The sequence below is a fragment of the Lampetra planeri genome, chromosome 3, assembly GCF_965212315.1.
Source record: "Lampetra planeri chromosome 3, kcLamPlan1.2.h2, whole genome shotgun sequence".
Classification (NCBI taxonomy): Eukaryota; Metazoa; Chordata; class Hyperoartia; order Petromyzontiformes; family Petromyzontidae; genus Lampetra; species Lampetra planeri.
In genome coordinates, this window is record NC_136109.1 from 8,326,303 (window position 1) to 8,397,752 (window position 71,450).

The 71,450-nt window shown below is 45.1% G+C and overlaps 4 protein-coding genes across 10 annotated transcripts in view; 2 read left to right on the plus strand and 2 right to left on the minus strand.

Moving 5' to 3' along the window:
* Nucleotides 1–9,155: 9,155 nt before the first annotated feature.
* Nucleotides 9,156–16,839, minus strand: LOC144737641 (uncharacterized). Of its 2 annotated transcripts, none has more exons than XM_078620416.1 (6): nt 16,409–16,839; nt 14,764–14,924; nt 12,893–13,073; nt 12,394–12,483; nt 11,586–11,699; nt 9,156–10,280 (listed from the first exon to the last, which is right to left on the minus strand). In XM_078620416.1, exons 2-6 carry the CDS (start codon nt 14,920–14,922, stop codon nt 9,613–9,615), a joined length of 1,212 nt encoding a protein of 403 aa, XP_078476542.1. In that variant the 5' UTR covers nt 14,923–14,924; nt 16,409–16,839; the 3' UTR covers nt 9,156–9,612. The 2 variants fall into 2 exon arrangements, with proteins under 2 accessions (XP_078476542.1, XP_078476535.1); XM_078620409.1 differs by having other exon boundaries at nt 12,893–13,175.
* Nucleotides 16,840–24,704: 7,865 nt separating this feature from the next.
* On the minus strand, nt 24,705–42,212 carry LOC144717275 (uncharacterized). 4 transcript variants are annotated; one of them, XM_078592694.1, is made up of 9 exons: nt 41,967–42,212; nt 40,099–40,699; nt 37,115–37,201; nt 36,210–36,296; nt 34,646–34,765; nt 32,633–32,719; nt 30,454–30,540; nt 29,431–29,550; nt 24,705–27,545 (listed from the first exon to the last, which is right to left on the minus strand). In XM_078592694.1, the coding sequence occupies exons 2-9, from the start codon at nt 40,691–40,693 to the stop codon at nt 26,965–26,967; spliced, it is 1,764 nt and encodes a 587-aa protein (XP_078448820.1). In that variant the 5' UTR covers nt 40,694–40,699; nt 41,967–42,212; the 3' UTR covers nt 24,705–26,964. The 4 variants fall into 4 exon arrangements, with proteins under 4 accessions (XP_078448820.1, XP_078448821.1, XP_078448822.1 ...); XM_078592695.1 differs by lacking the exon at nt 34,646–34,765 and having other exon boundaries at nt 40,099–40,701; XM_078592696.1 differs by lacking the exon at nt 29,431–29,550 and having other exon boundaries at nt 40,099–40,701.
* A 1,934-nt stretch (nt 42,213–44,146) lies between these two features.
* Nucleotides 44,147–51,779, plus strand: LOC144717292 (uncharacterized). 2 transcript variants are annotated; one of them, XM_078592742.1, is made up of 6 exons: nt 44,147–44,393; nt 45,511–46,108; nt 47,700–47,786; nt 48,607–48,693; nt 49,589–49,708; nt 50,412–51,779. In XM_078592742.1, exons 2-6 carry the CDS (start codon nt 45,517–45,519, stop codon nt 51,071–51,073), a joined length of 1,548 nt encoding a protein of 515 aa, XP_078448868.1. In that variant the 5' UTR covers nt 44,147–44,393; nt 45,511–45,516; the 3' UTR covers nt 51,074–51,779. The 2 variants fall into 2 exon arrangements, with proteins under 2 accessions (XP_078448868.1, XP_078448869.1); XM_078592743.1 differs by lacking the exon at nt 49,589–49,708.
* An 8,615-nt stretch (nt 51,780–60,394) lies between these two features.
* Nucleotides 60,395–71,450, plus strand: part of LOC144717336 (uncharacterized) — a 17,148-nt gene continuing 6,092 nt past the window's right edge. Inside the window, exons 1-5 of one of the 2 annotated variants that reach the window (XR_013585066.1) lie at nt 60,395–60,857; nt 61,996–62,067; nt 63,375–63,450; nt 64,081–64,215; nt 70,503–70,613. Coding sequence is in view for 1 of the 2 variants with exons in the window: in XM_078592819.1 (XP_078448945.1) it covers nt 60,789–60,857; nt 61,996–62,067; nt 63,375–63,450; nt 64,081–64,215; nt 70,503–70,613 (463 nt within the window). In the remaining variant the exon portion in view is untranslated. The remainder of the gene's footprint in view (nt 60,858–61,995; nt 62,068–63,374; nt 63,451–64,080; nt 64,216–70,502; nt 70,614–71,450) is intronic. The other variant, XM_078592819.1, reaches the window with a different exon arrangement.

Here is a 71,450-nt window from a genome sequence, read left to right on the forward strand (position 1 = left end):
AAATGTGTTTTTTTCTAATATGGAGGAAAAACCCGGAGGACACGGAGAAAAATCAACACAACCACAGGAAGAGAGACGCCACAAACTCCAACTATGAAGACGTCAGGGTGGGGATTGAATCCACAATCTCCTGTATACCAGGCAGGGTAGGTAACATCTCAACACTTTGGCGATCTTCCCTCGAATGACTGCAGAATGCGGGACTTATTGGATGACACCTTACAGTTGCGGTGAGATATTTGTACATATCTTGATCGTGCTGCTTGTTTATTGTGGCTTTTGTGCAGGCGAAGACACGAGAGACGATTTTGTTGGCAATTACTTGCGGTGCTTTTATATGTAGAACGCTGGTACCAAGATGGTAAAGGAGATTCCAGGCGTTGGAGCTGGAGGGTGCAAAGTTAATCTCTTTAACTGTTTCTTGCAATCGTTGTTGTCCGGCCGAATGTCGCCTCTAATAGCATTGATGACTTTGCCTCGTCGCCAAAGTTAATTTCTACTCCTTCTGGAGTTCATCGCTATTCATGTCCTCCTGTAGATTTTGTTGGTGGCCGCTATGATGGTGGTCGTGGCGAAAATGGTCGTAGTTCTCTGGCACTGGATCAATCGCTTGCAGCGTGATAATTATTTCGGTCGAGAAGGTGCCAGATTGCCTTCTGGAAGTTCCAGCGGGTAACTGGTTGGATGTGATTATCGGAATTGTAAGTCCGATGTGGATTACTGCTGACTGGTGTTGGTTTCTGTTGAATGGTCTTCGGATTTTCCTCAGTGCAAAGTGCACGAGACTATGGTGATCTAGAACACAGAGGTCTGGGTTGTACTCCATTTTCCATCGAGCAGAGTGCAAACTGCCTCTGTTTAGGGTCGAAAAGCAAACGCAGATCGTTTATGGATGACCAGTCCGTTTATTGATATCCTGCTTCGTTGTTTGTAGAGTAGCCTCATCGCTTGTGCTGGCTGTTAATGTCACCCACATATATCTACGGATGGGCTGCAATATGGATCATTGGAGTTGGCCAAGGACTCTTCCGTTGATTTGTACACATTGATCACTGACACCTGGCATATTCTGATGGTAATGACCGATATTTCATTGGTGAGGACTTCTACTTTCACCTCAATCTGCAAGGCCTTGTTTGACGAAAGTGGCGATGCTGTATGTTTTTTTATGATTGATGGTGAAAATGATGTGGTATCCGTTGATTTTAAAGTTCACAAGCCGGTTGTCTTTTTCATTGGTTTTCTAGAGCGCAACGTTGATGTTTTCTTGATATAAACACTTGGCGAAAACATCACACTTTGCACGTGAGAGGCCTTCCGCGTTAAGTTGATGCACTAGTAATGCACGTCCCAATCTTCTTGGGATGATCTTTTGGCCCTTAATAGGACCGTTTTTCTGACAGGATTTACATAATTGATTCTTTACCCTTCTATCTGGCAACAAAACTGACACCTTTTTACAAGGAGTCATGTTTGAATAGACCGCAATACCTGCAGTCATAATACAAACAAAAGAACATAACTCTGATAATTTGCACTGTCCTTGAAGTTTTGTTGCCAGATAGAAGGGTAAAGAATCAATTATCATATTTTTACTGGCAAATGAGGTTCCCATAGTGTAGAGGATTTACATACTTGAACTCGAATATATAAACGATCTAATTATATTTTAAAAATACGAACGATTTCAAAAAATGCCGAAGTGATGGTATTAGTGCGATGAGAAACTTAATAGGTGGGCCGCGTGAAGGTTACCATCTCCCTTTTAAGGTGGTGTTTTTGATGAAGTCTTGAGTACTTTGTTACGTATGCCTCTATTAGGACACGGCTTCATCACACGTGAATTTTATTCTTTGCAATTTAAGATTTAATGTGATTGGACAGATCCTGTCCTCTATGGGGCAGCCATGCTGGACATCTGAATGACAGATACGAGTTTTACGATGAAGGATATATGTAGGGTCAAACAAAATGAGTAATTTTACGTGTCGCAACTCAGCAACAAAGGAAAACATTAACACAGGCAACACTGGTGCAGTGGATTTGAAATTATGAAGTCAATAAGTAATGGCCTGGAAACACTGTGAAGCAAACATGTTTTCAAACAAAATTTTACTTATTTGGACCTTCAACTATGGAACAAATGACTATGAATGAAATCTTCTCCAATGTGTTATCAGGTTGCACCACATGCTGTTGGGCATATCTGGCATTTATATCTGCATGATGGGAGCTTATTCAATTGAGGAACTGAATACCTTCAATTCAGTTCCCAAAGAAGCTCCCAGCACATAAAATGAAACGTCGGATAACACAAGGTACAAACCAAAAAGACATTGGAGAGCTAAACAGTACAACTTCCAAAAAATGCAGTCGCGTGAATGCATTGTAATGTCGATTGTTCAGTCGATACTGCCAGCAACACTCCCAATCTAAAGGTTGACGATTTCCCATTTCCAAAGTGTCAACCCAACCTCAATTACAACTCTTCCCCTGGGGTGGGTAAAATAAGCACCACCTCAAATGTCTGTGCCATTTCATGCAGATAAATCAAATATTGCTGTGACGATTCATACACTCCACCATCATAGGAATGTGTAATTTTCACAATGTACTGCTGGGATGCCGAGTGCTTGTTGATGTTTAAAAATAAAGGATTGGGCCTTCAATACCAGGGAATCAACAGTTGTTGTCATCAACTAGACAAGCACTTTCCATGGGGAATATGGAATTTCCACTACTTGGCACAAGGTGGTCATGGGTGGCTGCTACATGAGAAATAAACTGCGGGTCCTGCCATAACTACATACAATATCCACTACATGATTAGAACCCAGTGGAAATATGAGCACTGCTCATCTATTATTTTTGCAAAGGAACTCTCATGCTCTTTGTTTAAATAACACGTTCCTTCGGAGTGGGCAGGTAGGAACTTGGTTGGACAGCGCATTCGTGCACGACAGAAAGTTCGCGGTCACGTGACATACTTCAACCAATCCGGGAGCGTACATGTTTGGGAGGGGCTATGCACGACAGACAAATAATCCCTGGTGGGCAGTGTGGAACTGTTGTTCCTACCTGTATTAGATGACTCCACAAATCATACTGAACATCAGGTGTGGATTCGGCTCAACCCATCACCCCATTGGTATCAATAAAGTAGCACGTTGCGATAACTTAACAGTGGGTGTCCTGTGGAAAGACTGGCCTCTGCCATATGATGTGAAATGCACAACACTCGCTTCGAGCCCACAGATACGAGCTCTGTTCCACACGTTTGAACAGGAAGACAGTGGCATTTTTTACACTTGCCAACTAAGGTTGAGTGTTACTTCCTTATCCCTGTATGCTTGTCCATCTCTATCCGTCTGTCTGTCACAGGGTGGGGGACGATAACTCTCAGATGATCCAATATGAAGGAAACGTTTAAGTTTTGTTGCTATTTTGGACTTCACTTACAGAAAACCGGTTAAAGTGATTAAAGAGTCACCATGCCCATCCTGGTAAAGCTCGCTATCCGAGACGTTTTTTTCATCGTGGCCTATGAACGTGTCGCTACTTTGCGCATCTGACGCGAGTATGTTGAGAAGCTTTTTGGAATCCATGCAGAACCGGCCCTAGACCTTTGGGGGCCCTAAGCAAAATTTGGTTGGAGGCCCCTTTGATGTATGATTTTTTTCACCCACTAGCTAGCAGTGACTCTAGGGGGCCCTCTGCTGGCCACGGGGCCCTTTGCAATTGCAAGGGTCGCTTAGTGGCTGGGCCGGCTCTGAATCCATGCAATGTGTCCAATTCTTATTTGATTTTGTCTTTCATTCGGGAGCATAACACAGCAGTTTTAAGACTTTAAATGTACTATACAATAAATCGGGAGTGCCGTATGGACAGTTTCACAGCAAAAAAATACCAATTTCTACTACATTCAGTGGTCAGTGGCCAATATAACACTAACATGAATGCTGAGCACAGCTAGCCAGCTACGGCTACCCACGCAAATAGGCTTTGGAAAGCAATATGGGTCGCTTTCCTGACCCATATTACACAAGTTTTTTTGGGGTTAGATCGCATACATGTGTCGTTCACCCACCACCTCCCGACAGACAATTTGTAAGGTTTGTCACGTAAACAAAACGTGCCAATTCGTTACTACTTCAGTACACCAGTGTGTTAGAGTAATTCCACGAAGTTTCACTGGTGATTACAACCAGCTTCATCCCTTTGGGATCAATAAAGCAAGTAGCACGTTTTGGTAACTTTACAATGAGTGTCCCGTGAAAGACTCGCTCCTGCCATGTGATTGTGAAATGCACAACACTGTCTGATTGCCAATAGATACGAGTTCTGTTCCACACGTTTGAACAGGAAGACACTGGTTTCATCGGCATGAAGCCAGTTGTAAATCACCAGTGAAACGTTCTACTCAAATGGTAAATGTTGTGGGTTTACTCTCCAACACACCGGTGTGGTGAATACAGCAACTCATTGCCACGTTTTATTTACGTGACAAATCTTACTATTGTCTGGTGGTGGGTTAACGGCACGTTTATATTTACGCGATCTATTTTTTTTTAATTATGAATGCAATCCAATGTGAACATTGTGTTTTGTTTTGCATAAGCACTGAGCAAGTAAAACGTGTAGCCCTGAAATGGCTTGCTCAACATCACTGCGCTGTTGTTAAACCTTTCCCCGTTCCTCTTATCAGCACAGTTGGCTACATACGATGGGTGGGCAAGAAGTTCAACATACATTCTGCTGGTGAAAGGGCTTCCACCAGAGGGAGCCCCAGAAAGCCCTTCCACGAGGTACTTGACCTACTCGGCCACATTGGCCAATCGTCTGGGAAGAAGGCAGTACCCATACTTTACCCCACCGCACACTACCTGCCGATCAACTAACCACGATGTATCCACGTATACTGCTGGGTGGATAGAGGTGGGGGGGGGGGGGAGAACGAACGTACCTAAGCATGTTCTGGTATTATAATTACTGCCACTTTAATACAGAGATTAACATTAATCTATGTATAGGAAATCCTCAACACAACTTCAAGGCTCATTTTTTTAGCTCGGGTTCAGTTTCAAATGTTTGGGCAAATAATATTGTATTAGTTAATTACTAATGTATTGCATGTTGAGGGAAACAGGCGTACCTGGATAAAGCACACACGTATGAAGATAATTCTCAATGACAGCACAACATGCATGCGCAGGAAAAGAGAAGACTTAAAACCGGGAGAAAATCCGTATGGGAAGAGGATCTGTTGAGCCCGATACTTGCACCAAGCAATGCGCTCTGTGGAATCGTTTTACCCGTTTTGGGACTGGCAAGATGAGGTCATTTGTATTGCAAGGCAACTGTGCTTTAATATCAACACACCCATCCTTAAATTAAGTTCACCGTTGAATGAAAAAAACCCCAAAAGTGTATTTACATGGCGTCTAAATGTGACCGCATCTTGAAACGCTGTAGAAAAAGAATCGTTCTTAGATTCACCAAGGTTTGCTTATTTGACAAGTGTTCTTACCTCTAATATGGGAACTTTCTCTAATTCGGTCATAAACCTACGAGCCGTGCTGCCCATTAACATTACGTTTTCACCACTGGACCAGCTAACAGTTTGATTCCTGATACATTAACACTATTATAATTATCATAATCATCAATCTGGCCAGGTGGTTAAGTGGCAGAGCACTCAACTTACGATAAGAATATCGTGAGTTTCACCGTATCCATTCCCACTGTCGCCATGAGGTTAATAATACGAGTTCCACTTGTGTGAAATCAATGGAAAGAATAAAAAGGACTCACACCCAGCATCGAAATGTGGAATTTCCACCATTGGCTAAGAAACACCAACTGACAAGAGGACTGCCCAATTAATTATTTGCGTAAAGATATTCTTTGAATATATTTGTCCAGGAAAGCCCGAGGCTCACTTCTCCTTTTCAAGAAATGCCCTGCTTGGCCTTTTTGGGCAATTCCTTAACAAGTAGAGGGTGATCCATTTCACATGTACAATTGTGTGTGCATATCTACATATTACACTAAAACAATAGGAAAATAGAGCAAACAAACATTGATTTCAAATCTTAAGTCTCCCACCAATCTCAAATCATTTAATTACATGCTTTACACTTGCCTGTGTATGATATTGAGCCATCGCTTTCATAATATGCAATCACCTGTTGAGAAGAACTTAAAATGGTCAAAAGAAATCAGTGGGGTATCTATAAAGGGATCACCATGCAATCGTCTGTTGGCGAAGAGCAGAGTACAAGAAGAAGAGCCACACACACGAGAACATAAAATTCAATTTACATTTATAGTATGGTGGGCGATCTACTTTCTGTCCTGCCTTCTATACGACATATTGATAGCCTCGCCCGGTTTTCGTTTTGTTTGGCTCATAAATAATCATTCTTAGTGGCTCAGTGACCAATAGGATATGAAACTGCCTGTATTGTAACAATTCTGACCAAAGGTAGCTTTCTATCCCCATGAATTCCTGAACATTACTGCTCAAGAGTAAATACATTCCAGGTGAGGTGAAGTATTTGAAACGTGAACAGTGTTGGCTGTAAATTTTGGAAAATTGCAAAAAAATCAAGTTATAATGCCCAAGCCGGTTACAGTCAACCCTAGATTATCTGGTGTGGTCTGGGTAAAAAGGCCAAACGCACAGCATGCAAAACGGATGTCAATTAGGCAATAAATGTATTCATGGCTTATTTATACAGAATAAGGGTGAGGAAGAGATTTATATCTATTTTTGATTACTATTCGGTCCGATATTGTTCTCACTGTCAACAACCTAGTTAAAATCTCTAATCCACTCAGAAATAAAAACACCAATTTGATGATGACAGCTCTCATGGTCTTGAACAAATCTCTGAACGGTCTTTACTCCAATCTTAAAAAGGATTTTTATTCCCTGCCATTAGACTTGTCCTCAATGCAAATGAAACAATATTAATATTGGTTTCGGATCAACACAAGCCTGCCCCCCTTCTCCACTTCAAGTCGTGGCTATGAACTCTCTGAAAATTGAAATCGTTGACAATTTAAAAAATCTAGGCCTTATCCTAGATCCCAAAATCTCTTTCCAGGTTCTTATAGAAGATATTTGTATCTTGCACCACACGTAGCTAACCGTGCTAATTGGAGGTGCGGGGGGAAAACAAAATAAGACAAATACAAATTGGTTTCCTCTGCAGATACAACCATTGTATTCTCCTCCATCTCAGATTGGACACTGTCAAAGCTACCATTCTCCAAAATTTTGACTACTGTGATGCCATCTACAAACTTGCCTCAGAGACTCTTGGTCCCCCTAAACCATTCAGTTCTTCATTTTGCGTTTGATGCCCCGTACACAACACACCACTGCGACCTGTTACTTAAAACGCAACTTCCCTTGATGCTCAGAGGCAGCGATATTGGGCATCATTCATCCTCAAAATACTCCAAAAAACTCAGGCTAATTACAATCCGTGACCGCCTCTCACCACAGTCCTCATCACGTTGTCTTAGAAGCGCCTCTCTATCTCTCCTTAATATACCCAGATTGAGATCTAGCTGCAGTGAAAAATCATTACTTACTTTTGGAATTAACTCGCTTCACGGTTTCTGTTTACATCCCTCCCCTTCCCTGGCCTTATAACATTCCTTCTTAGATTTAACATTTATCCATTTTCTTGCACACGCTGTTAGCGAACCGCACACGATTCAGTGTTTTATTTCTGTGTTATCTGCCAGTGTTCCTTGAGTGGTGCATTACTTGCATGTTATCCTAGATTGTGTTTGTTACTCAGTAGTCTACAATGTTATGATTTATATGCTCTAAATTCCTTAATTTCTACAAGGTATTGTCTTGGTCATTCTTGTCAAACAGCTTGATGTTTCTTACCTGCATAAACAAACAACATGCTTGTATTCACGTAGGGACTTAGCCACGGACCCTTGGCTAGTGAGCAGCAGTTAATAATTAAACACAGCGCACACATAAAGGGTGAGAATGAGCATGGTTGATCTGTAACCTGGGTAATCTGCTTACAAATCATCAAGAGCTAACCTATTAGGCAAGTAATGATTAACTCTCACCATAATTTCATTAATTGTCACAATTCGTGGTCAAGATTTAATATTATTTAACGTTTTTAAATGTTTTGTCTGGACCGTATATTTAATTTGTTCTGTATGCTCTGGACCCTCTCAAAAATAATCTTACACGCATGAGTCTATGAACGTATCGCTGAACGTATTACACGGGCGTGTGAGCTGTGCTGCTATTCGCTAGTGCGTATAAAAAAATACTAATCTGGCAATCCAGTCTCCTAACAATAAAATGTAGTTTTAGTCTTAACAGAATGCCAGGAGAAAACCTCCAATGCGCGTGAAAGGAAAACTCTAAAGACTCGATCGTAAAGGAAGCCTGTGAAAAACTGCTTGCTGTACTGCCTTAATACAGGCAGTACCTCACTAGGTCAGAAAACTATTTACTGCACTGCCCATGAAGGCATCACCACCTGTGATAAGCGGGTGGGCATCACATCCCTTGCACATCGTCACCATCAGCACCAAGACTTTCAATGCTTGCGCTAGATTCAGGGAGCATTACACTAAACTAAAACCTGTATTTGCCGAACAGTCAAATAAAGGTGTGCACCAACGCCAGCTACCATCGCATCCTTGTGGCACGTAAGACGAGATGACTGACATCGCGCACAGCTGATGGGCTAGGGTTACGGTTGGAGTTAGGGTCAAAGATATAACTGGGATACTAGGTAAAAGGTTAGGATAAGGGTCTGAGTCAGGATAAGAGTAAAGGTTTGATGCCAGAGTTAAAACTCTCACCATAGTAATGCAGTTTCACTACTGGCTCTGAGTTTTACACAGAGCACCAATTCCTAAAATAGAGCACCAATGCAAAGTGGTTAAAGTAAAGAGGGTCTCGGTCATTCTTTTGGGCATAAGGCCAGGGTTTGGGTGGAAGTTAGAATGAATGCAGGAATAGGTTAGGTTAAAGGCTATGGTAAGGATTAGGATTTGCATCAATAATCATTTGTATTAATAGGGTGCTTAAATGTCTCAGCATCTCAAATCGACTTACACCACATTATGGTATGGTTTGGAATCAATCCACAACCTTAGTGTCAAGCAAAGGTTTTGTTTATTTTTGGGGGCACCGTTAGATTCACTGTCCGTCTTAACCCTAAACCCCCACTGGGTGATACTGTAGTTACACCGCTCAATTCACAATACTCTTTTTGTGAGTTCATATCACCCATTGGGGGCCAACTCATCATCTCTCCAGGGCTAATAAAACAAGTACTACTAACTGGGACCAGAACAGCGGTCATCCTATGGAGCAAAATGCACCATCCATAGGAATGTAGAATTTTTACCACTGTATAGATGCCACCAGTGGAGCTAAGCACCACCTACTACTTCTTTGCGCAGTAAGATCCTTTCACTCAACTTTCGTCTCTCCTCTCACATTCCCTCCTATGCCTACAGCAAAATTAAAACACAGTCCATCATAATCAAGGCTTTTCACATCTAACCCAATGCCACCCCATCCCATTCCCCCCTCACCCCCATCTACCACTGTCACATGTGCACACGCCGATGCCTCTTGAGCGTGTATGCCAGCAGGAACTCCTTTCCACACTCGTGGCACTTGTAAAGCTTCTCGGTGTGGATGCGCTTGTGGCGTGACAGCCCACTCGAGTGCGTGAAGCCCTCGCCGCACAGCTGGCACACGAAGGGCTTGCGGATCACAACGCCCGGCGCTCCGAGTGGCGGTGGCAGCAACAGTGGTGACGTCAGCTTCTCTGGTGGGAGGTGGCCACCCCCTCTCGTCACCTCTCCTCCTCCGCCTGCTGCTGCTCCGCCATCGGGAGCTGACCACCGGCTGGCGAAGGCCTCTTTGACCGACGGAGCGAACGGCCGAATGCTGCCACCACTGCTTCCGCTACCACTACCACTGCCACTGTCCAGTCCGCCTCCCGCAGCTGAGCTCTTCATGAGCTGGATCACGTACATGTACTGCTGATGCATGGCCTCCGGGCCTGACAGGGGCGGCCGCGTCAGGGGCGGCTGTGGAAGCGGTGGCAGAGAGGACGACGGCCCAGGCAGTGTAGTCATGGGCAGTGGAGACCTTGAGAGGGGTGGAGGAGGCCTCAGTAGCAAGGCTTCATCTCCTTCAGCATCGTCAGCACTGCCGTGGCCATCCTCCTTGGTGATGCACATCGTGTCCACGCCCTCATCCCCGCGTACTACAGGGTTTAGGGCAGAGGTGGGACAAAGTCATTGTTATGCAAGTCCAAGTCGAGTCGCAAGTCATCAAATTCATGACTCGAGTCTGACTCGAGTCCAAGTCACATGACTCGAGTCCACACCTCTGGTTTAGGGAGAGACGCACAGAGTGTGGGAGAGAAGCCCGTAAACCGATTATAGTATGCCATAGTTATTTATTTAAACCATGGTTAGAGATACCTTTTCCTTATCGAGGGCTGAATCGAACTTTAAAATACCTTTTGCTAGACACGTATTAAGACACCTTCGTTACTTCTGTGACTGCAAGAGGCTCGTGCAGTGAGAGATGTGACCGAGTGTACTAAAATTTACATTTAAGGTTGCCAGGTCAAAAATGTGCCCCTCTCGTGTCTGATTGGAATGGCCAAGATCTTTGCGGATTGTTTCAAAGTGGCAAGCCTCATGTGGTCGGGTGGCCATTGCATATTAAGTTGTGTTGCAGATACAGCCTGCGAGCCATATGTTTTCATGCATGTTGCAGGATAGACATTTATACAAGAGACCCTTGAATATCGAGGGGGTTGCGTTCTTGGAAGGTACGTGAAAGCCAACTGCGATATTCAATACCGAAGCCTCACCTAAATAATGGAGGTTAGGTACACAGCAACCAAAAATAGACAACATTTCAAATGAAATAAGTATTGTACTGTATGCCAAATAAATTAAAAACTAAATTTAAATACGTAAAATCTCTGTACAAAAAATATTAACAGACAATAAATAGGGGTATAAATACTGGATACTGTACTTAACGGGTGTGTTTGTGTGCGAGTGGGGAGTGGTGCTGCTATGGTTAGCGCACTGCACTACGAACCCAGCAACCAGAGTTCGATTCCCGCTCTTGTCTAACACCATTGACAATTATCTGAATTGGTCCCGGGCCTCTCCTCAGTCGAGTCTTGTCTGCAAGATGCTTGTATGGCAACGGTTGAAGTGCTACTGACTTGTCGCGTCCCTCGTCCGACTCACACCATGGTATCAGCCAATGACAAAGTACCTCCGGGTACAGTATATACGTGAAAAGCCACAACTAACCCCCGCAATAGCTAAATTGGTATACAAAGAGGTTGCTCACGATAGGTCGAAACTGCGAACGATAAACCCGTGATATTTAAGTATCTCCTGTATACACATTTGCAAAAACACCACTGTTTAGCAAGCGGCACACATATTGGCAGGCAACGCATTTCTAGGTTCGTGAGCTTCTCGCACCGACTAACAATTGACATAACATCTTAACAAGCAGCACTTGCTTCCAGGATCACCTGTGTAGTCATCATTGATGACGGCGCCAAATTCTGCTGGGTCCCACACGGGTGCAAATGTCCCTTCCCCATGGAGTTCCTCCTCCTCCACCACCTCCTCCTCCACAGCTTCATCTGAGCGATAAAGACAGCATTTAACTTGGTCATTTTCAATACAGCAAGTCACTGACATCAACAGAACTTTATACTATAGTTTTGCTTGTATTCAACCCCTATTATGAGAATTATAGTGCCTCTAGTTATGAACAGACAGACATAACTATCGCATCAACTATTTCAACCTTCGTTGCAAAGGATTAATGACGTATTTTATTTATCCAGGAAAGCCTAAATGGGTCTTAATAATATATTTCTCTCCCATTAGCATTTAAGCAGAGTTTTTATGAGGGAGGACACTGGAGTAGCCAGAGAAACTCCACTGTGCATATGATGTATAACACTCAAAGGTCCACACAGATTCATCATTACAGTTATTATAGTTATTATTGCCAAGTACTTCCAAGGACCAACAGATGTTGGAAAGCCATTAAAGAGTCCACGCATATGCATGATATTTCTTTCGTCCTTGTTTTAATTTGGATGAGCCAGTTGGTTTTAGGATCAGCCGATGCCAGCATGCTTCAACATGAGAAATGCCGAGCACATCTTTTGGCCACTGATAAAGTGGACTGCCGCAGCGGGAACGAATAGAACTCTGGTTCTATCCCAGCCTGGTTCAGGCACTTGTTTCTCCGAGTTGTGATGTAATTGAGGTATTAGATGCTGCAGAGCTAAACTCCAGAATCGATCGTGGGCCGTGGGCTCACACCTTTGCAGTCCTCAGTCTTGATCCTCACGGCGTTGTCCTCGTAAGGTATGGGCGACACAAAACCGTCCAGCCTCACACCCCCATCACTATCTACATGGAGACGGAAATGGCAACAGTATGAACATCAACAGCAGCAGAAGTGTCGTCAACAGAAGCACAAATAGAAAGCAGCAGTGGCAACAGGAAAATCAGCAGCAACAACATGAACAGTACCAGAAGCTTTGACAGCAGCAAGCAATATATAATGAAAATTGGAGGGGCAACAGCAGCAGAACCATCTATGAAGTCTAGGTTCAAGAGGTGTATAATTCCTGCATCAAATCCATTAGCCAGCCACTCTGGGATACATGTTTAAAGTCCTGGGGATGGGTCTCTCTTTCAAGTGCAGACAATGTCAGGGCACAACGCCAACACACATGGAGGACCTTAGCTCTTATCCCAGTCTCACACACCCATTATTCCAGCACCCAATCCCCCCACATTGAGTGCCTCCCCTCACCTGGGCTGGCCGCGTCTCCATTGTATCCGTCGCCAGTGCTCCACTGTTGGCCTAGCGTGGGGTCCAGGGCACTGAACTTGTGTGCCGACTGCAGTAGCTCCTGGCTCAGGCTGCTGAGCGTGGCCACGATGATGGCAAGCAGCCCCCTCAGGCCCACGCCGGCCTCTTGCTCGGCGCGGGCCTGCGGGAGAGCGGGCACGCATGCCTTGATGACGCGGCGCAGTGCAGCATAGAGTGCAAAGGGCAGCCGGCACCGAGCCATCGCAAACAGCTCCAGTGTGACCTGCGGGATGGGGAGGTTGGGGTTAGGGTTCAGGTCGGTGTGACTGCTGTCATACCTATTTTTATTTTTTATCTTACCAGGTGAGGCCCATTGAGTTATATAGCTCTTTTTAGGAGCGACCTGGCCACAAATTATAGCTCAACGAAGTGGCTTATCACGTGGAAATTTATAGAAACCAAATATTTAAATGCATGTTGATTATAAATGTAGAGGGAAAAACCGGACGACCAGAGAAAAATCCAGGCGACCATGGGGAGAGGGACACCGCAAATGCCAAATATACAGGCGTCATGGTCAGGATGGAACCCACGACCTCCTCCATGCCAGGCTAGGGAGTTAATGCGGTACCACATCTGGAGTGGAGCACCTATTTCCTAGCTCACTGTATTTGACAGAATTCAGCGTAAAGCCGTCAGGTTTATTTAAGATCCAGCACTCACCCATTCACCCCAGTCACTCACTCACTGGTGGTCACTCGCGTTCTTATCACACTTCTGACGCTGCTACCATGGTCAATGTTTTCGTGCAATTGATTCTTCCATGTTGATGATGCCATCTACCAGACCGTATTATCTCATCCAGCATTTAACCCCTATACTACATGTCTAAACACTTCTCTTCCTGCTTCTACCCTCGCACTACTAAACCTAGGAATGAACTTTTTTTAATAACCTTTCTCAATTCAAGAAACACGTTAACTCATTGATTACAACTGCAATGGTTTGTTTTGCCAGCCGCTGGATGCGTTGCTCAGCAACTGTTTAAAAAAACAAAACAGGGCCGGTGAACAGGGTGAGCGTTGTGGTGAGGGCCCGTGCCCACTAGGCAAGACTAGGTAAACTGGAGAAGGCATAGATTTAAGAATAAATTAGGTGGTGTGCTGGGTATGTAAATATTTGTTGACCTGGACTAAATCAGCTGAAATTAAGGTACTAAGTATATTATGCCATCTTCCATTATCCAGCGATGCAAAATCCCACCCAGCAACATAACACGAGCTGATTCAATCGCTCCATATCCACGATGAACATACTGTCAGGCCTGTTCTCTTCTTTGGTCACCACTCCATAGTTAGTGAAGAACACCGGTCATCATCGTGTCCCTTGCAAGCCCACTTACTTTTCTAAACAGCCAATATGATGTCTCTAACGTGCACATATATTCTCATATCCTGGGTGGTGTAATATGGTGAAACAGCTCCTAGCACCCACACGGCGTAGGGAGGCCATCAAGATTGGCAAGGGACTGTTTATGTATATGAAATTAAGAGAATAAGCTAGGCCTGACTAATCATATCCAATCACAGACAACTCTAACAAAGAGATCAAAAATCTGCTTCTGAGGTCTCTTCAATTGCCTCTAATCCAGATTAGTTGTTGATTCGCTTTTCACATGCCCTGCTATAGAGTTCGTCATGGCCAGGAATTGAACTTAAGAGGTTCATAGCAATGTTCTAACCACTACTGCACCACTAGTTCACTCCACTGAATACACAAAGGATCAACTAATTGCCGAGGCCATGGCTTTTTCAATCCAGGTTTAAGCCACCTGTGATATAACCACAGCATTGCCTTCCTCCCTGGGTTACCTGCTCGTCCTCGGCACATGCCATGAGGTCATCATAGTCCCCAATGCCGAACTCTCGCTCCACGGCTTCGGCAAAGCAGGGCGCCTTGACTCCGTGTGCGCCCAACCACGCTGCGAAGTCAGACCGGGGATCCGGCAGCTCCACCGCAACGCACGCCATCACTGCGCAAGAACGATACAATTTACAATTACAATGTGGATTGATCAAATCCAAGCATTAATACATTTGGTATTTCCAGCATTAGTATTTTGCGAGGATATCCCAAAGGCGCTTTGTTTTACAAGAGAAGGCGATTAGCATGGTTGGCTACGTATGGTGCAAAAGACGTTTATATATACGTGGAATTCAAATCGAGCTCTTTTGTAGTTAAATGTTCAAATTTTGACCATGACGTGGTGCACTATGGGCCTATTCTTTTTGGGTGATGTCATGGGATCTTTAATGTCTGGTGCGCAGCAGGCAGCAGGTATTTTACGGTTAATTCACCCACAGTATTAACATGGCGGCCCGATGGATTTTAACTGCTAACCCCTTACAACAAGAGGTGAACACGCAACTTGCTGGGCCATGTTATCGCAATGTTTTGGTATATCTAATTTATGTAGCATCTACATGCGACCCCATTTGAATACACTGTTAGAAATGTTTGGAATGATTATTTTGTCGACAGTCATGGATACACAATATTATATAGGGCCTCAGTGATGTATATAGAGTTCCACTCAGATGCAATGACAATTTTAACGTATTTAAAGGCATTGCCCAAAAACAGTTGGAATATTTATATTGTAGTGAGAACAAGGCAGTCAGTCATAGGGATCCATACAACTATATACAACCCATAAACGTGCATCTCTGCCAATGTGGAATCATAAAAAAATGTGCATGGAAAACACACCTACATAAAGTACAATAAAATGTGAATTTACATTTACTCTACACATCTCAAGACGCTATAGAGAAAGAGTGGGCATGTTTACACTTTACATAAAGAAGACAATCCCTTGTAGGCGTACTCTTCGATTTTTTCGGTAAAATAATTATTTTATTTCGATGATTATGTCTATTATTTTTATTATTTCTTTTTATTTTTACCTACGTGACTTTACCGAAAAAACCTAAGAGTATGAATCCTTGCAGTCACGAAAGCTTCAAATCTAGAACCCTTGTAGGCGGTGTGGCGGCCCTCACACACTGATGATGTCTTGTAGGAGAGAAAATGCCACCCACCCCTTAATATTAGTGAACACTGCTCTTGATCTTGAACAGGGTCAGGGAGTCAACAGCACGAATGACTTGGGGGTAGTTACAGACTACGATGCCAGCATAAGAGAATGTGCACCCACACAGAGCTACGGTTGACTGGAAGTTGGATGGGTGTTGTGGTAGTTTTGATGTCGGTGAGGGGTGAAATAGCTGTGTTCACTGTCGTATTTGTCGCTGGCGACGCGTCTGAAATCCGTGCGAGTGGCGTGATATTGACTCGTGGTGGCATTAGGCCGGAGTGTGACTGCGATGTTGTGTGGCGGCCGGGTGGGTGCTGTTATTGTGGTTTCGTGGTAGTGCTGTCGGTTGTGTGTATGTGTGTGTAGAGAGCTACGTTCTCTGCATTGTATCGTAATAATTGTGATTACTGGCGACGCACGGGCGAGATTCGTTCCCCGAGTTGGGCGGCTGAGGCTGAGGCGGCGTCGCCGCGGGGTCTTGGAAGTGAAGCGACCGGCCCCGAGACGACGTCGTCCTCACCGTCCTCCCTTGTCCCGGCCCCGCTCGCCTGGCCCGAAACGTCGCCCTCACCGTCCTTACCGACCGCCCCGGCTCGGCTCTAATTACCTCGGGCGAGGTAATTAGGGAATTAAGTTGGGAACTTTTAACGAGCGGCGTTCAAAACAACGCGACCACGAACCCACTCCCTCCCACTCTCTCTCTTCCCCTCACCGTACAACAACAACAATAATAATGATAATCTATCTCTCTCTCCCCACACACACACAACCACGGCAGAATGAGGCGAGATCCGCGCTTTGGCCGTGGCTGATGATGCCGTGGGGCGGTGGGGAGGGAAGAGAACGGAGTAAAGGGGCGGCCATCTTGGTCAGGGTGAGTTCAACGGGGGGCGGGGCGAGCAGGGGGGGCGGGGTGGGGACAGGGGGGTGGGTGTGCACAGGGGGGCCATGTTGGTCAGGGTAAGTTCAACGGGGGGCTGGGTGTGCACAGGGGGGCCATGTTGGTCAGGGTGAGTTCAACGGGGGGCGGGGTGGGGACAGGGGGGCGGGCACAGGGGTGGGGGGGGTGCATGACACGTGAATCCACGGTACCCATACTTCTAGATTTGAAGCTTTCGTGACTGCAAGGATTCATATTCTTGGGTTTTTTCGGTAAATTCACGTAGGTAAAAAAATTACTTGATACAGCGAGCGTGCTGTGACGGTTCCACCTGAAGACGGAGGCTTGTGTTGCCTCCGAAACGTCGTGATTTTTTATTTATTTTACTTTTATTATTTTTATTTTTTTACCTACGTGACTTTACCGAAAAAACCCAAGAATAGGTACCCATACTGTTTGGTTCTTTCGGTAAAGTCACGTGGGTATAAAATAAAACAAAATAAACCACGACGTTCCGGGCGCAACACAAGCGTCCGTCATCAGGTGGGACAACCACAGCAAGAAACAATTTGTAAAGTGGGCAAAAGGGCTGCTGTAACAAGAGGCTATATAGGTAAGAGAGGGGGGGGGGAGCCAGGGAGGAGAGATAGAGAGGGGGGTAGGGGGAGTGGAGCGCTACTGAGTGAAGAGCAGCTAGAAGGGATTAAAGGGCGAGCAACGACAACATATCGGTGGGGGGGGGGGGGATGGGCGGGGCTGGTTGTGGGAGGTTTTACCTGGTTATCCTTCCAATGATTGCTCAATTTGTATCCATCTTCTCGGTTGAAGTTATGTCTATGTTTATATATCTGGATGGCTTCATGAAGAAACCTTTGATAGTAGCCCGAAGGTTTGCAGAGCACCTTGGTCTCGGAAAAATAATATCATGAGAGCCCACAGCATTATAGCAATGGTCAGCCACGGCGGAGGTATTAGTTCTGCCGTGTTTCAGATCTGATTTGTGCTCGCGAACACGGTCCGAGACATGTCGTTTCGTTTCCCCAATGTAACAATCACTACAGGTGCAACTTAGTTTGTAGACTCCAGGATATTGCATGTCAGGAATGACATCCTTCACAGATGGCATCCTTAAACGGTACCCGTACCAGCGGAATCAATTATTTTTATTTAAGGAATCCGATGAGCTATAAAGCTCTTTCCCCCCCTCACAGATGCCAAGTTGGGGGGTACGTTACGACAACAAACGATACAATAATACGATAGGAGTGCAAAGTATATGAAAGGTAAATACATAATTTAAATGATTATTTTTTAAGCGACATGGCCACATGATAGCTCAACAAAGTGGCTTACCGTGAGAAAATGTATAGCAAGAAAATAATGTCAATAACCTCCCCCACCCCGTAAGGAGTCCCATTACCAATTTATGTTTATTTCTTGGGTTAGATCGCGTAAATATAAATGTGTTAACCCACCACCATCCCACACAACCAATTCGTAAATTTTGTCACTTAAAAAAAAAGTGCCTATTACTACTTCAGCACACCGGTGTGTTGTAAACCCAATTTGGTTTACTCTCCAACACACTGGAACACACTGGGAGGTGGTGGGTGAACGACACATTCATATTTACGCAATCTAACCCAGAAAACCCTTTAACATGAATATTGTTGGTTGCGAAATTCTGTTAAAATACCCTTACCAAGATGTCCCGCCCGTAGGCTCGCCTTGAGTACTGCTGTTGGATTATACCGTAGCCAATCAGTGAAAGGATTGTGCTTATGAGGACCGTACAAGAGGTAGTGCTATAAAGAGGTGCCATTGGCACGAAACGTCGCCTCAATAGTTATTGTTCCTATTCTTTGGGTCTTTCGGTAAAGTGACGTACAGTCCCTTTAAGAGTGTGCTCCTAATCTCAGCTCGTTACCTGTATAAAAGACACCTGGGAGCCAGAAATCTTTCTGATTGAGAGGGGGACAAATACTTATTTCCCTCATTAAAATGCAAATCAATTTATAACATTTTTGACATGCGTTTTTATGGATTTTTTTGTTGTTATTCTGTCTCTCACTGTTCAAATAAACCTACCATTCAAATTATAGACTGATAATTTCTTTGTCAGTGGGCAAACGTACAAAATCAGCAGGAGATCAAATACTTTTTTCCCTCACTGTACAACCGCTTTGGAATACGTCGAATTTGGTATACGTCGTGTTTTGATGAGGAAAACATTTATTGGGATACGACGTGCTTGCTCGAACTTGTCTGGGTCGGGATGAGTCACCGCATACCCACGTATACCCCGTTCACGACTGAAACAAAGCGCCGCTCCTCAGTCTGCCTGTACAGTAGATCTCATTCAGTGAACAACCCTTGCTATAACTCTCCGTGAATTTTCACGTGTTTTTTTATCATTTGAACGTGAATTTTTTTGCGAATTCATTCAACTCCTCTCAGTAAGGTAAAATTACGTAAAATTGTATTTTTATTTAAATTTATTTCAATTTATTTATTTTAATTTACGTATGCATTTTAGTAATACATAGTGTCTAAATTATTTTATATAACCCCATTAATGTATTATATGCCATATAAAATATCATTTCTTATACTCTGGAACGGATTATTTCCTTTCCCTTTATTTCTTATGGGAAAAATTCGTTTGGTATACGTCATTTTCGGTATAAGTCCTACCTTCTGGAACGAATTAACGACGTATACCAAGGTACCACTGTAGATGGTTCAAAGAAAATAACAAAAAAATACGTTTCGATCACAACACAAGCGATTGTCATCGAAACGTCGTATTTTTGTGTTACTTTTTTTGAGCGACTTTACCAAAAGACCCAAAGAATATGAATTCCTGTAGTCACGAAAGCTTTAAGTCAAGGTATTGTTCCTTTTAAGAGTAATGTGTTGGAGGTTTTTTTGTTGTGTGTTAATTGTGCTTGTGTGCTACTGCCAACGCAGCGTCACCACATTTCCTGAATTGTATTTATTATTAACCATATCACCTTTTGCTATAGCCTCATTGTACCACTCATAACCCTTGTAAAGCGCCTTGGATAATGGTGCTATATACATATAAGATGTTATTATCTTCTTGGTTCTTTCGGTAAAGTCACGTAGAAGGGAAGTAATAAAATAATAAAAATAAAACATAATAAAACAATTCTCACGACGTTTCGGCCACAACGCAAGCAGCCGTCCTCAGGTGAAAACCAGGTCTGTCGAGGCGACAGCGTCTGAATGAAACAGCACACGTGCTTGGAGCATATATATAATCTGGGTTGGAAGGGGGGAAAAAGGGTGCCTTGACAAAATAATATGCATATCAAGAGGAATTTAGCATATTTATGGGAAATGCAGGTATGTGATTAGTACTACTTATGGCCGTGCATTATGCAGGATTAGCAGCATCAAAGGGAAGGGATATGGGAAATGCAGGTATGTGATTAGTACTACTTATGCCCGTGCATTATGCAGGATTAGCAGCATCAAAGGGAGGGGATAGGGGTAGCATTAATAAAGGGAAGGAGTGTTAATAGTATGTAGCTGCAGTAACTAAAACCACCACGTAAACAACTAAAGTATAAACTACATAGTATCATCAGTATACTAAATATACTCTACAATAAGCTGAGTTACTAACAGTAAGTAATACATTACAATTCTACGTCGTAAAAAATATATATGCTTCCATCTAAACTTTATTCTCTTACATCACACGAGTCTACACCGTACTATATACTGCTATAGACAAACCCAACATTAAATTATATACTGTATTGCTATAAACCACCCTAAACCTTATACATTGTAATATTACACTGTGTATTATTCTACCCACCCTAATGTATATCACACTGCTGTATATTGACTATGCAATTACGATACTATATATTACTTTGTACATTGTATTAAGGTCTGAAAGTCACCGTAAACGTGACTTTCAGACCGCGTTCCACTCACTGGCATTGTGTTCTCCACAGGGAATGGATTCTTTGCTCCGCTGCAAGTTTCCTACACTACTCGCCCATTGACATATTTCGTTGCTTCCTCTTAGTATCTTTCACACGACGGTCAATGGTACAATGTGGTGTACGTGGGCGTGCGTGGAGTAACCCCGTGCGGCGGTGAGCCAGCGCTTTAGTCATGTCTCTCCGCTAGAGGGCGCTAGCACGGGAGAAGCGATTACCCGATTGGTGGGGGCCCGGCGGGAGCTGAGCAATGCGGTGGAGGAGGGAGTGGAGGAGGGAGTGGAAGGGGCAGATGTCGCACCCATTCTCCATTTAACGACGATGACCATTTGAAATGTAGGTAAAATGTCAATTTTCAGAGATAACAGGGGTCAACCTTTCAAAGAAGCTCCCTTAATTACCCGAATGACGGGATGAACTGGCATCACACTACCCCCCCCCCCCCCTTTACAAAAGACAGCCGACCCTGGCTGTAACCAGCCTACAATGACAACAAGAAGTACAGAACGTAATCCGGTGGTAGTAGGACTTGTCGCTCCAGGGAACATGAGAGTCACTTTAAACGGCTGGTTTTCGAGCGTGTCCTTGTCGCTGGTCCTCCAGGGACAGGTAGAAGTGGTCCTGATGGGTTGGTCTTCTCTGGAGGACAGCAAGGATAAGGAGACATCGGAGGCAATCCGCCTCTTGCAGGAGGAGCCGGTCGCTCCGGGGTCCTTAAGCACTGGGATCCTGTGGGCAGAGAGTCCGCAGACGCCTGAGGGACAACGTCCCCTAGTTCATGGCCCAGCTCGCCGGGTGCACCTGACATACAGCCGTCTGTTAGTGGAGATGACGCGACACCGTGGGGCGGATAAAAAGGTTTGAGTCGCGACGCATGCCCGAACCAGCGCCTGCGACCGATCTGAATGTGTACACTCTGCGGGCTTGCTACCTCAATGATTGTTACGGGACCCTGCCAAGGCTTGTACAATTTTGGGGATGTACCCACCGGAACTCGGGGCAGTGTAGCCATGCCTTATCACCCGGCTCCCATTTAGTCCCAGATTCACGGAGAGCAACCAGGCGTTCATTTGCGGCTTTCCTCCGGCCTGAATTTCCCCGAGAGGCCTCCTGAGCCTCTGACAAGCGCTTGAGGGTAAGGCGCATGGGGTCGGCGAGTTTACTCTTTCCCAGGTCAGGGTTCAATTGAACCTCGATGGGTGGATCATACTCCCTCCCATACATGAGAAAAAATGTCGAGAAGCTGGTGCATGCGTGCGAGGCCAATCTGTACGCAGCGAGGACACTAGGAATGTGCAGGTCTCAGACTGATCTTCAGTGACCTGGTGGCACAGCATGGATGTTAGCATCCTGTGTAAGCATTCCACCATGCCATCGGTCTAAGGGTGATAAGGTGAGGTACGGACTTTTTTTGTGCCCAACAGGCAGCACAATTTCTTGAGTAATTTAGAAGATAAAATGTTTCCCTGGTCTGTGAGGCGTTCTGGGGCTCCTTTATCCAGAACGTACCCGAAATCGACACAAAAGCATAGACTCCCATCTTGCTTTTTAACAAGCACGATGGGGGGCCCCCACGAGGTGTTTGACGGGGAGATAATTTGGACGGCCAACATTTTGTCAACCGCACAGCGCACATAGTCCTCTTTTCTAGGGCTTAATCTGTAGAGATTTTGCCGAATTGGTGCGGAATTCTCCTGTCTCGATATGATGGTGTAACAGAGGTGTGCAGCCAATGTCAAATTTAAATTTACTGAAAACATCGTCGAACTCTTCCAGAAGCGCACGCAATTCAAGCCTCTGTTCAGGTGCCACATCATGTTGCTCTGTCTGCCCAGCAGCTGCTGCGATGGCTCCGTTCCCGCCAATTTCAAAATCACAAGACGCGGTCGACGCATGAGCTAAAACAGAACCCTCTTGTATGATTGATGCGACCAAACTGGTATTTAAAACCTGGATAAATGGGTCTTGATTATTTGCCACCAAGGTCTGCGCAAACAATAAGGTTTTGCCCCGAGCCGCATTGTTGGAAGGAACCAACAACATCCCTTTCTTTGAATTTTTGCTGTCAAGTTGTTTCTTTAATCGCAGGGGAATTAACATTTGTGCGCCGGGGGGGATTTTAACGGTACGGCTGGCTATTGTCGGAACAGATGTATTTGCCGTGCGGAATACGGTTGGCGATGTTAAAAATGCCATCCGGCGAGCCGAAGGTAATTCTATGCAGCCTTGATCAATAAGGATCTTCAGCGGCATTTGGCTAAAAAATCCGTCCCCAACAGGCAAGTTACTGCGATGGAGGTGGAAACAAGCACAGGACCCATCCAGCTGATGTCACCGACGCACACTGTAGCCATTAACTGACCAATGATCCCTAATGACTTACCGTTCGCGGTGAAACACGGAATATTAACAGGCGAAATGGCGCGAGATGCACCTGTGTCCACAAGTAGGCGTACCTCAATCCCCTCAATTGTTCCTACGACAGCGGACGACCCAGCTGCTGCGGCAATAACGCGGCGACTCAAGGCGTGTAATTGCGCGGGACGCCGTGGCCACCTTGCACCCGTAACAGCGCGGCCCACACGAGACGCATCCCGACACGGCCCGACGATCCGCGACCCCCATGCATGAGGTGGGTGATTTGGCTGTGTGTGGGGTGCACCACGACTTGCCTGTGGGTCCCAATGAGAGGAGGGCCGGTTGTAGAACTGCGGCGTCGTAGGAGGTCTTGGTCGTGGAGCGCGGCAGCCGATGGAGACGTGTCCCGGCAGGCCGCATTTAAAGCACACCACCGGCCCATCGCTCTGGCGAAGAGAAGGATCCCTACGACGTCCATGATCGTCGGCCCTCCTTCCCCTACCCCCAGAGAAGGATGTCTAGGCTCCTTGAGATGTTCTGTCTTCCCCGACAGCTAGGATTCCAGCAGCCAAGTCAGAGCTGAAGTGTGCCTCCAGGCACCACGTGATCCTGAGCGAGGAGAGGACGTCATCGTCGGTCGCAGGTAGCAGGACCTGTAGTTCTTGGGCGAGCTGGAGCATCTTCTCTAGGACCAGCGAGTCCCTGCCGACCTGGTCCATTCCGGGGTAGGCTGACTTCGCCAGTGCCAGAAGCGTGCTGCGGAAGGCAAGTGGCGTCTCAGCCTCTCCTCGCCTGCGCGTGGCGAACTTGTGGCACTTGTGGGACTGAGGAGCATAGATGAGCGCCATCTGGGCAAGGGCTTGTGCCAGGAATAGCGTCGAAGGCCGCCAGACCGTCGTCGTCCAACGCCGCCGGTAGCACACGTAGCGCCTCCTCCTCAGTCCAATTAGCTAACTTATAAGCGGCGGTAAAACGGCGTCGAAAAGCTTCCAAATCGCCGCCAGTAGCTGTGAATTCTTTGACGAAGGGCAGCCTCTTCTTGAGTGCAATATCTGTGTTCAGTGCCGTCGGCGGGTCTTGCAAATTGGCGGAAGCCGTTTCCCGCCTGCTGTTCCAAATGGCGGCCGCTTGCGCGGCTTGCGTCCTTCCGGTTTCCCACGCACGGGAAGTGGCTGCGGTTGAGGTTCCGGGACGCTGCACGGGTGTCCCCTCGTCGTCCTCCCTCTGCATTAGGGCGGCCAAAGCAGTGACGGCGGCCAGGTCTCCCATGGGAGGTCGGTCGTCTCCCCGCGTCGCCGGCGTATCAGCGTGCTGCTCCATTTCCGGGTCTTGAGCAGCCCGGGTCGCTGGTGGTGGAGTACCGTCATCATGGTTGTCCTCGTCCGACCTTGTAAATTGCTTCCTCCTTGTTAACATTGGTAGCCTACGCCCTCACCAACTATTGTAACTCCTGACACCACTTGTAGTGCTTCAATAAAGACATACACACTACGTGAGTTGAGGCGAGTCTTTTATTAACACTTCCCTTACGGGACGGGTTCTGTAATTGGTGTAAACGTAACTACCCCTATGTAACACTGTATAACACTATGTAACCCCCTTACACACAAGGCTATTGAAGAGCCCAACCCGACCCACCGAGTGTTACCCACAATGACAACCCTTTACCGTATCCACGCTGCCCTATTATCCCCCTAGCGGGGCCTTTCCCCGCCCTTTGGCTATGCCCTCCTTCTGGCACTCCGTAGTAGGCTCGCTCCCTTAACTACCCTAATGACGGGATATACCGGAGTTTCACTAGGCTTACTCCCCTGATTACCCGAATGACGGGATGAACCGGCATTACACAATTGTCAAACTTTTGCTTGCTTTTCAACATTCCGGGTTGCTGAAAACAATATTTGGCTTAATTTGCGACAACTTGATTTGGTTGGCTGTTGGATGGCGGATGGTATAGCTACAAATTTTATTATACTTACATGATCTACAGTAACTCAAAAGTAACTAATTATGAGATTACCATGTTTACGTTTTATATGGAAGATACATTTTCCTTTTTGTGTAGCTTAATTTTCGGTGTTACCTTGGTTAGTTTTCGTCTGTATTTTTTATTTACCAAGAAAATGTAACTTAATAACGCACTTGCTAGAAAGTTCTGGATTCACAATCGCAAGGTTGTGGGCAAAAATTCCAGTCAAGATCAACTCGTCTCATCACCATAATCATCAACACCATCATCACCTCTCTCCAAGACCGTAAAATCACCATCTTCATTGTCACCATCATTATTCTTACCTCTCAAATATCAGTAGAATCAGCAGCAGTTAATCAGTCTGCAAAACTGGGCACAGGCGAAGGCAACATCAGCTTCGGTGTTAAGGAGAGATGGGACTGACTGTAACTTGGAAATTTCAGTATGGATGTTATATCGTGGATGCTTTAAAAATGGACGGAGCCTGGCCAACGTAATGTGTAAATTTTTGACTGGACCTCACTTGAACAATGCGCGACTTTTATCACTCTGTGGGAAGTCACCTGTGGATCTTATTTTGCTACGCAAAGCCAGAGTCTTACAAAAGGAACATGCAATTTCCAGCACTGCCTCTGAACCACGAGTGAAGACAAGCAATGCCCATCGGTCAAACGAGCCACGAAATCCGACTACTGTCTTGTTGTGAAAAAAACATGCCAAAGAAATCCAGTTGTCAGCTGTTATCTGGAAGTTACATATCTAGACTATATACTCCAGTCTCTCTTTCTTACGTGACTTTCAACCTTTGTGAATGAAAAAATTGAATTGAAAATCAGTGACGCGACTTCCAGGCTTTGACATGCCTCTAGTGATATCACTGTGGCATAACTGCCACACCTTTGAATAAGTGCATTGTGGAAGCTGGCTCTACTGAACCAATGTAAGTTGGTATATGCACGCTTCAGTAAACTTCAAACCAGCAATAGCGGCGCCAGACAAAATGTCAGGCGTTGAATTCACAGCTTTTTGCACACGGGGGCATGTCATTTAGATCACTGTATCACCGTGGGTCGATGTTATTTTGTCAACAGCATAAACTAGCAACCAAGCACAAGTTTAATTTGTTTTACTGCATCATTAATCACATGATCTGTGTTCAATAGGTCAATTGTGCTTGTGCTTCTTCTTCTGACATGAATTCCTGCAGACGAGCAGACATTGTAGGGGAGCAGCAAGTTGTCAAAGGTTCATGTCATAATTCTTTATCCAATCCAGGGCCTCTGGGGTGAGGTTGTGGATGGCTTCTATTCCTCCTCCATTTTGAGGGTCCATTGTGTTCTCTGGAGAATGTGAGCACCAATGGTGTCTGCTGTGACTCCTGGGGTTTGGGAGGCTGCTGATTTTGCAGTACCAAGAGTGCGGAGCAGGTTCCAGGCCTTGCGGCTGGAATCAGTGAAGTTGAGGCCCTCTGCTGTACCACACCGCTCTTGGCGTCTAGCCTCATTTAATAAGTCAAGCAGAGCTTGATCAATGACAGGGTCATTGTTCTGCTCGTATTGCTTTAAAATGTTTACTTTCTTTGGTGCAACACGGAATGTATAACAGAAACATGTATGCCGATTGCTGGCTCATTGGAAATACGGCATACTGTCCGTGTGGCACGCACTGGGAGTCCGTTATTGTCGAAATTCGCGAAGCGGAGGTCTAGAGTGTACGATCGCCATGCTGGCGCTGCGCCATCGTCTGCAACGGCGGTGGCACCGTCGTTGGTAGCTGTTGCATGATTTATATGTGGTCGTGCGTACGCTGGTGCCTCTTCCAGCTGGAGCGGTAGGCAAATCCACGGCCGCACACGTCGCATCGGTGCGGGCGCTCGCCCGTGTGGGTCCGCCGGTGCACCTTGAGGTTCGAGTGCAGCGAAAAGGCACGGCCGCACACGTCACAGCTGAAGGGTTGTTCGCCCGTGTGCGTGCGCATGTGGAACACCAGCGCCTCGTAACGGGATAAGCGCCGGCCACACTGCGCGCATTCGAAGCGCCGTTCCCCGCCCCTGCCGGCTCCGACACCGCCGATGCCAACGCCACCACCAACGCCGATAATTCCGTCACCGGGCTCCCGGCTGCGTCGTCTAGCGGCTGCGGTGATGACGGCTGCACGCCAGCTGGCGGGGAGCCGTGGGCTTGCGGTGGTGCTAGTTGCGGCACAATCGGTGTTAACCCGGTTTTCGCCCATCACCTGATGCTGCGGTTCCTGCTGCTGTTGCCGCCATTGGCGGTCGAATTGGTTGGGATGAGGCACAAGCGATTCTGCTGGTGTGTGTCTGTCATCCTTGACATAGCCTGGGGGGGTTTTGTCCAACAGTTTACCTAGAGGAGAAGGTGACAGGGCCAGTGTTAATTTTCCTGACTTTTGAGCCCTAAACCGAGAAGCACGAGCATGGATATGTTTATATTTTTACGCTACTCACAAGACACAGAACCATCTCTGAAAATAAATTACACCGATCATGATATGGTGATACCTGAAATATATACAAGTTACTTGTTTGGATGATAGGTTTTTATATTCTGTGTAGGAGGTTGTCATGCACATTCTGCCTTTTTATGGGCCACAGGAGAGTGAAGACAGGTTGAGTGCACGTATAAACGATCCAGGGAATTGTGTAGCTACATGGCTTTGCCGCTTTTTAAGCGTTTCAGTTTGTACCATCATGGATAGGACTTGGTGTTACTATAAGAATGACCATCCCTCTGAAAATGTATTCTTGGGAGAAGTTAATTCCTATCAATGTGTCAACCACACTTTCATCAATCTCGGATTCTCAGTGAAAAACGCTTTATTTATGTGCATAAACATCACCCCTTAACTTCCATTGGCTGTCCCATCAACATTCATTGCAATCATTATAATTTTTGGATACTAGAATTATGAGATCAAGTATTGCACTTTTCTTACTAAGACATATTACTAATATGGAATCGTTGGCGTAACTGCTGATGAGACAGGCAATGTGGGTTTGAGGGGCAGAGGTTTAAGCCCTATGTATAAACAGCCCTTTTACCAATCTACTGGTGGATGAGGGTCTCCTCAGGGTCATCAGTTATTAAACTACAGTCTGTTATCCTATAACGTGTGTTTTCATGACGTGAATTGGATTTAATGCGATAAATGTATTAGGGAACACATTTTTTATAACGCGGATGCGAATTGGATTTCATGCGATTGGGCGAACAGAACTACGTCGCGCGAGGAGGAATAAGCCGTTGTATGGCGTAGCATCACAAGGCGGGATGCTGCTGGTCGCTACTAGAGTTCAAATTAAAAGTGATTCCGCTTCTTTATTTAAATTTATAATCAATGTCCAAAAATAAAAAAATATTGTCACAACTAAAACATTGGTTTTAGTTGGCCATACTGCATTGTAACATATTTACATTCATAGTTGATGACAACCGTTTAATTTAAACTTCAAGATCCGACCATGTCCATTCAGTGCTCCCCGAGCTGCATTGGCATCCGGTTGCTGAACGAATACATTCTGAGGTCGCACTCATTACACACAAAGTGCTTGCCACAAATTAACTACAATACCTTGCGGATCTTGTCAAGGAGCATAAACCATCATTCGAACTTCGGTCATGCTTGCAGCGGCTTTTGTCAATAGTGCTCACCATTGGAACCTCATTTGCCAGTAGCAAACTATGATAATTGGTTTTTTACCCTTTTATCTGGCAACAAAACTGACACCTTTTTTACGAGTCATGTTTGCATAGACCACAATACCTGCAGTCAGAATGCAAACAAAAAACATAACTCTGATCATGTATGCACTGTCCTTGAAATTGATTGGTCCACACCCGAGACAGCTTTCTTTAGAGCCTAGTCTCACATGGTGTTGGACCAGATGATGCCAAAAGTCGCACAACTCAATGACAATGCACCATCAGAGTATGAGAGCTCGGGGAAGCATTTACACCATTGGAACCTCATTTGCCAGTAGCAAACTATGATAATTGGTTTTTTACCCTTTTATCAATAGTGCTGTTTGTTGCTGGTCGTTTGGCATTTTGGACCTGTGATTATCAACCATGGTTTTAAAATAAACTCACAGAGACACACAGGCTCTGTTACGATGAGGTCACAGGCCCATTTTTACAAAAGTTATGAAAACATGTTGGCCCTGATATGGTTGTGGCTTTGCTGGATCACGCCCAATCTTGAATTATATTTATACATCAATCTGGCCCTTGCCTGCAAGCTGGGATCCGCTGTTTGCTGCTGTCCCTGCTGCCACTGAGTGGTGGGCCTCCGTGTCCTCCCAGCGTAGGCGGCCGCTCCCCTCTCCTCCCAGTACTGCCCTCGACTCCTCCCCTGAGACGCGGGCAGAGGCAACAACTGAGACAACGGCACCCGCTGTCCCCGAACTCCCACTCCTGACCTTTGACATTAACATCCCCCTTCACCACCAAGAATGTAAAGTTAAAGCTAAAGGGGCAGCCCTCCCAACTACTTGGCCACTGCCAGCAGACAGCTCCTCCAGAGGGTATATTGACCTACTCTTCCACAATGGACAAATGTGTTATCCTTTAGCCCACCATACACAACCTGCTGATCGACTGTTGTGTAACCATCTACATGACTGCATAGCTTTGGGTTGAAACTGATGAGCTCTGATTTCAAGTCAAGTGCAAAATACTACACAAGGGCAAAATGCACCAATAATGCATGTTTGCTAGAACATACAGGGTGATTCCACTTTGGTGCTAATTTGATCCAGATTTCTCTTCAAATGGTGAGAAGATATCTCGATGGACTCACATGTATATGTATAAAAGCAGTTGTCAATACGCTGTAGCATGAGGGCCTTTATCACAGTTAACCTGGTGCATTAGAGACCAGAGTATTGAGTTGGCACTGTCAAGATCCTGCATTCCAATTTGGATTTCAGCCACCCATGATTAATCAGCCACACATTATCACACACACTTTAGTCACTTCTGTCAGGACATAAAGGGTGGTGACATAAGGAACAAAAGTTTTTCCAGGTTGAAAATAGTTTGCTCCAGAACGAAATTAGTGTGGCTAAGATGCTGATGGTGACAATATTGTTTTTGGGTCATTTAAATGTTTTAGGCCTTATATGGCCTTGGGCCGCATAAACTTAAGGTGCGGGCTGGGTCGTAGGTTCCTCATCCCTTACCCAAATGAAGACGTAAGATAAACACCGAAACTCTGCACGCATGCTTGTCAACAAACACCTTTATAAAATAGTACCTTCAACCGTCTCCAGTTTGATGTTGTGAGCCACGCCATTGGGGCTGTTCCCGTCAACAGCTGTGGTTGGGTTCTGCCGAGGTTCCTCTGCCAAAAATCACGACAGTGAAAACACACATAGCCCATGGGGAATCCAGAGACTGATCAAAAAATAAAAAGTTGATTCCTGGATTTTCATGAGTGGATGACCTCAGCCTGTTTAACACGTAGGCTTTCGCGACCAATATTATTCATAATCAAAGTTTTTGGGTTTAGATCGCGTTATTCATAAATGTGTCGTAACTCTCCACCACCCGACACGGCCAATCAGTAAAAAAGTGTCACGTTGACAAAAGACAAATAGTTCACTGCTTTAGCCCAGCATGGTCACCAATGAGAAAAACAAATCCCAGAACAATCTTAATTTTTGGAGCTTTCGTGACTGCAGGAATTATTCTTTGGTTCTTTCGGTTAAGTCACGTCTAAAGATAAAATAATAAATTAAAATAATAGCGACGTTTCGATTGCAACACAAGCAATCATCATCAGGCATAAGAGAAATAGCAACAAAAATCTAACTAGAAAACTATAGACAGACATACAAGCAGACAGACATCACAAGGACACACAGAGAGAGGACACATATCGGCACAGAGAGAGGGGTCGTTTCTGTGACGGTCCCTTAAATATAGGGAGGGGGGGGCGGGGACGGAGAGAGGGAGGGGGCAGAGAAAATTAGCATATCAATGAGTGGACGGCAACGTGTTGCTGCTGCGCAAGTAAGATGACGACGTGGCACGGCACGCAAGCTTGAAAATTAGGAGAAAGACACACTAAAATTAAATAACCTCGCAAAATATCGAAATGTGATGTAATGCAACACAGAGAGTCGGTCAACACACAATTAACGCATAGCCTGGTTGATTACGTATTTCAAAGATTGCTAAGTTAGAATTTAAGTGTGAAAATTCCAAAGAGAGGACACAGGCAGAGAGAACAAATAGCCAGAGAGAGAAAAAAGATAAGCTTAAAACTTCCCCGTAGAAGTGGTTCAATCTTAATTTTTGGAGCTTTCGTGACTGCAGGAATTATTCTTTGGTTCTTTTGGTTATTTAATTTTAGTGTGTCTTTCTCCTAATTTTCAAGCTTGCGTGCCGTGCCACGTCGTCATCTTACTTGCGCAGCAGCAACACGTTGCCGTCCACTCATTGATATGCTAATTTTATCTGCCCCCTCCCTCTCTCCGTCCCCGCCCCCCCTCCCTATATTTAAGGGACCGTCACAGAAACGACCCCTCTCTCTGTGCCGATATGTGTCCTCTCTCTGTGTGTCCTTGTGATGTCTGTCTGCTTGTATGTCTGTCTATAGTTTTCTAGTTAGATTTTTGTTGCTATTTCTCTTATGCCTGATGATGATTGCTTGTGTTGCAATCGAAACGTCGCTATTATTTTAATTTATTATTTTATCTTTAGACGTGACTTAACCGAAAGAACCAAAGAATAAATCCCAGAACATTGGTTTAAGAGGTGGCTGGTTGGCTCAGAGGTCAGAGTGCCAAGCTGGCATTGCTGAGATCCTGGGTTCAAATTCAAGTCTCAGACTGCTGTGATTAAACGGGGTTCTTGTGTATAGTTAGTTGATGGTTTCAGCCTGGTTACCAACAACTGCACAATACACCCACAACATTCAATTTGTCTCTTCATATTATTTGAATAAATTCCAGCTTTGAGAATAAAAATATCCTTTTGTGTGTCATGCGATGAACGTTACTCTCTGCGGCAGGGCACGTGAGTGCTGCCCACTAATACGTTGGCCAGAGGTCACTTGAAGGGATGATAGAGGTAGCTCTGTGATTTCCGCTTCTGTGGGCCATTCTCTAACAAGGGTTGTACTTCTCTGTGAGAATAAGGGAGAAATGTTAATAAAATACCACGGAGTCAGACATACTCAGACGACCTAACTTTTTAATCCATGCTGGGATGGTGATGGTGAATTCAGTTTTGTATATGTGTGAAACCATTGGCTTATTCCATGAGCATTTTTTTTCTTAACCTACAATTATCTTCAAAATGACACTACGTACAAATAGGAATGTACGATTAGGATGATTACTAAATTATCACTGCGAAGTCTGCTACTTGTGGTATTGCCCGTATGGTGAAAATGTTAGAAAATGTAAAAATATTCTGTTGCGCCATACCGGACAGGTGATTGTAGTAGTGTTCACCGTAGTCTTCCATTTGTGTTGGCGAGCGGTGTTCAGCGTTGGAAAACACTGTGGTGGCATCTAAAGCAATAACACATAATCCATTTGAACATTAGACATGCAATGGATTCTTATAACGGATTATTATGCTCATGGGGTAAAGTGTGGGTTGTACTCCCACTTCTTCCAAGACGTCCATTTGCTCAGCGTGGTAACATAGACCAAACACCCCAAGCAGGAATCTCTAGGAGTTCACTCTGGTGAAGGCCTGTCCACTAGCAGTGGTCTGGTCAATTGCAGGCCAGCATCCTGAGTCCTTCACCTTATGCTCATGATATATCTATCCATCTGTGTGTAATAACTGACCATTTTAGACACAGATATATTTATGCAGTACTGTACCACTATACTGTACATTCTACTAATTTATACCAGTATGATACACACACTGAAAGTTGTGACTCTGAACTGACAACTGAGGGGTTTCCAGAAAACAAAACCCACAAAATCTTGTTTTTCAGAAAACATTTTTCAGTTGAGTTGGTAAATGAACTGGATGAACAAAAATTCGTAATTCATTCTCCGGCCATCTGTGGAAGGATTACACGATGAACAGTGGATTGTAAGGTGTTCCAACAAAGATAGGATGGGTTATCTTCGCTTCTATGTGACTTTACTGAAAGAACCAATAAGATGAATCCATGCAGTCACGAAAGCTTTAAATCGAAATTTAGGATGGGTTATATTTAATACATTTTCAAGAGGGTGACATGACACTTGATGGTACTTACCTGACACTCGTCAGATATTTACCACTCACCTCACACTCACTACTTACTTCTCGCCAATTCATACAATATAGTGGGAAACCTATTATGTATTTTTCCAGTGTCATTGACAAATGTTGAATTTTTGGATATGAAGGAGGTGAAATAATACACCAAGTAACGTGAACTAATGTACTAATTCAACTAAGCATTTGTGATTCAACTGCTCGCCCACCTGTCCCAATGGCACAAAGCTATTAATTTTATGATTTTAAAATCAGGTGTATGGGGGAATCATTGCAAATGGTAGAGTCGAAAAGAAGTGCTGGGGCCAATAAGCCAAATTTATCAGCTCAAAGGTCAACTATTTCAATCATTTTTCATTAACTCCAATCATGACATTTCATATGACATCTCATTCTGTGAAATCGGTGGAGTGGCCTAGGAGTTCTTAGAAAAAGATACATACATACAGATTATCCACTTAATTTCCAGAATACTGCTCACTGAATCATGGACAAAGTTATTTTGTATAGCATGAATAGAAATAAAATGTGGCTCTGTGTTCTCCAATTCTATTCTAATTGTGCTATCGGCATCACACTGAAACAAAAATATCCTTTCCGAACTGTCTCAGAGCAGTGCACCAACCCGTATTCGATAATGGCCAATTGATTCAAATATTACAAGCCTGCCTCTGAGATTCCTTCAGGTGACCTCTTTTCCACATTTTCCCACATTCACTGTTACAGTGAGAAAAATGGCTTTGGGAGGTCTCAGTGTAAATGCTTACCCCGAGCTCTCAATACTCTGATAGTGCGCTGTTTTTTAGTTGTACACCTTTTGGCGTCAACTGGTCCAACACCAATGGAGACTAGGCTCTAAGAAAAGCTGTCTCGGGTGTGGACCAATCAACTTCAAGGACAGTGCATATCATTATCATTATCAGAGTTGTTTATTTTTGTTTGCATTTTGACTGCTTGTGTTGTGGTTATTGCAAACATGATGCTTTATATAAAGGTGTCAGTTTTTGTACCAGTTGAAAGGGTAAAAACCTATTACTATATTTTGCCACTGGAAAAGGAGGTCTCATAGTGTAAATACACACAGACTATGTTACGATGAGGTCACAGGCCCATTTGTACAAAGGTTATGAAAACATGTTGGCCCTGATATGGTTGTGGCTTTGCTGGATCGAGCCCAATCTTGAATTATATTTATACATCAATCTGGCCCTTGCCTGCAAGCTGGGATCCGCTGTTTGCTGTTGTCCCTGCTGCCACTGAGTGGTGGGCCTCCGTCTCCTCCCAGCGCAGGCGGCCGCTCCCCTCTCCTCCCAGTGCTGCCCTCGACTCCTCCCCTGAGACGCGGGCAGAGGCAACAACTGAGACAACAGAAACCGCTGTCCCCGAACTCCCACTCCTGACCTTTGACATCAACATCCAACCTTCACCACCAAGAATGTAAAGTTAAAGCTAAAGAGGCAGCCCTCCAAACTACGTGCCCACTGCCAGCAGACAGCTCCTCCAGAGGGGATATTGACCTACTCTTCCACAATAGCCAAATGTGTTTTGCTTTAGCCCACCATACACAACCTGCTGATAGACTGTTGTATAACCATTTACACCACTGCGTAGCTTTGGGTTGAAACTGATGAGCTCTGATTGAAAGTCAAGTGCAAAACACTACACAAGGGCAGAATGCACCAAGAATGCATGTTTGCTAGAACATACAGGGTGGTTCCACTGTGGTGCTAGTTTCACCCAGATTTCTCTTCAAATGGTGAGAAGATATCTAGCTGGACTCACATGTATATGTATAAAAGCAGTTGTCAATACACTTGGTTAATTACATCCTTCCACTGATTGCTCAATTTGAATCATCATCTCGGGTGAAGTTATGTCTATGTTTGTATATCTGGAAAATTAGAAAAGCTTAAGCTAAACTTGCATGCTCGAAAACAACGTGTGGTAATGGTGATGGTAGTGTGTAAAGCTGGGAAAATGGATATGAGAATAAATATAAACTGGCTGTCTAGCAGTAAACTGCACGGCAGCTAAAGTTTAGCTTGATTTGTCCATGAAGCCATCCAGATATACAAACATAGACATAACTTAAACCGAGATGATGGATTCAGATTGAGCAATCATTGGAAGGATGTAATTAACCAAGCTAAACTTTAGCTGCTGTGCAGTTTACTGCTAGACAGCCAGTTTATATGTATTCTCATATCCATTTTCCCAGCTTTACACACTACCATCACCATTACCACACGTTGTTTTCGAGTGTGCAAGTTTAGCTTAAGCTTTTCTAATTTTCAAGATATACAAACATAGACATAACTTCAACCGAGATGATGTGTCAATACACTGTAGTATGAAGGCCTTTATCACAGGTAACCTGGTGCCTTAGAGATCAGAGTATTGAGTTGGCACTGTCAAGGTCCTGCATTCCAATTTGGATTTCGGCCGCCCATGATTAATCAGCCACACATTATCACACACACTTTAGTCACTTCTGTCAATGCATGAGGACATACAATCGTGGTGACATTAGGAATAACAGTTTTTCCAGGTTGAAAAATAGTTTGTACAAATATCAAATTAGTGTCGCTAAGATGCTTATGGTGACAATATTGTTTTTGGGTCATTTAAAAGTTTTAGGCGTTATATGGCCTTGGGCCGCATAAACTTAAGTTGCGGGCTGGGTCGTAGGTTCCTCATCCCTTACCCAAATGAAGACTTAAGATAAACACCGAAACTCTGCACGCATGCTTGTCAACAAACACCCTTATAAAACAGTACCTTCAAACATCTCCAGTTTGATGTTGTGAGCCATGCCATTGGGGCTGTTCCCGTCAACAGCTGTGGTTGAGGTCTGCCGAGGTTCCTCTGCCAAAAATCACGACAGTGAAAACACACTTAGCCCATGGGGAATCCAGAGACCGATTAAAAAAGTTGATTCCTGGATTCTCATGAGTGGATGATCTCAGCCTGGTCACCAATGAGAAAAAAACATCCCAGAACATTGGTTTAAAAGGTGGCTGGGTGGCACAGAGGTCAGAGTGCCAAGCTGGCATTGCTGAGATCCTGGGTTCGAATTCAATTCTCAAGACTGCTGTGATTAAACTGGGTTCTCGTGTTTAGTTAGTTGATGGTTTCAGCCTGATTACCAATAGCTGCACAATACACCCACAACATTTAATTTGTTTCTTCATATTATTTGGCTAAATTCCGGCTTTGAGAATTGAAATATCCTTTTGTGTGTCATGCGATGAACATTACTCTCTGCAGCAGGTCACGTGAGTGCTGCCCACTAATACGTTGGCCAGAGGTCACTTGAAGGGATGATGGAGGTAGCTCTGTGATTTCTGCTTCTGTGGGCCATTCTCTAACAAGTTGCCCTTCTCTGTGAGAATAAGGGAGAAATGTTCATAAAATACCACGGAGTCGGACATACTCAGACAACCTAACTTTTTAATCCATGCTGAGATGGTGATGGTGAATTCAGTTTTGTATATGTGTGAAACCATTGGCTTTTTCCACGAGCATTTTTTTTCTTAACCTACAATTATCTTCAAAATGACACTACGTACAAATAGGAATGTACGATTATGATTACTAAATTATCACTGCGAAGTCTGCTACTTGTGGTATTGCCCGTCTGGTGAAAATGTTAGAAAATGTAAAAATATTCTGTTGCGCCATACCGGACAGGTGATTGTAGTAGTGTTCATCGTAGTCTTCCATTTGTGTTGGCGAGCGGTGTTCAGCGTTGGCAAACACTGTGGTGCCATCTAAAGCAATAACACAAAATCCATTTAGAACATTAGACACGCAATGGATTCTTATAACGCATTATTATGCTCATGGGGTAAAGTGTGGGTAGTACTCCCACTTCTTGCAAGACGTCCGTTTGCCCAGCGGGTAACATAGACCAAACACCCCCAAGCAGGAATCTCTAGGAGTTCACTCTGGTGAAGGCCTGTCCACTAGCAGTGGTCTGGTCAATTGCAGGCTAGCATCCTGAGTCCTTCACCTTATGCTCATGATATATCTATCCATCTGTGTGTAATAACTGACCATTTTAGACACAGATATATTTATGCAGTACTGTACCACTATACTGTACATTCTACTAATTTATACCAGTATGATACACACACTGAAAGTTGTGACTCTGAACTGTGACAACTGAGGGGTTTCCCAGGAAACAAAATCCACGAAATCTTGTTTTTCAGAAAATAAGTTTTTTGTTAAGTTGGTAAATAAACTGGATGAACAAAAGTTTTTCAATTCATTCTCCGGCCATCTGTGGAAGGATTACACAATGAAAAGTGGATTGTACGGTGCTCCAACGAAGATAGGATGGGTGATATTTAATACATTTTCAAGAGGGTGACTTGACACTTGATGGTACTTACCTGATACCTGTCAGATATTTACCACTAACCTAACACTCACTACTTATTCCTTGCCAATTCATACAATATAGTGGCAAATCAGGACGGTTCGGGCGCAACACAAGCGTCCTTCTTCAGGTGGGGACAACGTAGCGAAAGCACAACCGCTTAAGTGTGTCTAAGAGATGGCTGTGACGAGGAATTATATAGTCGCGGGGGATGGAGGGAGGGGAGGGGCCATGGTGAGTGTGTGGGCGGGCTGTGGACTGGGAGGTAAAGTTGTGAATCATGGGGGGGAGTGCTGGGAGGCAACGCATGGAGTTCAAACTGAAGCTTTGTGATGCACATGGCGGAAGTAGATAAGAAAGCTAAGATTAAGCACCCTTTTGTTATGCTGCCGGGGGGGGGTAAATTAGAAATGCGCAGGCTAAAAAACAACGTGTGGCAATGGTGATGGTAGTGTGTGAAGCTGGGGGTAACAAACTGGGAATATGGATATGATTATGAAAATAAATATAAACTGGCTGTCTAGTAGTAAACAGCATGGCAGCTAAAGTTTAACTTGGTTAATTACATCCTTTCAATGATTGTTCAATTTGAATCCATCATCTCGGTTGAAGTTATGTCTATGTGTGTGTATCTGGAAAATTAGAAAGGCGCAAGCTAAACTTGCACACTCGAAACAGCGTGTGGCAATGGTGATGGTAGTGTGTAAAACTGGGAGTAGAAGACTGGGAATATGGATATGAATATGAAAATAAATATAAACTGGCTGTCTAGCAGTAAACTGCACGGCAGCTAAAGTTTAATTTGGTTAATTACATCCTTCCAATGATTGCTCAATTTGAATCCATCCTCTCGGTGGAAGTTATGTCTACGTTTGTATATCTGGATGGCTTCATGGACAAATCTTTGGTAGTATCCAGGAGACTTGCAGAGTACCTTGGTATTGGAGAACACAATGTCATGAGAACCAGCAGTATTATAACAGTGGTCAGCTACGGCCGAAGAATTCGTCCTGCCGTGTTTTAAATCCGACTTGTGCTCGCGGAAGCGGTCAGAAATGTCGTTTTGTTTCCCCGATATAACAATCACCACAGGTGCAACTCAGTTTGTAGACACCAGGGTACTGTAAGTCAGGAATTACATCATTTAAGGATGGGATCAGATCACGGATCTTGTGTACTGTACTGAATCGGACCTGGATCTTGTGTTTGTTTAGAATTTTGGAAATCTTTTTGGTAACGCCTACTATGTATGGCAACGTAATGATTTTGATCAGAGTCTCAGGGGGTTGTTTCTCCACGGTGGGAGAAACAGCTTGGCGGATAGCATGGTCCGAGTATCCGTTCATCTTGAGGGCCAGATGTACATGTTCCAATTCACTGGCCAGGTGGTGTTGGTCAGAGATGCAGTGGGCCCTATGGTATAGTGTTTTGATGAGGGAATTCTTTCGTGCCGGCTTTACACACTACCATCACCATTGCCACACGCTGTTTCGAGCGTGCAAGTTTAGCTTTCGCCTTTCTAATTTTCCAGATACACAAACATAGACATAACTTAAACCGAGATGATGGATTCAAATTGAGCAATCATTGGAAGGATGTAATTAACCAAGTTAAACTTTAGCTGCCGTGCAGTTTACGGCTAGACAGCCAGTTTATATTTATTTTCATAATCATATCCATATTCCCAGTCTGTTACCCCCAGCTTCACACACAACCATCACCATTGCCACACGTTGTTTTTTTAGCCTGCGCATTTCTAATTTACTCCCCCAGCAGCATAACAAAAGGGTGCTTAATCTTAGCTTTCTTATCTACTTCCGCCATCCGCATCACAAAGCTTCAGTTTGAACTCCATGCGTTGCCTCCCAGCGCCCCCCTCCCGTGATTCACAACGTTACCTCCCAGTCCACAGCCCGCCTACACACTCACCATGGCCCCTCCCTCGCGACTATATAATTCCTCGTCACAGCCATCTCTTACCTACGTGACTTTACCAAAAAAAACAAAGAGTATAAATCCTTGCAGTCACGAAAACTTCTAATCTAGAACAGCTATGAATGTTATGATTCATAAATCAGGTGTATGGGGAATCATTGCAAATGGTAGAGTGGAAAAGAAGTGCTGTGGCCAATAAGCCAAATTTATCAGCTCAAAGGTGAAATCTTTTAATCATTTTTCCACATTAGGTAATCTTCATGAGAGTTAACATGCCACTGCGTTTTAGACAGAAACAAGACAAATTCTATAGCCTGGTCTGTGTGGACACTGTTTGTGCTCACTCACCATAGCACGAGTACTCATCCTTCACGCTTGCTGTGCCCTCCTCCTCATCGGCCACCCTTGAATCAGATGCGAGTCCCTCCGGGTCTGGTAGGGAGTCCCCAGAAAAAACCCGTCCATCTCCTCCATTCCCACTGCCATCACCGCAGCCACCGCCACCATCACCACCACTACCACCTCCCAGCCTCCGCATGGACAGCAGCAGCTCCCGGCTCAAACCGCTGAGCAACGAGAGCAGCACTTCCACCAGCCCTCCCAGCGTCATGTCACCAGGGGAGGAGGCGGCCGCATCGTCGTCCCAGCGTGGTGTCCCGGCGCCGTCGTGGGGCTCAGTGTCCTGCAGGGCCTTCACCACCTGCCGCAGCACGGCGTAGAAGCCGAAGGGCAGGCGGTCGCGCGCCGCGGCCAGCAGCTCGGCCCGCACGAGACTGTCCCTGACGCAGGCGCGCAGGACCCCGTAGTCCCGGATACCCAGCTCAGAGTCCATGGCCCGGGCCACCTCCGCGTTCACGCCCTGCGTCTCCAGCCACGCCGGGAAGTCCCCGCTCGGCTCCAGGATGGAGGCGATGGCTGGGACGGATGCCACCGCGCACGCCATTCCTCACTCTGTGAGAACAGTATCAAATGGTTAATTTTAGGTGATGGGTTGTGGATGTTTTGAAATGTTCTCTCAAATATGTTTGGGTTGTACCACGTGTACTTTGGCATATCTTATATTTCGCTCCACATTTTGGGAGCTTCTGCAGGAACTACATTTATCTGCTCAGCTCCCAGTGCTTGGAGCAAAACGTCGGGCATTACGCTAAACAACATGCAATACAATTCGAAAATAACTGAGCTCTAGAGCTCAAATTGAACGAAACATTGTCAGACTTTGTTCTCTATTAACATGACAGCTGATAGTTTGTTTGCCGACCTTTATCTATCCACTGCTGGTTGAAGGCCTCCCAATGCCTTCGGTCAAGAGGATGGTTAACCATATTGTCACGCTGGTCATTGCGGCTCGGTTACGGGGGTGGTACCCAGGACTGGGTCAGATATAAATCATTGATGTTAGCCGTGGCCTAAAATCAAACTCAAGTTGTCAGGTTCATAATGCAGTGTGCTAAACCGCTGTGCCACAAACTCAAGTACTTGTGCACGAAGTAAAATACGTTTTTTCCCCCCTTTTTCTGGCAACAAAACTGAAACCTTTTTACAATGAATCATGTTTACATTAACCACAATACCTGCGGTCAGAATGTAAACAAAAACACACTGATAATGTATGCAGTGTCCTTGAAATTGATTGGTCCACACCAGAGACAGTTTTCCTTAGAGCCTCGTCTCACTTGGTGTTCGACCAGATGACGCCAAAAGGCGCACAACTCATAGACACCGCACTATCAGTGTAATGAGAGCTCAGGGTAAGCATCTACATCACGAGGCCTCCTTTGCCAGTACCAAAATATAATGATAGGTTTTTTCCCCTTTTTTTCTGGCAACAAAACTGAAACCTTTATACAAGGAATCATGTTTACATTAACCACAATACCTGCGGTAAGAATGCAAACAAAAAACACACTCTGATAATGTATGCATTGTCCTCTGATAGTGCGTTGTCTATGAGTTGTGCACGTGTCGTCAACAGTGTAATATACAGCACAGTGGAGTCTACAGTGTAATCTTGAACACTAGGTTACAGTATAATGTACAGAACGGTGTAGTCTACAGTGTAATCAATAGCAGGGTATAGTCCATTGCAATCTGCAACGGAGTGTGGTATGTCGTATAATCTATATCCCAGTGTAACATGCACATTAACAACGTGGTGAGGGATGCCCAGATATTATATATTTTTAAAAACCCCGCGGCGTAGGCAACAGACTAACCGAGTGTATGTCGCGACCAGGCCTCTCTCCTCGGCTGTCAAAAGTCTTCCAGCCGCTCAACGAGGCGACGAGGAGACGGTGGTGGTGGTGAAGACGGACGAGTGAGGTAGGTGTAGGAGAGTGGAGGTGGGGAAGAGGACGAGGAGGTGGACGAGACGAAGAGGAGAGAGCAGCAGCGAGGTGGAGACGGAGGGTCCGTCCGCGCTGTGTTGGCCCCCGTGCGAGTGACCCCTCACCCCCTCACCCCCCAAGGGACCGCGGCGATGTGACGCCAGTGCAGCGAGAAACACGTGCACGCGTTCCTCCGTCGTGGTCACGCGTGGGGGGGGGGTCAGACATTTGTGACGATGTGTGACGAGGGGGGGGGGGATTGAGAAATGTGACGTCACATCAAAATGCGCAACTTTAAATAAATATAGAATTGTTATAACAACACTCCACTACAACATCAGAGTGCAGCGCCACATTAAATACTTACTACAATGACAATATTTAAAAGCGATTTGAAGCATGTTTAATTTTCAAAATGGAAATATGGTTTTGGGGGGGGTGGGCAGAGCTTTGTGACGTCATATTTGTGATGCCGTGTGACGAGGGGGGGGGGTCAAAAATCGTCAAAAATCGCGTGACGTCATTTATGGACGGTCCCTTATCACAAATGACAGCTCAACGAAGTTGCTTATCGTGATGTGGAGATTTATATCAGCCATAATAAGTACTCATTGGTTCTTTCGGTAAAGTCACGTATTTAGAAATTCCTTAAATAATTATCAAATAGAGCAAGTCAAGATCTATAGGTATCTTGGGGTCATCTTGGATTCAAAATTGAAATTTGAGGATCACATTGATTATATTGGTAAAAAGACAAAAATAAAAATTGGTTTTCTGTATCGACACAAGCACTTCCGTTTGGAATTGATGAAAGCCACCATACTGCCTCGACTTGATTACTGTGACATCGTATCCAAATCAGCCCCAAGCACTGTACTGAAGAAGTTTGACTCAATTTATCACTCGGCTTCAAGATTTGCATTGAACTGCCCATATAGGACTCACCACTGTGATCTCTACATTGGGTCAAACTTAACATATTTTAATGTTCGACGGCTTGTGCACCAGATCTTATTTATTCACGTTGTGCTTACAAAAAAATCTGCAGACTACCTGCTGGACCTCCTCTCTGTTTCGAAGAACAAATGTGACCGAAGGTCTTCTCTCATTGACCACATTCCTTCACATTCCTTATTGCCGTACAAATACTGGAGGAAGGGCCTTTGCTATTGATGTCCCCAGGGTCTGGAATGCTATTGCCAATGAACTGCAACTTGAATCACTACCTGTGAGATCTTTACTCAAAACTGCTCTAGAGGAGTTGTACACCCCTAGCTGCCAGTGCTATTCAGTGGCCTAAAATCAAATGTTTCGCTCTGGATGACCGGTGCAAAGTATGATCTTGTGTTTTGATTTAGTGTGCTGATCTTTAAAGGTGCATTGAACATTTTTGATACTCCTACTGATGCTTCTGCTGTTGTGGAGTGACTCATGCAACCAGATATGGCTACAGGGTTTGGTGGTACATGTTGTTTATGTCGTTTATTGTGAAATTTCGGTCACAGTTCCTATGATCACTGTTACATTGCTTTTATGGCTTTATTTTGGTGATTTCGAAACGTTTTTTGGTTTGGCCATGCCTGTTTGTTGTAGTACGGAGTTAGACTGATGGCTTTAATCTAGTGGTTGTTGTTGTTTGACTTGCATCCCACTGGGATTTTTGCACACAGCGTTGGTGTACAGCGCTTTTTCTGGAAGATTTTAGCTGTTTTTTCCTGGATTTTTCTGTTTGCGCAGTCAGTTTAATATGTTTTCTTGTTCATGTTTTTGTGTTTTGTTTGTTGCGGTTGCACCCGATTCAAGAGCCGAATGGCTCACAGGGCTATATCAAATACAGTAAATGAAACTGTTGTATAACTACTGTCTATGCATTTTACGTTTAACTTTCCCATACTTAGCACTCCCATTGCGTGCTTTGTATTGTTTGTCGTCGTCACGTTCTGACCACGTGTGTGCGGCGGTGTGGAAAAGCACTTTTTAGCTCATCGGATTCCCTCCACTTAAAACAAATCAACAATAACTCCGCCTGCCCACGATGCGTCACATCGCCGCGGTCCCTTAGAGGGTGAGGGGGGTGGTTTGGGGGTCACTCGCACGGGGGCCAACACAGCGCGGACGGACCCTCCGTCTCCACCTCGCTGCTGCTCTCCCCTCTTCGTCTCGTCCACCTCCTCGTCGTCCTCCCCCCCTCTCCACTCTCCTACACCTACCTCACTCGTCCGTCTTCACCACCACCACCGTCTCCTCGTCGCCTCGTTGAGCGGCTGGAAGACTTTTGACAGCCGAAGAGAGAGGCCTGGTCGCGACATACACTCGGTTAGCTTGTTGCCTACGCCGCGTTTTTTTTAAATATATAATATTTGGGCATCCCTCACCATGTTGTTAATGTTCATTTTACACTGGGATATAGATTATACGACAGACCACACTCCGTTGCAGATTGCAATGGACTATACCGTGCTATTGATTACACTGTAGACTCCTCTGTGATGTATATTACACTGTTGACTACACGTGTGCTTGAGATTACACTGGCGTACACTGTGTTATATATTATACTACAGACTGTACTGTGCTATAGATTGTACTATAGACGACACTGCAGAGTTCAGTGCACCAACACGTCATTGCATTGTACTATGCTGCCAGTCTTCAATCCGCAATAACCAGGGTGGTGAAGTATGGTCAAATCACCCGCACGACCTGCATGGAGTGGGGAGGTTTTCATCCAGCAATGAATTGACAAAAGGGCTGTGCATGTAGGTGCTCATACAGGTTATAGTGAAATATTAGCAATATTTGAGGTGTGTTCTGTTGTATTGCTGTAACCCTTGCTTACCACACGAAACATCGAATACACACAACACATTAAAATATGAAATGGGCGAAATATCCCAAATATGAATTAGTATACTTTGTGTACTTGGGTTTGAACTGTGGCACAGCGGTTTAGCACACTGCATTATGAACCTGACAACCTGAGTTTGATTCCAGGCCACGGCTAACATCAGTGATTCATACCTGACCCAGTCCTGAGTTGCAATGACCATCGTGACAATATGGTTAACCATCCTCTTGACCGAAGGCATAGGGAGGCCTTCAACCAGCAGTGGATATATAAAGGTCGGCAAACAAACTATCAGCTGTCAAGTTAATAGAGAGCAAAGTCTGACAATGTTTCGTTAAATTTGAGCTCTAGAGCTCAGTTATTTTCGAATTGTATTGCATGTTGTTTAGCGTAATGTCCGACGTTTTGCTCCAAGCACTGGGAGCTGAGCAGATAAATGTAGTTCCTGCAGAGGCTCCCAAAATGTGGAGCGAAATATCAGATATGCCAAAGTACACGTGGTACAACCCAAACACATTTGAGAGAAAAATTCAAAACATCCACCACCCATCACCTAAAATTAACCATTTGATACTGTTCTCACAGTGAGGAATGGCGTGCGCGGTGGCATCCGTCCCAGCCATCGCCTCCATCCTGGAGCCGAGCGGGGACTTCCCGGCGTGGCTGGAGACGCAGGGCGTGAACGCAGAGGTGGCCCGGGCCATGGACTCCGAGCTGGGAATCCGGGACTACGGGGTCCTGCGCGCCTGTGTCAGGGATGGCCTCGTGCGTGCCGAGCTCCTGGCCGCGGCGCGCGACCGCCTGCCCTTCGGCTTCTACGCCGTGCTGCGGCAGGTGGTGAAGGCCCTGCAGGGCACCGAGCCCCACGACGACGCCGGGACACCACGCTGGGACGACGACGCGGCCGCCTCCTCCCCTGGTGACGTGACGCTGGGAGGGCTGGTGGAAGTGCTGCTCGCGTTGCTCAGCGGTTTGAGCCGGGAGCTGCTGCTGTCCATGCGGAGGCTGGGAGGTGGTAGTGGTGGTGATGGTGGCGGTGGCTGCGGTGATGGCAGTGGGAATGGAGATGGACGGGTCTTTTCTGGGGACTCCCCGCCAGACCCGGAAGGACTCGCATCTGATAACAGGGTGGCCGATGAGGAGGAGGGCACGGCAAGCGTGAAGGATGAGTACTCGGGCTATGGTGAGTGAGCACCAACAGTGTCCACACAGACCAGGCGTTAGATTTTGTCTTGTTTCTGTCTGGAACGCAGTGGCATTTTAACTCTCATGAAGATTAAATAATTCGGACTAAACTTTAGATCAAGGTGCGTTTCAGATGAGCATCACCCAACACTCTTTTGAGCATTGAAAATCAAGCCGGCATTGCAGAGATCCTGGTGTCGAATTTTTATTTTAGTCATACGCAATGAAAAACTGGATTCTCAAGTTTCACATGCTGATGGGTCTGAGCCTCGTCACCAATGTTTATACCAAATAATAAAAAATGTTGGCTTTTGCTTTAAAAACATGCCAATGTATTAGTTATACTGCCATTCCATCAAGTTTTCTCACTGTAACAGTTAATGTGGGAAAATGTGGATAAGAGGTCACCTGAATGGATCTCAGAGGCAGACCTGTAATATTTGAATCAATTGGCCATTATCGAATACGGGTTGGTGCACTGTGAGCAATATCCTCGAAATTAAGTGGATAATCTGTATGTATCTTTTTCTAAGAACTCCAAGGCCACTCCACAAATTTCACAGAATGAGGTGTCATATGAAAGGTCATGATATGGAGTTTATGAAAAATGATTAAAAGATTTGACTTTTGGGCTGATAAATTTGGCTTATTGGCCCCAGCACTTCTCTTCCACTCTACCATTTGCAATGATTCCCCCATACACCTGATTTTAAAATCATGAAATTCATAGGTGTGTGCCATTGGAGTAGGTGGGCGAGCAGTTGAATCACAAATGCTTATTTAGTTTAATTAGTACATTAGTTAACGTTACTTGGTGTATTATTTATCCTCTTTCATATCCAAAAACTCAACACATTTGTCAATGACACTGGGAAAATACATAATAGGTTTCCCACTATATTGTATGAATTGGCGAGAAATAAGTAGTGAGTGTGAGGTGAGTGGTAAATATCTGACGAGTGTCAGATACATACCATCAAGTGTCATGTGACCCTCTTGAAAATGTATTAAATATAACCCATCCTATCTTCGTTGGAGCACATTACAATCCACTTTTCATTGTGTAATCCTTCCACAGATGGCTGGAGAATGAATTTAAATTTTTTGTTCATCCAGTTTATTTACCAACTCAACAAAAAACTATTTTCTGAAAAACAAGATTTTGTGGGTTTTGTTTCCTGGATACCCCTCAGTTGTCACAGTTCAGAGTCACAACTTTCAGTGTGTGTATCATACTGGTATAAATTAGTAGAATGTACAGTATCGTGGTACAGTACTGTATAAATATATCTGGATCTAAAATGGTCAATTATTACACACAGATGGATAGATATATCATGAGCATAAGGTGAAGGACTCAAGGTGCTGGCCTGCGATTGCTCAGACCACTGCTGGTGGACAGGCCTTCACCAGAGTGAACTCCTAGAGATTCCTGCTTGGGGGTGTTTGGTCTATGTTACCCGCTGGGCAAATGGATGTCTTTGAAGAAGTGGAAGTACAACCCACGCTTTACCCCATGAGCATAAGAATCTGTTTTCAGAATCCTTTGCGCGTCTAATGTTCAAATGGATTTTGTGTTATTGCTTTAGATGCCACCACAGTGTTTGCCAACGCTCAACACCGCTCGCCAACACAAATGGAAGACTATGGTGAACACTACTACAATCACCTGTCCGGTATGGCGCAACAGAATATTTGTACATTTTCTTACATTTTGACCAGACGGGCAATACCACATGTAGCAGACTTCGCAGTGATAATTTAGTAATCATCCTACTCGTACATTCCTATTTGTACATAGTGTAATTTGGAAGGTAATTGTAGGTTAAGAAAAAAAATGCTTGTGGAATAATCCAATAGTTTGACACATATACAAAACTGAATTCACCATCACCATCCCAGCATGGATTAAAACGTTAGGTCGTCTGAGTATGTCTGACTCCGTGGCATTTTATGAACATTTCTCCCTTATTCTCATAGAGAAGTACAACCCTTGTTAGAGAATGGCCCACAGAAGCGGAAATCACAGAGCTACCTCTATCATCCCTTCAAGTGACCTCTGGCCAACGTATTAGTGTTCAACACTCACGTGCCCTGCTGCAGAGAGTAACGTTCATCGCATGATACACAAAAGGATATTTCAATTCTCAAAGCCAGAATTTAGTCAAATAATATGAAGAAAAAAATTGAATTTTGTGGGTGTATTGTGCAGTTATTGGTAACCCAGCTGGAACCATCAACTAACTAAACACGAGAACTCAGTTTAATCACAGCAGTCTGAGAATTGAATTCGAACCCAGGATGTCAGCAATGCCAGCTTGGCACTCTGACCTCTGAGCCACCTCGTAAACCAATGTTCTGGGATGTTTTTTTCTCATTGGTGACCAGGCTGAGGTCATCCACTCATGAGAATCCAGGAATCAACTTTTCTTTTTTTGATCGGTCTCTGGATTCCCGATGGGCTAAGTGTGTTTTCACTGTCGTGATTTTTGGCAGAGGAACCTCGGCAGACCCCAACCATAGCTGTTGACGGGAACAGCCCTAATGGCGTGGCTCACAACATCAAACTGGAGACGTTTGAAGGTACTGTTTTATAAATGTGTTTGTTAACAAGCATGCGTGCAGAGTTTCGGTGTTTATCTTAAGTCTTCATTTGAGTAAGGGATGAGGAACCTACGACCCAGCCCGTAACTTAAGTTTATGCGGCCCAAGGCCTAACACTTTTAAATAAACCAAAAACAATATTGATTGCCACTGTAAGCATCTTAGCCACACTAATTTGGTTCTGGAACAAACTATTTTCAACCTGGAAAAACTTTTGTTCCTAATGTCACCACGCTTGTATGTCCTCATGCATTGACAGAAGTGACTAAAGTGTGTGTGATAATGTGTGGCTGATTAATCATGGGTGGCCGAAACTCAAATTGGAATCCAGGATCTTGACAGTGCCAACTCAATACTCTGATCTCTAAGGCACCAGGTTACCTGTGATAAAGGCCCTCATGCTGCAGCATATTCACATATACATGTGAGTCCATCGAGATATCTTCTCACCATTTGAAGAGAAATTTGGGTCAAACAAGCACCAAAGGGGAACCACCCTGTATGTTTGAGCAAACATGCATTCTTGGTGCATTCTGCCCTTGTGTAGTGTTCTGCACTTGACTTGCAATCAGAGCTCATCAGTTTCAACCCAAAGCTATGCAGTGGTGTAAATGGTTACACAACAGTCGATCAGCAGGTTGTGTATGGTGGGCGAAAGCATAAGACATTTGGCCATTGTGGAAAAGTAGGTCAATATCCCTTCTGGAGGAGCTGTCTGCTGGCAGTGGTCAAGTAGTTTGGAGGGCTGCCCCTTTACTTTATTTAACTTTACATTCTTGGTGGTGAAGGGGGATGTTGATGTCAAAGGTCGGGAGTGGGAGTTCGGGGACAGCGGGTGCCGTTGTCTCAGTTGTTGTCTCTGCCCGCGTCTCAGGGGAGGAGTCGAGGGAAGTACTGGGAGGTGAGGGGAGCGGCCGCCTGCGCTGGGAGGAGACGGAGGCCCACCACTCAGTGGCAGCAGGGACAGCAGCAAACAGGGGATCCCAGCTTGCAGGCAAGGGCCAGATTTATCTATAAATATAATTCAAGATTGCGCTCGATCCAGCAAAGCCACAACCATATCAGGGCCAACATGTTTTCATAACCTTTGTACAAATGGGCCAGTGGCCACATCGTAACAGAGCCTGTGTGTCTCTGTGAGTTTATTTTAAAACCATGGTTGATAATCACAGGTCTAAAATGACAAACGACCAGCAACAAACAGCACTATTGAAGGTATAAAAGATTAGAGTTAATATGGTTCTTGAATTGAGCAAGGCTAGAATAACTTGGTAATAGAGATGGTGGGATGGAATTTCAAAATCGAGCAGTGTGAGGAAAGAAGCAAAGAGGGAAGAAATTTGACCTGCAGTACAGTGGTTCAACAAATTAATGCTGACCGAGTCCTCAACATGGGTGGAGGAAAATCAATGAATCGTTTCTACGTGCACTCAACCTGTCTTCACTCTCCTGTGGCCCATAAAAAGGCAGAATGTGCATGACAACCTCCTACGCAGAATATAAAAACCTATAATCCAAACAGGTAACTTGTATATATTTCAGGTATCACTGTATCATGATCGGTGTAATTTATTTTCAGCGATGGTTCTATGTCTTGTGAGTAGCGTAAACATATAAGCATGTCTATGCTCGTGCTTTTCAGTTTACGGCTTTAAAGTCAGGATAATTAACACTGGCCCTGTCACCTTCTCCTCTAGGTAAACTTTTGGACAAAACCCCCCCAGGCTATGTCAAGGATGACAGACACACACCAGCAGAATCGCTTGTGCCTCATCCCAACCAATTAGACCGGCAATGGCGACAACAGCAGCAGGAACAGCAGCATCAGGTGATGGGCGAAGACCGGGTTAACACCGATTGTGCCGCAACTAGCACCACCGCAAGCCCACGGCTCCCCGCCAGCTGGCGCGCCGCCGTCATCACCGCAGCCACTAGACGACGCAGCCGTGAGCCCGGCGGTGCAATTATCGGCGTTGGTGGTGGCGTTGGCATTGGCGGTGTCGGAGCCGGCAGGGGCGGGGGACGGCGCTTCGAATGCGCGCAGTGTGGCCGGCGCTTCTCGCGTTCCGAGGCGCTGGTGTTCCACATGCGCACGCACACGGGCGAACGACCCTACGGCTGTGACGTGTGCGGCCGTGCCTTTTCGCTGCACTCGAACCTCAAGGTGCACCGTCGGACCCACACCGGCGAGCGCCCGCACCGATGCGATGTGTGCGGCCGTGGATTCACGCACCGCTCCAGCTGGAAGAGGCACCAGCGTACGCACGACCGCATATACATGATGCAACAGCTACCAACGACGGTGCCACCGCCGCTGCAGACGATGGCGCAGCGCCAGTACGGCGATCGTACACTCTAGACCTCTGCTTTGTGAGTTTCGACAATAACGGACTCCCAGTGCGTGCCACACGTAGAGTGCTTAAGCACTTTCCAATGAGCCAGCAATTGGCATACAGGTTTCCGTTATTCCGCTGTCTGGAAGCCCAAATGGACAGTATGCCGTATTCCAGCACTACCCATAAACTGTACAAGACCGCATCAAAACAACACATCCCACGGGGTTACCGGAAGTGTTACATTCCGTGTTGCACCAAAGAAAGTACCAATTTTAAAGCAGTACGAGCAGAACAATGATCAAGCTCTGCTTGACTTATTAAATGAGGCGAGACGCCAACAGCGGTATGGTACAGCAGAGGGCCTGGACTTCACAGATTCCAGCCGCAAGGCCTGGAACCTGCTCCGCACTCTTGGTACTGCAAAATCAACAGCTTCCCAAACCCCAGGAGTCACAGCGGACGCCATTGGTGCTCACATTTTCCAGAGAACACAAAGGACCCTCAAAATGGAGGAGTTATAGAAGCCATCTACAACCTCACCCCAGAGGCCCTGGATTGGCTAAACAATTATGACATGAACCTTTGACAACTTGCTGCTCCCCTACAATAAGTCTGCTCGTCTGCAGGAATTCATGACAGAAGAAGAAGCACGAGCACGATGGACCTATTGAACACAGATCGTGTGATTAATGATGCAGTAAAACAAATTAAACATGTGCTTGGTTGCTACTTTATGCTGTTGACAAAATAACATTGACCCACGGTGATACAGTGATCTAAATGACATGCCCCCGTGTGCAAAAAGCTGTGAATTCAACGCCTGACATTGTCGGGCGCCGCTATTGCGGGTTTGAAGTTTACTGGCGCGTGCATATACCAACTTAAATTTTGATTTGAAGCTTTCATGACTGCAGGAATCCCTACTCTTTGGTTCTTTCGGTAAAGTCACGTAGGTAGAAAAAATAATAGATGACAACGTTTCGATCGTGATCTAGTGCTGCCGCGGTGGTCCACTTTACTCCAGTGACCCGGGTGCTGCTGCGGGGTCCACTTTCTGCCCCGCCCCCTCTCTCCCCCCGCCCCCTCTCTCCCCCCGCCCCCTCTCTTCCCCCGCCCCCTCTCTTCCCCTGCCCCCTCTCTCCCCCCCCCTACTGCCGAGACCTATATAACCTCGTGCCACGTTAGAGCTCTTGCCTACTTAGCAGTTTTTTCTTGCTGTGGTTGTCCCACCTGATGACGATTGCTTGTGTTGCGATCGAAACGTCGTGATCTATTATTTTTTTCTACCTACGTGACTTTACCTAAAGAACCAAAGAGTATACCAACTTACGTTGATTCAGTAGAGCCAGCTCCCACAATGCACCGTGCATTGCGACATGGATGTATTAAAAGGTGTGACAGTTATGCCACAGTGATATCACTAAAGGCATGTCAAAGCCTGGAAGTCGCGTCACTGATTTTCAAATCAATTTTTTCATTCACAAAGGTTGAAATTCATGTAAGACAGGCAGACTCGAGTATATAGTCTTGATATGTAACTTCCAGATAACAGCTGACAACTGGATTTCTTTGGCATGTTTTTTTCACAACATGACAGTAGTCGGATTTCGTGGCTCGTTTGACCAATGGGCATTGCTTGTCTTCACCCATGGTTCAGAGGCAGTGCTGGAAATTGCATGTTCCTTTTGTAAGACTCTGGCTTTGCGTAGCAAAATAAGATCCACAAGTGACTTCCCACGGAGTGGTAATAGTCGCACATTGTTCAGGTGAGGTCCAGTCAAAGATTACATATTGCTTTGGCCAGGCTCCGTCCATTCTTAAAGCATCCACGATATAACATCCATACTCAAAAGTTCCAAGTTACAGTCAGTCCCATCTCTCCTTAACACCGAAGCTGATGTTGCTTTTGCCTGTGCCCAGTGGTGCAGACTGATTAAGTGCTGCTGATTCTACTGATATTTGAGAGGTGAGAATTAGGATGGTGACAATGAAGATGATGATTTTACGGTCTTGTAGAGGTGATGATGGTGCTGATGATTATGGTGATGAGACAAGAGTTGATCTTGACTGGAATTTTTGCCCACAACCTTGCGATTGTGAACCCAGAACTTTCTAGCAAGTGCGTTATTAATTAAGTTACATTTTCTTGGTAAAAAATAATACAGACGAAAACTAACCAAGGTAATGCCGAAAATTAAGCTACACAAAAAGGAAAATATAGCTTCCATATAAAAATGTAAACGTGGTAATCTCATAATTAGTTACTTTTCAGTTACTGTAGATCATGTAAGTATAATCTAATTTGTAGCTATACCATCCGCCACCCAACAACCAACCAAATCAAGTTGTCACGTAGGCAAATTAAGCCAAATATTTTTTTCAGCAACCCGGAATGTTGAAAGGCAAGCAAAAGTTTGACAATTGGAAACGACCTTTCACTGGTTATTACATCCAGAATTATCAGGTGTTAGCAAGTTCTGCTCTTGCGTTGAGCAGAGCTGCTGTTACCACCTGATAATGCTGAATGTAATGTCCAGTGAAACGTTATAAAATTGCAATTTTTTTGCATATTTTCCCACGTGATACATTGATTAGATTGGTTCTGTCGGGTGGCGGATAGTATAGCCCAGGTGTCGGCAACCTGCAACTTTAGAGCAGCATGCGGCTCATTGGCTGCCCCTTTGCAGACAGCAGTTTATTTTCTACTTAGAATTCACTGTATTAGGTTCTTTACACTATACAGTGTAGGACAGGCGGTCCCCACTATTACATTACAATGCGTCCCTATAAACCACGTAAATCGGATTCTACTTTCCCATAGACGCAATGTTACTGTCTTGGTAACAACAAAATATAGTCAAATTATATTGTTAAAGAATAACTCTGGAGGGGGATAAACTAAACGGACACTGTTTATTCCATCACCTATTTTGTTTAAGTCGGATGTGTTTGCCATCTGCCGCATACCTGCTATGTATGTGTTCAAGTAGCTCTGCGTGTGATGCGGCTCTCGAAATCCGTTCGTCGAAGACAAAAAATGGCTTCTTTGAAAGGTTGACCCCTGTTATCTCTGAAAATGTACATTTTACCTACATATAAAATGAATGGTCATCTTCGTTAAATATAGAATGACATTTTCACTGTGAATGGAAATATTCCAAAGCGATCAAAAACGGTATAAAAAAAGTTCTGCGTAAAAACTGAAAAATTTGCAATATTGCAAGGTATTTTTGGTGCTTGGTAATTGGCATCTATCTGCCTCCAATATCTCAGTGCCAATAAAGAGACGGAATGCTTAATGTCAGGGAGTTGTTTTTGCGTGACCAGTTTTACTCAGGCTTTGTTGTATGCAGCTGTACCAGTAGGTATGTAACGATTGATTGATTAAAATCTCATGGTATAATGCATCAAATTCCGTGTGCAAGAATATATTATGTCATGATAATTACAAGGACTCCTCTACTTACAAACTTTCGACTTACAAACTTTCAGAGATACGAACAAACCTTTCCGAATGTCCAGTTGCCTGTTCGCACTAAGAGTCGTAAGTTCAACCAACGAGCAATACATGGCGGTGGTTGTTTGGTGTCATTACCCATATCTCACAAGTGTACATCCGCATAACATGTAGAACCAGTGGCATCTGCAGGAGATTATTCAACTTTTAAAGCGATTGCCCGTGTTTAGTGAATCGACAGTAAATTTGGATTTACGAATAAATCGACTTACGAACATACCTTTGGAACCTAACTTATTCGTAAGTAGAGGAGTTCATGTATCTGCTTGGTTCTTTCGGTAAAGTCACGTAGAATGGAAATAATAAAATAATAAAAATAAAACAATAAAATAATTCTCACGACGTTTCGTGGAGACAGCGTCTCCCCCCAGGTCTGTCGTGGAGACAGCGTCTCCCCCGACAGACCTGGTCTTCACCTGAGGACGGCTGCTTGCGTTGTGGCCGAAACGTCGTGAGAATTATTTTATTATGTTTTATTTGTATTATTTTATTATTTCCATTCTACGTGACTTTACCGAAAGAACCAAGAAGATGAATCCCTGCAGTCACGAAAGCTTTAAATCGAAAAAGAGTCCATGTATATTGAAATGGAGGGGGTTGGCAGCAGAGGCACATAGTTTCTTGCACTGTGCTATGAACCCAGAGACCCGAGTTAATTTCCCAGCTAAAACCTAACATCAGTAGGCTCGTGTTATCAGAACCGACACTGGAAATCTCTTTTACCAAACAATGGTCATTTCTCTTGAATGCCGAACATGGGGGGGGGGGGGGACTTCTTCCAGCAGTGGATTGACAAAGGGCTGTAAACACAACTGAGACAGTACAAATAGGACAACATATATTCCATTTCTGAATCAAATGACGACCCTAAAATGGGATAGTTTATCTAATCTTTGAGTGGGGTTACTTATTTGATACTCAGGATTATATGTTCTGATTGCCTTAAAAGACGTACTCATGATGTCATAACCAGGTTGGCTCTTAGGAAAGTGAACTAATCAAATTGAACTAAAATATAATGCATATGCATCGGTTATGTAACACTTTGTTATAGTAAATATTTAATGTAATATTTCAAGCTGCATAACGATATGACGTGATACGCCATATATAATTTAACCTTATGGCGAGACCCCGGGGTCCCAAATAAACGGAAGTAAAATCGTAATGAATTAATTTTTTTTGGCGACTCCGTCCCACCGCGCACATAAACCCCGCGACCCACCTGGCGCGGATCATTCTGTTATGTCCAAGCGCAGCGAGGACGAATGCGTAGAATAAACAAAACTTTGAAACTTTGATGAGTGCATCGTGTAGAGTTCGTCGAGAGGAATAGATTGCCGTATCGTTCGCTTTCAACATACATAAAATGACGTCGCAACGCAGTTTATGCGAGAGCCGGGGGCTTATGGGACCCCGGGGTCCCGCCGTAAGGTTCATAATGTTGACATGTCGTGAAGGGAGGGGGAGTAGAGGCTGTCATGGCATAAACAAATACCTCTTACGTACCTAGTCTGTCTGTCCTGGGCTACCTGACGCAAGTTGATGCTTTGTTTATATGAAAATAGACTTGTATATAATGATCTCTGTGCCCTGATTGGCTCCAGCAGAGGTACATCCTGCTTAACCCCTGGTCGTGTAAACGTTGGTTGAGAGAGCTCTGAGAGTCTTTGTTAGAGTGGGTCTCCACTCAGCCCCTGCAACGTTCCAGCGGCTGATGGAATTGGTCCTGGCCGGGCTCCAGTGGGACACCTGTTTTATTTAAAGACCTGAAAGGGGGGGGGGGACCGCATCGGGCAAGAGGGTGGGGCTAGAGATGGTGAGAGATTAGGATGTCAATGTATGCGCTTAGTATGTAGAAGCCTCGGTGACTGAGCGGGTGGAGACTGAGCGAGTGGAGCATCCAGAGAAGGGTGCCGAGTCGAGGGAGGGAAATGTGCGGAAGAGAGAGAGGTGTTCCGATTGCTGCACAAGCAATCGTCTTAAGAGAGAGAGAAAAAAGCTGAGACATCAAGCTTAGCAAACTTAGAAATGCAATGCAACTCAGAGAGTCGGCTAACACAACAGTTAACACTTTACCTGGTTGATCACGTCCTTTTAATGATTGATAAATTTGTATCCATCTTCTCGCTTGAAGTTTTGTCTGAGTTGTGTGGAAATCCTCCCTGTAGAGGTGGTTCAATCTTGATTTGAAGCTCACTCAGTCTCCACTCGCTCCATCACCGAGGCTTCTACATACTAAGCGCATACATTTGTAGTGGATACAAACTCGCAGGAGAGGTGTTCTTGGAGGCAACACGTTTATTCAGTAACACGTTTATTCAGTAATAACCACAATAACAGTTGTCCCTGACACGAAGGGGTACGGCGACTTCCACCCACTATCCTGGGGGAGGTATAGCCTCCGGGCTAGCGTGTCCTATTCAACTCGGGACTACGCTCCCTATTGGGTCCTCCGCTATGGGACCGAGGGGAGGATATTCTGACCCGACCTTGCCAGGGTCTCCGGGTCTCACCACTGGCCCACTCGAACCCGGCTATAACAAGAGCCTTGATTGAGGGGTCCACGGTCCTAGGTTTGAAGTGTCTTCGGTTATTCGAGTGGACGACAACTGCCGGTCCCGTTGAGAGGACCGGCTTTTATACACGAGTTGGGGCTCACTCCACCCCTAGTCACTCCTCCCTTCTCGAACCGTCCAAGGATCCTGGAAGGGTCTGGAGTGAACCGTTAGCCCCCCCAGCCACCACCCCCTGGGGGTCTGGGGTCCACACCTCCGGTCACGAGTTTACCCCAGGGGGGGTTACTTACCTTGGTTTAACTGCCACTCAACCTGCTACGCCTCCTTTCCGCCCCCTGTTGACTTATTGACGTAGTAGGAGGCTGACTAGCGCCTTAACAACGTCGCTACACATTGACATGCTTATCTCTCACAATCTCTAGCCCCACCCTCTTGCCCGAGGCGGCGTCCCCCCCCCCTCTCAGGTCTATATAATGCATTGTCACAGCTGCTTTTCTCTCTCTCACCTGAAGACGATTTCTTGTGTTGCCATCGTGATCTATTATTTATTTTTCTATCTATGTGACTTTACCGAAAGAACCAAGGAGTATGAATTCCTGCAGTCACGAAAGCTTCAAATTAATATTATTGTGCTTAATTCACAAAGCACTCTTTCAAGAACTGCCTCAATATTTTAGTTTGACCTCCTCACACAGCCACGCTTTTGGCAAAAACTTTAGTTTTGGCTTTATTTTGGTCCTCGGCCCTCAAATTTGGAATGCTCTGCCTGAAAACCTTCTATACCTGATCGCCGAGTAGTAAAAACTACTTATTCCCTATGATGTGGTAAATGAACTAGAGAAATATTTTTCTGTACAGTACTCTGAAGCCCTTTGTTGAAACTAATGCGGCTTAGAAAACGTAAAATAATAATTAAGATAGAGTAATACCTCGGTTAATGAAGAAAATGCGTTCCATGACGTCACTTCGTTATGAGAAACTTTGTTATCAGAGGTAGATATAACAAAGGAGGCATTGGGATGCGTTCCAAGACTTCAGAGAAGGCGGTACAATAAGATAACATGGCCAACACAGTCGTCTTTACTTTGTCTGCTTGGTTTTAAAATTATCTTTAAGGTGGACTGCACTAACCATAATGAACGCACCACTTCAAAGTAATCTCTCCCGCCTCTACCCTCTTTATGATCTGCATTTTCGTTTCCAAAGGGAGGGATTTACGCTGTACTTTTGCCCAGTAAGGCCACTTGGATTCGACCAGGGGTCAACAACTTTTCAAATAAGAAGAGCCATTCTTTATGTTTTTGTCTTTGACCAAAATAATTCGAGAGCCACATCACACGCAGAGCTACTTGTACACAAAAAAACAGCAGGTGACAAATTCTGACTTAAACTAAATATGTGATGGAATAAACTGCGTCTATTTAGTGCTTGTCTCCCTTAGTTATTTTTTAACAACACTGTACATTTTGTCGTCACCAAGACAATCGTATTTAATACATTGCTAATTAATTATCTGCGTATTAAGTTACGTTTAAGATTTCGCCTTTTGTCAACAGACAGCTGCCCGCAAGGGGGCAGCCAAAGAGCTGTAAGAGGGAAGCCAAAGAGCTGCATGCGAGCCCGGAGCCGCAGGTTGTCGACCCCTGCGCTAGATGGTCATTTGTATAACATAATGTGGGGGTAATCAAATATTTTTGACACTGCAAAAAAAAACGATACAATTTTATCAATACGAGAACCTCCAGCTGTGGCGGGCTTGAGAGGGAGACTCTCGAAACTCTTTCCTGATTGGCTACTGATATTGTAATCGAACCCCACTCGGTTGAGTTCATGCGGCGCGTTTGAAATGTCATTCTTTTGAATCGCTTCGCATGATTTTGACTTAAAACTTTCGTGACTGCAGGAATTCATATTCTTGGGTCTTTCGATAAAGTCACGTAGATAGGTCGGAAGAAAACAAAAAATTACAAAAAACAACGACGTCTCGATCAAAACAAAAGCGGTCGTCCCCAGGACGACCGCTTGTGTTGCGATCGAGTCCCCAGGACGACCGCTTGTGTTGCGATCGAGATACCGTGGATTTTTGTTATTTTTTGTTGTTTTATTTGGACCTATCTACGTGACTTTTCCGGAATACGCAAGGATATAATAATATATATGAATACTCTTAAGATGTCGTCCTAACCTTTGGGGCTCCGCAACCATCACAATGCAGAGTTAAACATAAATCTTGGTATAACAGAATCTGAATATTTATTTATACTGGAGGAATTCGATGAGCTATGAAGCTCTTTTTCACAGATGTCCAGTACCTATAAGGCAGGTAACACGATCTATAGTGAAATAAAATCTCTATGACTGATATAACAAACTCTGTAAAAAAGTAAGACTAGATTTAAAAATCCAATAAAAGCAGGTGACAAATTCTGACTTAAATAGACAAAATATGTGATGGAATGAACTGCGTCTATTTAATATTTGCCCCTCTTATTCTATAACAGTGTTGGTCATTTTGTTGTCACAAAGACGATGTATAGTGACCCAATACAGGAATAATGCTATACAGTACTTTATAAGTGTATCTTTGTCTCCGTGTCTCTCTGACTCCGTGTCATTGTCTTTGTTTTGTGTCTTCGTGTCGGTGTTTTTCTTGGTTTCCGTGCGGGTATTCGCGTGCGTCTGAATCTCATGATTTAAGTGTCGCCCGCGCATTTGCTATGACCACGGCGCATGTTTTGCTACAAAATCTGTTTGCCGATAACCGCGGATGAGATTGACTCATAAATCGCGGATAAACGAAAGGAAAAGGGGCATTGATAATAGTCGGAGTCGAGGGTAAAAGCGCCATGGATAAGAGTTCCCCTGTATAGTATTCAAATGCCAAGTTAAAAAAATAATGTTTCAAAGAGAATTGTATTACTTGTCAGTCTCCAGCTTTCACCCCCTCTATTTATCTGGCCGCTCTGAAGAAGGCTCATTACCCTAAACGTCAACTATGTTGTTGACACTGTATTTTCATGGAAAACCACAGTGTTATTGATGCACATGTTGAGTTTTTTTGTTATGTATGTATACTGTTTGATTTTTTTTTTAAAGGGAAGTCATGCAAGACCTGCAAGGTATGCAGCTCACATTGTTAAAGAAACTGTACTTGCTTCAAATACAGTACTCTACTGGTGGTTCAGATGTCTTGTGACCCCTAATTAATTGACCCCTCCAATGTGTTTCCTTTGCATGTTTATTTCTGCTTCAAATACATCTTACTGACAAAAATATGACGATTTAATGGAGAATGAAATGGTGATCACACGACATCTGGACCACCACCCGGCAGTTTTTCCAGTTGGACCACTCCTCTGAAGCGACAATGAAAAGCACGGAATGAGGAACTTGTAAAGGAGTTGCGGTCGCCGTGTTTTCTAGATTGCTGGGTGTCGTTAGTCTAGAAACTGGCACGGTACATTCATCTTAATCTACATGTATTTTGAGAGACATTAACTGTTTAATAATTAAGTGTTTTACACTCATAGCAACTGGTGATCCAGCTGGGGTTTCTTCTGTAGAAATGTTCAAGTGACACAAGGCGTATTTGCATTATTTGACAGTGAAGTATCTCTAAAGTAAAGCTACATAACAGCGATATTAATTATTCATCGTTAGGTTTGTGCTCCCGTAGTACCATTTTGACACCAAGTTTGAACGATGCAGCCAAAACAAGTGGCAGCAATGGGGCTGATCTCTGGAATCATCTTTTTTACGTTCATCTCAATGGTAAGTGTGTAATACAGTATATACCCACTACGAGCAGACGATTTCTACTCAGCTGCTCCTAATCTCTTTCGTTATCAAACATTACCTCCCATCATCTTCCCAAGCCTCCGATCACCATTGACATAAAGCCGATGGCAAGTGTCGCTATATCCCTTCTGCTGCCAAAATGGTATTTTCTCTCTCAACTGCCCGTGATTTTTCTCCGTTGCTTCTCAGTGGCGATCAGACAATGGGAGGTTGACACTTATTTTGGGCTGCTCTCAATATCTAAAAAAAAAACACGATGTGAGGTGTTTTATTCTCGTTGGCTGCTCCTTCAGTTTCGGCTAGCCTGTTTCTTGCCGTTAATGTTTCAGATGTTTTAACTATTTAATAACTAAATATTGATATCGTCACTTGTGTATAATTGCATTACACCTTTCTTTCAAATATACATATGAATAATCTTAAGATGTTATCCTAACCTTTGGGGCTCTGCAACCATCGAACACCGATTTGTTCGAACACCGAATTAATTTTCCCCATAAGAATGAATGTAAATGACATTAATTGGTTCTCGACACACTAAATCTCTCATTATAAAGCATTTTTACACGAAGTTTACAGTAATTACATGCATAAAATCATAATAAAAACTAGAAATAATAAGTAAATGGAATAAATGAATAAATATATGAAATAAATGAACATTGAACTTCACTTTCCCTGTAGTAAAGAGAGTTGATGGCTTGAGTGGAAGGTAGTGAGGAGGTGGTGGTGATGTTATTGTTTGGAAGGGGAGTCCCCTTCCATAATAACGTCGGGGAACTGCCCTTCTGGGGTTCTTTCTCTTTTGTGCCTCTTTTCTGCCACTGTGAGTCACTTGAGCTCTTTCTGACTAAAAACGTATCTAAAGAGGTTTGTTTCTGCCTCTTACACGGTAAAACCTTTGTCTGGGAAAGCGTCATGCACGCTGGCCATACGCGTCTCAGCCGTACAGGTTCTTTCAAGTCGCGATTGCCCGTTCAACCTCCGAATTTCGTTGGGTTTCCGGGGCAAAAGATGTTCGCAAATATTGTTTGAACACCGATTTGTTCGAATTCTGGTGCGTTCCATCTCCGAGGTTCTACTGTATATTTATTAATCTTTTGCAAAATAGGGCGGTGAAGCATCCCTCTCCAGCCGACTTGGTTATAAAAGATCTGCGTTCCAAGAGGAGTCGTTAACAGAGGTATTACTGTATTTACTTACCTTAAAAAGAAATAATTTTGTGTTACATTTAATTAGATCTATATAAAATATTAACACGTTGCATAATGCATGATAAAATGATATATAATTGTTAGCAACATCAATAAATAAACGTGAACATCAATATCAACATCATATCTGCAGCATTAACCTTTTTATGCAGAGCCACAGTTCATCATCTGAAGTTAAGCTTTTATCCAGGAAGTATGAAGGCCCATTGTAATATTTGCCTGGTCAACACTTGTCAGTGACATGGGCCATGATGCTGGGTATTCTGTAAAAAGGATCTGCATCATCAGCATAGTTGAGATCAGTAAACAGTTTGTCCCCAGAAACCCTTAATCAATCTTTTATCCTTTTGTATCTAATAGATTTGCCAATTTCTGAGTAAAGGTTTTGGTTAGTCTCATTTCTCAAGTTTAGAATACTGTGAGAATGGGCCTGCCACTTTCTCTTAGCTAACTGGAACCTCCATCAGCCAGTTTCTTGGGCAGTGTTCTCGACGATAAGACATCATCAGTGTGAGGGCAGTCACATATTTGAAACCATTGGGTTTGACAGAACGATGGTGGGAGGTGTTTTCACAATTGTGTAATGTCGGGGGCCGCACGACAGGGGACGCACTAAAGGCCACCAGGGGTTGCTAGTGGCCGGCGGGCCTTGCAATGAAGAACATTGATATAGGGCGATCTGGACTGGCTATCCAGCACAGTAGTCGCATCTGCACGTTTCAGAGTCCCAAACCTCACCCATCTCCCATCGGCATCAGGAGAGGAGAATTATGTCATTCCTAAATGTAAACAATGCTCGTATTCGCGATATCAATGTTAACTGGATAGAGCCCAAATAATTCTGGGTTTGATGGTCAAGAGTAGGTATTCATAATTCGTCTTTTTTCAATTTTTACGTTTAAAATTTATTTTTCAAGTCGAATAATTGTATTATTTAAGTAATACATTATTTTATTCATTTTCCTTCAGGGTAATAGAACGAAATGAGACTGGAAAATGTCGGCATACAGTACAGACAAGACAGTACAAGCAAGGCAGTACACATACAACAGACAGTACAAACGATACACTGTGCGAAGCAGACAGTATATTAAACAGTAGAGACGAGGCTTAACAGGCAAGACAAAAATATATTGAATTGATATTGAATCACAATAATACGTAGAATCGCAGGGGATTTGGAGTAGAGTGAATCGTTAGCTGTATTATTGAGGAGTCATTGTTGCATACACGTAGCTGTGTCCTGACTTTTGTTCTACTTTAATTTCATGTTAAGGTTGAGCATAATGAATGTGAAGATAAAGGACAATACAGATCAGTGAAGGGGTTTTGCTGCTACCTCTGTCCTGCAGGTAACCAAGCAAAGCAGTAACACATTGTGACTAATAATGCATCCACTGCCCTATGTGGTCAATTGTTAGTTTGTAGAGTGTGTGTTTTTCATGTAGACAATATAAGCGATTGATGATTGTATTTGCAAAGAATACCACACTTTAAATTACGGCAATGCTTGCAACAGAGCATAAATATAGCTGGGAAGGCCAAAGTTGATCACCATCACCAATGGGCGAGGTTATATTGAATCAGCTGTTCAGTACTCAGCTATGTGCTAATGCCCATAGAGAGTTTTTGGCTGCTATACATTTCCGTACAACAAGCTATAATTTGTGGTCAGGTCGCTTCTGAAAAATATCTCAGTGGGCCTTACCTAGTAAAAAGATACAAATATCTGACATGCCTTTATTCTTTGCCCAAATTAAATACTCTGTGGCATCATTTATTACAGCAGACCATAGCGTAACATTAAAAGGCATTATAAATACATATTTTGTAATTAATATTATGCTTTGTATAAACAATATCATCAATTAGAAATGCATACAGATTGAAGAACGTGTTTGAAATAAAAGGTATTGAGATGTAATATTTAATCAAACATTATTTTCTAACCCCATAATTACTTGAACTTGTCAATTTTACAGGAAATAAGTGGCTTGATGACTGCTTTTCCGATGACGGCCAATCTTTCTGCACATCTTGCATGCCAGGGAAGAGCTACATGGACGTTGCAAACCGTGATCCTCAATGCAAAAAGTGCAGCACCTGCAATATTCTCTGTAAGAGTTCCACATAAGTAGGTTTTCTGTGTATATAGATGTCATCCGAGTGTGGAGATGCATGCATCAAAGGTTAATAAATCACTCTATGTTAAATAAAACAGAACTAAATCGATGAGAAAGTGTGTTGAATCACCTTGCAATTCGTGAGAAAGTGGATTGTAGTGGAAAAACATTGTAATACGAATATTAAGGTCTATGAAATCCGAGGTTGGTTGAAACCATAGGCTGCACCCAAGATTCCATCTTTGGATGGACCATAGATGACAAGGGTCGATTCATGAGAAAGGTGGGCTGAGCAAAAACAATCTCAGGTTATTTCATGGAGTCAGCACTCCAAGTGGGACTCGCTTTACTTCATAAGAGGCTGTGGGCTCTAATCCTGGAGCTGATCTTTTACCTCAACTTGAGCAGGGTGGTGGCCACCTTGTTGCTACATATCATGAAATTAAAGAGAAAGGTTCTCCATCTTAAATAGTTAAAAAAATAATGGCTGTCAAGATATTGAGCTGCTTGAATGAAGAGGACTGATGATCGCACAGGCAATTGCAGCTGGCACTCCCCGGTTGCACGGCGGGCCAGCATGACGACAAGGTGGCCTGTCGAGTTTTACACCAATTGGCTCTGGAAGTTGCATCAATTGAAAAGGCACATGCACAAAGTGGAAATGTATCATACGTTGGTAATGTAGGATGGTCTGAGAACAGGAAAATTCTTAAATAATACGAAAAGCTATAATTCAACCATTAAAAGATGAACACACGCACAGGAACCTTGACAGAGAAATCATACACAGATGACGTCACTGTAAGCTCTAGCACTTCCTATTTTAGAGTTTAGATTAATATGTTCTGGTTATTCATAACTCACCTAAAATGTCCACAATTACACAGTCAATATGATCCATGGCAGCATCAACTAAGCCACTATTCTCCATTAAAACAATGGAATGCTGGCAGATTACAGGCCATGTCACCCAGATACAAATGTTTTTAAAGTCTTATTTTCTTATACACATGTTGTGCAGTAAGACCACGCGGAGACGGGATTTACTATAAGGGCTGTTGCCATGTATTAACACTGTAGCACACAACACTCTAAACTCACACTAGAGGTAGGTGCTCTCTATTCTTGGTCCTTGCCCTGGACCCCCAAACACTAAATTGTCCTATCCTCGGCTATCCCTTGGGACTCTCTCGTCTGGCTGAAGCGGGGGTTCATCCAACACCGCCCTGCGACAAGGAGAGAGAAACCCTCTCAGCCGATCTTTACTAAATACTCGGAGCCATGTTCTTGACTGTCCCCTTGGCTCTCCCACTCATCTGCTCGGGACAGGGGTTCAGCCAACACCGCCCGGCGATGAGGAGGGAGAGACTTCTTCCAGCCGATCCTTTCCCTGACTCCCCACAACGACCCTGCCTTCGTCACGGGGTCCCCCTTCAGTACCCCTTTGGCGGCTCCTCCCCCTAGCTCAGACCCGCCTTTGTTCCCGAAGGTACCCCCTTATAGCGCTCGTGATAGCACCCGTGACATGACGTCATCCTCGGCTGTCAACTCGCTCGCACCTCTGTTCTCCCCTTCATGGTTGCTCACACTACTCCTCTCCCCCCCCCCCCCCCACCATAAAACATTTTCAGCCGTCCCGGCTGCTAACTATACTGGAATCAACCTGCATTGGGGCCGATGGCAAACAGCCAGAAAACCATCAACAAGAACAATTGTAACAACAACATAACAATATCAACAATAACAATATCAATGGAGGTGTGAAGACAGCCATCTGCAGGGGGGACAACACGGGTGTTAAGGCAGAACGGCAAGTGCAAGGAAGGCCTTCATCTCTCAGTCCAAGGTGCCGACCACAACGTCGGCGATGGCTGGCGTTCGACAACAACGGGCCCAAAAGAAGGTGCTCAACGGAAAAAAGCTACTCTGGACCGTGTATGTGCCGCCGGTCCGCTCCCACGGGCAGCATCCATGGGCGGGCGGTGCGTCCGCTGATGTCGGGTTCACTCACCGACGGGGAAGCAGGTCACTCCACGGGAACTACTCGGAGGGGTTCTGTGGGTGGACAAGCAGAAATTATACTGCACCCCGTCCCGGCCAGGATGGCCTGGTTCGTCGGACGCGTCAGGCACCGGCCGTTCCGGAGTTGGGGATGAATCTACGGGATAAGGCAAAACATCTTTTCAACCTGGATGGATGCACGATCCAGCAATGGCGACCGAACTGGATGCGCACGCACTGTGGCCGGCGAACCTCCACAACCTCAATGGGACCCTGCCAAGGGCGATGTAATTTCGGGGACGTCCCAATGGGCACCTGGGGGCAATGTAGCCATGCTTTGTCCCCCTTCCTCCATGGAAGCCCGGATCCCTGGTGTTTTTGTAAGCGCTCGTTAGCTGCTTGTCGGTTGGCCGAATTATCCACGGCAGCTTCCCGTGCTTCACGCAGCCTGTCAAGCATGACCCTCATCGAAGCGGGCATGGCGGATCCCATCTTAGACGAGCTCAGGCCCATTTGCACATGCCTTGGGGGTTCTGGCTCTCTCCCGTACATCAGATAAAAGGGTGAAAAACCCATTGAGGAGTGAGGGGCCAACCTGTACGCGGCCAGGATGCCCGGAAAAAACAGGTCTCAGTCCGACTGGGACACGTTCACTTGGTGGCACAGCATGGATGTGAGGGTGCGATTTAACCACTCCAACATCCCATCTGTTTGAGGGTGTAGGGCGAGGTACGGATTTTATTCATGCCAAGTAGGTCACAGACCTCCTTGAGCAGTTCGGGAAGAAAAATTCCGACCCTGGTCGGTTAGAAGCTGCTCAGGGGCACCCTTATCTAAAACATGCCCATGCAAAAAGGCATTGGTGATAGACGAGGCCGACTGATCTTGCAAGGGCCACGCCATGGGCTAACGTGTGAGGTATTTGACTCCAACCAAAAGATACTTGTGGCCCCGTTGGGAAGTTGGAAATGGGCCTAAAATGTCGAGGGCCACAAGTTCATTTACATGAGAAACCTGAATGGACTGCAGCGGGGGCCGAACACGCACACCTGGAGGCTTCCGCCATGCACAATAATTAGCGCCACGTCGCTTTCCATGCCCGGCCAGTAATAATCCCGCTTGATGGTCAACAAGGTCTTGTGGGTCTCAAGGTGCATCAATTTCTCGAGAGGTATCTTCCATCTGTAAGCGAGACCATTCATCCTGAGGTAGACTTAGGCCAAAATCCGCGGGCAGCGACGCACCCGGAAGAGGAGCTGCATCAGCTGTTGCCACAAATTGGGGCCCGGGGTCAATTGGGGCCCTGCAACGACACGAGCCAGTCATGCATGCACACCTACTCTCCTGTGGCAATCTAGATAACGCGTCCGCATTCCCATGCTGTGCCCCCTTCCTGTGAATGACGTCAAATGCATACTCCTGCAGCACCTCAAGCCAGCGGGACAGCTGACCTGAGGGTTGGTCTATGTGTAGCGTCCCCCTATGGGCACAGGCCCATAGGGGGTGCCGCCCTGAGCTGGAGAAGGACAGAGAGAGCCAGACCGTTGAGGGGCCGGGTTCTCCCCCCCCCCCCCAGATCCCAGGTAAGGGGTTGGGGGGTTCTTCCAGAACCCCCTTGAAGGTTCCAGAAAGGGGGCAGTACTGGGGGCGGTGAGCCCCCGAGAGGTGTATAAAAGGGGCACCTCTGGGACAGCTCGGGGCAGTGCTCGGAAGACGAAGAACAGAAGACCAGCCTAGCTAGGACCCTGGGACCCCGGGACCCGACGTCCTTGTAAGGGCCGGGGCTGAGCGCGGACCAGTGGTCAGGACCCGTACCTTGGCTAGGTCGGGTCAGTTAGCCTCCCCTAGGGCACAAATAGCCGGAGGGCTGTACCTCCCTAGATCGTGAGAGTTAAGGGGAGTTCTGTTTGTAGTTACAAATAAATTGTGTTGCCTCTAAAGACAACGTCTCCAGTCTCCGTGGATCCCACTACATATGCGCAGGGAGTATTGCAAGGCGGCATGATCCATCTGAACATTGAACCGCCTGCCATACAAATGGGGCCTGTACAGTTGTATAAAGTACACAATGGCCAGCAGCTCCCTACGGGTCACACAATAGCGTTGCTCAGCAAAGGACAACATGCGACTGCCATATGCAACAACCCTCTTGGCACCGTCGACCACCTGGGAGAGCAGACCCCCTATGCCTGTGTCACTGGCATCTGTGTCTAACACGATTAAGATTTTAAGGGGAATTTTGGCTAAATATTTTGTGCCCAAAAGGCATAGCATGGCCAACGTCTTTGAGACCAAGACGGGGCCTTCCAATTCAATGTCACTAATTCGAATAGAGGCAACGATGTGTCCAAATATGCCCAAACTACCTCTGTTTGCAGCAACACAAGCTCCCTTTACAGGCCTCAACTGACCAACGCTGTGTGGCAACAAGCTGAAAATGATTTCTGATATAATGGTGGCCGACACACCCGTATCCACCAAAATAAAGACTCTACCCCTTGAACATAATGAGCGACCGCGGAGGAGCCTGCCACGACCGCCACAACCCGATGCGCGAGTGCATCCCATTGATGTACCCGCCTTGGCCACCAGATGGCCGACGGTGAACAGACATCGTGTGGCTGAAGAACTTTAGCGGTGCCCCGGTGATCGTGAACCCTATCCCCGCAAGATGTGTGAGGTGAAGGTAGCGGCCGAGTTGCTGATGCGTCGCGATTTGCCTGGGGCCCTGATGACGATGCGGAGGCGGAGGGAGACAAGGTTCCGCCGAAGGCGTCAGGAACGCTGCGGCAGCCCCTGGCGATGTGGCCAGGCTGGCCACAGTGAAAGCACGTGGTGGATGCCGGCCCCTGCGAGAGAGGAGCCCTCGTTCGCCACTGCTGCTCCGGCCGACGACCACCAGCACCCCTCCGCGCACGGCTGGGCTCCCGCCTCCGACATCCGGGAGACGAGGCACGCGGCTGACTGCAGCAGTTGGCCGAGCTGACTGGTGAGGAGCTGCCAGCCCTCCGGCGACAGTGAGTGGCCGCAAGCGGCAGCCTCCATCTTCTGCATCGGTTGCAGAAGTTTGGTGGGGCGCATCTCCAGGGTCCTGGACTCCGGGGACGTTGTGGATACCTCCTCCGTCTCATCTTCGTTGTCCGACTGCACGAAGGGTGGGTTCTTTCTCTTCGAAGCCGACTTTTGCATGTCGACAAAGTTTTTTTTCCCGGTCACTTCTGGCACCAGTTGTGGTGCAGTAAGACCACATGGAGACGGGATTTACTATAAGGGCTGTTGCCGTTGATTAACACTGTTGCACACAAAACTCTAATCTCAGACCAGAGGTAGTTGCTCTCTATTCTTGGACCTTGCTCTGGACCCCCGAACACTATATTCTCCTACCCTCGGCTATCCCTTGGGGCTCTCTCACTCGTCTGGCTGGAGTGGGGGTTCATACAACACCGTCCGGAGACGAAGAGAGAGAAACCCTCTCTCTCAGCCGATCCTGACTGAATACTCGGAGCCCTGCACCCGGCTATCCGCCTGGCTCTCCCACTCGTCTGCCCGGGACGGGGGTTCAGCCAACACCGCCCGGCGACCAGGAGGGAGAGACTTCTTCCAGCCGATCCTTGCCCCGGCTCCCCACAACGACCCCGCCTTCGTCATGGGGTCCCCCTTAAGTACCCCTTTGGCGGCTCCTCCTCCTAGCTCGGACCCACCTTTGTTCCCGAAGGTACCCTCTTACAGCACCCGTCACATGACGTCTTCCTCGGCTGTCAACTCGCTCGCACCTCCCTCTGTTCTCCCCCTCATGGTTGCTCATGCTACTCTACACACACATCACCACATGATACAGATAAAGTCACCTCATCGCAACTATGTTATTATAATTGCGATTATTATTTGAGTTGATCTGCGATGAGGCATGCATTCTCGAATGCCATGCTACAGGTAAATGTGACCCACTGTGATTATAATGATCAAAGAATAACTCCTCTCATCCGTACATTAGATGCAGATTCTTTATTTCCACTGAAGGAATCCGATTAGCTATGCCTTTCACAAATGCCCAGGAGGGACGGATCAGCAAGTTACAACAATAAACATTCGTTTATCAGTTACCCTGTTCTCCACAGCCATCAAAGATTATACATGTTCCATCGTATTACAAAATTGTAATGTACACTATGCTAAAATTATAGCTACTTGGGACATTGTCAAGACAAACATTTTGTACATTAAACAAACAGTACAGTACTGAAATTAAAGTAAGTTTCCTTTTGTTCTCTGATGTGTAGATGAAGATGTTCAACGGTACTGTACTGTCACTTGTGACACTGTGTGTCAGTGTAAGGATGGATACAGTCGGCCTCATCCTTTACAGCCTTGTGGAGTTACATCAAACACAGGTGAGAAATGTCCTGTTTATTTCTATAGCCTCTGTTTCCAACATATGCAATTAAGAACGATTGGCATCAGGAAATACACCAACTTGCAATCGGTAATGAATTTACACATCTTGGACCTCATTGATATATTGTCAGTAGGGCTGTTTCGAAGATCCCACTGGAGTTAAAATCAGGTTCTTCTGTGTGGTACATTTTTGCACAATTGTAAAAAAAGATGTAATTTTTTGTGGATTGTGTGTAATAAAAAAAAACACAATTGTCACGTCCAGTACACATGTTTTTGTCAATTCATTGCTGGATGAGGTCCTGTAATTTTGATATCAGGACTCTCTGACACATTCGACCACTTTTAAATTATGACATAGCTAACACGGTGGTGTGTAGCTTAGTGTCGACAATACTCGAATATTTTAACTCACAACTCTACTGGACGTCTCGCAAAAACATTACCAAGCTGCAGCGTGTACAAAATTATTTGGCACATGTCGTGACGGGAACTGCAAGATCCGACCTTGTTCGTGCAGTGCTCGCCAAGCTGCATTTGCTTCCAGTTGCCAAACGAATACATTATAAGGTCGCACTCATTACACATAAAGTGCTTGCCACAAATAAACCACAATACCTTACTGATCTCCCATGAGCATAAACCACCACACAAACTCCGATCATCATCACAGTGGCTTTTTTGGCTATCCATCAACAAAGACGGTCACTGTATCGCGTGCTTTCAGATGTGCTTCTGCATCCGTCTGGAATGCTCTTCCTTTCGATCTATGCACGTTAAAATCTAGATTTAAAACTAATTTCTTTAGAACTGATTTTGTGTTGTTTGTTGTC

What these genes read in the sequence shown, in the direction of transcription:
- LOC144717275 (XM_078592694.1), bottom strand. Translation starts at nt 40,693, where the DNA reads ATGGCGTGCGCGGTGGCATCCGTCCCAGCCATCGCCTCCATCCTGGAG. An exon ending in CTACTACAATCACCTGTCCG is followed by an intron (nt 36,297 to 37,114) that starts GTATGGCGCAAC and finishes GATTTTTGGCAG; the next exon opens with AGGAACCTCGGCAGACCTCA. An exon ending in CAAACTGGAGACGGTTGAAG is followed by an intron (nt 29,551 to 30,453) that starts GTACTATTTTAT and finishes CCCGCGTCTCAG; the next exon opens with GGGAGGAGTCGAGGGCAGTA.
- LOC144737641 (XM_078620409.1), bottom strand. Translation starts at nt 14,922, where the DNA reads ATGGCGTGCGTTGCGGTGGAGCTGCCGGATCCCCGGTCTGACTTCGCA. An exon ending in CATGTGCCGAGGACGAGCAG is followed by an intron (nt 13,176 to 14,763) that starts GTAACCCAGGGA and finishes CCCATCCCGCAG; the next exon opens with GTCACACTGGAGCTGTTTGC. An exon ending in CAAGACTGAGGACTGCAAAG is followed by an intron (nt 11,700 to 12,393) that starts GTGTGAGCCCAC and finishes TTTATCGCTCAG; the next exon opens with ATGAAGCTGTGGAGGAGGAG.
- LOC144717292 (XM_078592742.1), top strand. Translation starts at nt 45,517, where the DNA reads ATGGCGTGCGCGGTGGCATCCGTCCCAGCCATCGCCTCCATCCTGGAG. An exon ending in GGATGAGTACTCGGGCTATG is followed by an intron (nt 46,109 to 47,699) that starts GTGAGTGAGCAC and finishes TTATTGCTTTAG; the next exon opens with ATGCCACCACAGTGTTTGCC. An exon ending in CAAACTGGAGACGTTTGAAG is followed by an intron (nt 48,694 to 49,588) that starts GTACTGTTTTAT and finishes CCCGCGTCTCAG; the next exon opens with GGGAGGAGTCGAGGGAAGTA.